This window comes from Ammospiza caudacuta, chromosome 8 (genome assembly GCF_027887145.1).
Source record: "Ammospiza caudacuta isolate bAmmCau1 chromosome 8, bAmmCau1.pri, whole genome shotgun sequence".
NCBI classification, from domain to species: domain Eukaryota; kingdom Metazoa; phylum Chordata; class Aves; order Passeriformes; family Passerellidae; genus Ammospiza; species Ammospiza caudacuta.
In genome coordinates, this window is record NC_080600.1 from 44,257,268 (window position 1) to 44,327,283 (window position 70,016).

Consider the following 70,016-nt stretch of genomic DNA (forward strand, 5'->3'; position numbering starts at 1 on the left):
CGCACGCGCAGGGAGTTACTGCGCATGCGCGGAGGAGCTGCGTCTGGTGCAGCTCGCTGTCTCCACCTGCTGGCTGACAGGAGGTGATGCTGACTCGGGAGAGCCGCGGCGTGCAGGGAGCGGCCGCAGCTGCGCACGCGCAGTGCCCCGGGACCGCCGCGCGCACGCGCACGGCGCACGGCGCGGCTTCTTCCGCACGGTGCCGCCGCCTCACGCTGTAACAAACGTGCCGTACCGCAGCCGGGACCTCGCGCCTTCCCTGGGTGCCGCCGCCTCACGCTGTAACAAACGTGCCGTACCGCAGCCGGGACCTCACACTTTCCCTAGGTGCCGCCGCCTCACGCTGTAACAAACGTGCCGTACCGCAGCCGGGACCTCGCGCCTTCCCTGGGTGCCGCCGCCTCACGCTGTAACAAACGTGCCGTACCGCAGCCGGGACCTCACACTTTCCCTAGGTGCCGCCGCCTCACGCTGTAACAAACGTGCCGTACCGCAGCCGGGACCTCACGCCTTCCCTGGGTGCCGCCGCCTCACGCTGTAACAAACGTGCCGTGGCTTTATTGCCACTGAGGGTGGTTGCTTTCAAGTTGATGAACACTGGTTGACTGTCTTACTTTGTTTGAACAGCCATGTTTATTTCATCCACCTCCAAAGCTTGCGAAGAAACTAAAACAGTGTTTGGAAATTGTTTAGAATAAAGCTGGTGTTCCAAGAGTGGAGGAGTAAGCACTCAGGAGTCATTTAAGGAATCAGCTTTCCTCAGCATGAGAGGAACCAGCCATGGGCACTGCTGTGTAATATGGAGCACATGCAACCACTGCATCTCTCTGAACACACCCTCCAGTGTTTTGCAAGCCAGTGAGCTGTTTTACTTTTGTGTGTAAATATTTTGCAACAGGGACTCTCATATCTATGTGTGTGGCTGGGTGCTTCCCTGTGCATATTTAGGTATATCAAAGAAAACTGCCTGTACTTGTGACTGGGACCATTCTGAGAAGTTCTTTCCTTGCTGTCCTTCACAGGAGGCTATTACTTGAGAAGCACTTATGGAGCACTTTCGCTGCTCAAGAAATCCCAGGAAGAACAAGCTGCCCAGCTGTCAGTGCCCCAGAAACGCTGAGACCCTTGTGCCTGACCAGTCTGTCGGCATCCTGGTACGGGGACCCTTCGTTAAGCAGTCCTGCTGGATTGGGGGGAAGTCTGACTGACATTGACGGAAATAGGCCAAGAACGTAATGGAGACTCCTCAGTAGGTCTTCCCACTTTATTACCCCTCAGTAGGACTTCTTATTTGAATATGTTACCTGCTGCTGGCAATTGCTAGCATCCATGGAGTCCCACTTTGGAATTTTATGGAACAGTTTATGGAACTATACTCTTTATAAATATAAAATGGTGACAGGTTAAGGTTCAGGGATTCTTGGTGATGGTATCTGTCAGTGATAGTATTTGACTGCAAAAGCTTATTCAAAGCACTATCCAGACAAGCTGTAGTTCCCAATAAAAATATTCAGCAGGCAGAGAGTGCATTTCTAACCCAACAGGCATTCCTATAGGGGAGAAGACAGCCCATTGACTGGTCCCAGCAGTTATGATGGAGCCTTCACTAACTTTTTCTCCATTCTTGGCTTACTTTTATAGTATTTCTTTATATTTAGGTGAAGCTTGAGTGACTCTGCTCATGCATATATTTGCTACTGATTGGTGTAGAATCCTCTCACTTCACTTTCAATGATACAGCCAAAAATGTATAGAGCTCATGTCCAACGAGAGGTTGTTGTAATTTGGAGGCAGTTAACTTTGGGATGGAGGTGTGCATTAATATTATAATTAGGCTATAATGAACCACGTTCATCTGAGGAAAGCAATTTTGCCATGTTGCTGGCTTAGCAGCAAGACGCCTCTCTCACAGCTGCTATGCAGTTAATCAGCTTCAAAGTACCATCAAGTTGCTGCCAGGGATTTTGGCAGAGTCTGGTCGAGGTATCTCCATTCCACTGCACCCCTCCTTAGCAGGTGCTTATGGTTGTATGGGGAATCATCGTGGAGCATGCCAACCCAGTTCCATCGTGGGAACAGCACCTGTATTTTACCGTAAAATTTCTGTCCCATTATAACTCCTGTTAGGATACAAATGTAACTTAGTTTCCTCTGATTTTACCCCCAGTAATCTTTCCATACAAACACTACTCCACTCTTCAGAGGATTATTGTAAGCAGAGGTAAGCTCTGCTGTCCCTTTGGACTGACAGAGGTTTTGTCCCAAGTTCCTTTTGAACCTGTCCTGCACCTGTTACGAGTCCTCTGTCTCCTGCAATTTTGTGGGTCAGTCACATGTAAAACAGCACAGCTGGCTGGCATGCTTTGCTCATGAGGGGAGACAAGAGAAGAATCCCTCTGCTCACACCAGACCTGCAGCTGCCAAACCTCACCAAAGCACCTGAGGAGCCCCCGGGGACTGATGGTACAGAAGGGAGGTGATGGAGGACAGCACAGCAGGCAGCCTGCCCTCCATCTGGGTGTGAAGAAGGCAGGGCTGGGAAGTGTAAGCAACATCCCAGCAGGTCTGGCTGATGGTGCCACCCTGAGGGCTTCCCCTGCCTTTGGGTAGTCCCAGCTGCTGCAGCTCACTTGACAGAGACTCATTGTCTATACTGTGCTTGGCTGCACTGGAGAGGATGAAGCCGAGGACAGCAATGGTTGCCTTCACATCCCCTGACTGCAGATGGAAAGGAGGGCGAGCTCTGTCACCTTGGGAAGGCACCTGCAGATTCATTGCTGCCCGTCTCTGGAGCATGGCTCCATTGGGGGATCGTGGTAAGGACAGCAGTGCTCACCTAACTGTGCACCTGAGGACAGCTTCAGGACCTTGTCATACTGTGGGAGAGCAGAGCTTCACAGTAAATACCAGCTAACATACTTAGTACCAGTGTTAACACTAACAATTCTTACCCAAATATTAATACTAGTAACACTTACTATGCGTATTATTAATCCTATTAGAGGCTGGTAGAGTTCTTAAGGCTGAGGCTTGCATGAGGAACACAAAATTAATTAACGTTGCTGATTATGCTATTGTGTTGAAATACTTGGCCTCCACTGCAGTAGCCCCACACTTACCTCGATGGCCTGCCCCAGCAGGTCCCAAAACACCTGGATGCAGATCAGCTTAAGCTTCACTGATGTGATAAACAGAGTTCATTCTTTAAAATTTTTAAAAGTTTATAAAGGATAAAAGGACAAAATAATCCAGCACTGGGATGCTTTTAGCACACAGCCAAAGAGCACAGAGGTAGCTTAAAAACATGTTCACTATATACTGTTACATTGCTGAGGTTACATGCATATTCATTAACTTACACATTATTCAAACATTCCTTTGACTTTTTGATGTTCCAGGAAATCTCTTGTTTGGTTTTAACCTCTGACTTGTCTGCAGAACGTTCTGTAAATGAGGTCTACACATTTTATTTCTTCCTGTAGTTTTATCCTGTTGCTTCACACTCCCTGATAATACCGATAAGAGTCGATAAATGCTTCCTGGATGCTTAAGCTCTTTTTGTCACTATTATCACTTGGTAGGGGCAGTCTGCAGTTATAAGAAACAGAATAATTGCTTTACACCATTTTCTGAGTTAGTTACATAGAAGTACTTTAGTTTCTATTTCAACATTTTGCTAAAGCCTACGATATATTTATCAGGCTACTATTCATATGAAATATAGTGCATACATAAACTGGCATATTACACTATACAAAGCAGTTAAAAGTAAGTATAAGTTTTACCATATCAAAATACTTGTAATGCAAAAAGCTAATCTATGAATGTGAAAGCCAATATTGTTTTATCATCTATAACATCCGACGACGAGGGTGAGCAGCGGGCCCGCAGCAGGCGGAGGGCGGGCAGGGGGACGCGGGCACTTAACTTTGGCCAGGGTGCTGATCTCGGCCAGTCGGGGCAGGCCAAGTCCCCGCAGAAGCGGAAGCACTGCGGTAGAAGAGGCACCCAGAGCCCGCAGCGGGCGCTGCACGCCCTCCCCGCTCCCGAGCCCTCTTCTCACCAAATCGCCGCCGCTCCCTAGTCCGCCCTGCTGCCGCAAAGACGACCCGGAACCCCTCCCGGGCTACACTCCTCTCCGCCTCCTGCCCCGAGTGCCGATGGGGCGCTCCGGTAGGGGCTCTGCGGGGGTCTTTTCGCCGGGACCTGGGCACGAGAGAAGGCCGGAGAAGGGGACGGGGGTTTGGCGAGCGCCGCCGCCGCCGCCGCCGCCGCGGCCGCCGCCGCCGCCTGCGAGCCCTTCGGGCAGCCCGAGCTCCGCCCCACGCTCCCACGGGCCTCAGCCTGACGGCTCCTAAGCCTGCCAATCACGGCCCGCCTTTCTGCGTCCGCCCTGTCCAATCACAGCAGCCCTTTCAAACCGGAAGCGGTCTCGCCGATCTCAGCCCGCTCAGTCGCGGCTCGCCGCCTCAGACTGGCCCCGCTCGCCCGTACGTCTGAGGCGCCGCTCCCGCCACCGCCGCTTTGGGAGCCGGCGGAGCAGCGTCCCCGCTGCCGCTGCCTCGGCAGGCGCTGTTGCGGACGGGAAGGGCAGCCGGGAGCTTCCAGTTCAGGTCCTGGTCGGGATCAGGTTCTGGTCCAGGGAAGCGGGCAGGCGGCGGGCAGCGGGCGGACGCGGCCACAGCAATGGCGGCGGCGGGAGCAGCGCTTGAGGGGACCGCGGGGAGTCGCGGAGCGGAGCGCGGCGGGAATGGGCGGGCTGGGATTGGTGGAGCCGGCAGGCGCTGCCTCGGGTTGTGATTGGCTGGCTGTCCGCCCGTGGGGCATAAATAGCGGGCGTTGGGGCGCGATGGCGTCAGTTCGGCGGTGAAGCTGGGAGCGATGGGAGCTGCGGATGCGCGGTCCGAGGAGCGGCGCTGCGCCAGGACGGGACCCCCGCGGCAGCTGATCCGGGGAGCGCTGGTGAGCACGGACGCGACGCCTGCGGCCGTATCTGGGGCCGGCCGTGTCCAGTTCTTTCTGCCGCGCCCTGCGTGGCTCGGGTAGCCGGCGGCTGGTGTGGGGCCTGGAGTGGCGCGGTGCGGGGGGGGGGGGCACTGCCTGCTGTCTCTGGGGGCTGAAAGTAGCCGTTTTGCGTTTTCTGGATTTAAAGAAATGTTCAGAATACGAGGAATAAAGCTTGCTTTTTGTATTTTTATTACTTTATTTTGTTTTTACTTGTAGTGTTTTTTTTCTTAATTGTGTTGTTTTATTATTGCCTGTTTTAATACATCTTTTTTGTTTGATTTGTTTTCTTTACTAGATATCTCATGTTAATTCGGTAAGGGTTGTGGGACTGGGGCTGAAGCACCAGTTGTGAGAGCAGTGGGGACATAAAACCCCAGGGTGTGGAATAATGATTTTGGCATGAGCCAGGCCCAAAACAATGTGGAGTGGTGGAAATGCTGAGGCTAGATAAATGCCATGGGAGGAAGGCATGGAGCTGCAGCACAGGGCCTGCAGGTTATGCCTGGGGGATCCCAGCCCCTGCCCTGTGGTACCAACAAGGGGCTGAGGGTGTGAGGGCTCAGAGGGTTCTAGGGCCCAAGAACCAGCCCAAGAGTGCCTTTTGGGATGGGGGGGGCAGGAGTCCAGTGGCTATTGCCAGCCCCTGGAGCTGCCTGAGGGGAGGTGAGGGGGCCTTTGTGCAGGTGCTGGGCTGAGAGCCAGGGTGATGGGGAGGGTGGATGTTGAGCTTCAGGCCTCCAGTGTCCCCAGAGTTGGGATGCCACTTAGGGTTGCCACTTAGGGCTGGGTGGGTGGATGGGACAGCTTCTAGAGATACTGAAATTGTAATGATGGCAGTAACTGATTTGTGGCCTTATCAACAGCCCCAAGGTGCAGTGAGAAGCATGAGCAGCTTTTAGCTGCAGCCAGTAGGAAGCTGAGGAGCTGGAGCTGAGGCAGCAGACCTGGAGGAGACAGAAATATGGTAGGGTTTGGTGTAAAACCCCCGTGGGGCTGGGATAGGGATTGTGGAGCGGGAAGGTGAACTGCATGGTTGGAATTGAAATTGCTGTAAGAACTGTGATCAGAGCTCAAGAATGAGAGCTAAAAGAAAGATCCTGTCCTGAGAAGCACAAGTAGTATTGTGTGGCACTACTGTGAAGATTTAGAGCAGAAAGTGTAAAAGAAGAGCTGGCAGTTAAATAAAGCTTGTGGGACTGGAGCTGAAATCACTGGGGCCGGGGTGGGGACTGCAGTGCTGCAGAAAGAGTCACTGCTACAAGGGATACTCACTGTGGATCTGAGGACTAATCGCAGAATGGGACACAGCTGGAAGAAGAGAGCTGGCAGTAAAATAAAGCTTGTGGGGAAAGAGCTAAAAGGGCTGAGATCACTGGGCCTGGTCTTGTCATTGTGCGACTGGAATTGCGGCAAAACACATCGCAGCAACCTTAGGGCTGGTACCTGAGACTGTAGCATTCTTGCGCCGAGATCACTGTAGGCCCGTGACATGGGTGCAGGGGCTGGGTATTGCCGCTAATAGTAGATCCGGATGTGTGGGGTGGCGAAAGGGAGGCTGGAAGCTTGCGCCTGTAAACCCCGTCGATGGCAGAATATTGCCTGCGCCTGTGATGGCACCTCTTGGGGCGCACTGTGGGGCTGGGAAGTGGACTGCGGGGCTGGCAACGTGAATGAAAATGGCAAAGGCACTAGACCTGTGAACGGGGCTGTGGGCATCCAGGAGAACTTACGCAGGGGGTGGCAAAGTGACTGGGGACTGCTCGGTGGGGGCTAAAATCACTGCAGGGCTAGCATATGGGTGGTGGGGTGGGCTTTCGGAGGCTGGTGCGGGAGCTGAATTGTTTCCAAGCTGGAGCCAAGAGCCAGATGCTGGCATTTGAAGCTGGAAAAACACAGAGCTGGAGCTGGAAGAAGAGAGCTGGCAGTAAAATAAAGCTTGTGGGACTGGAGCTGAAATCACTGGGGCCGGGGTGGGGGCTGCAGTGCTGCAGAAAGAGTCACTCCTACAAGGGATACTCACTGTGGATCTGAGGACTAATCGCAGAATGGGACACCCAAAATCCACCCTGCCCTAGACACCCAAAATCCACCCTGCACCCCCCAAATCAACCCTGGGATCCTCACAAACAACCCCTGGGACACTCCAAATCCACTCAAGAACATCCTGATCCCTCAAATTCACCACGAGACACCCCCTCCCCCCCCCCCCCCCCCAGACACTCTCTACTCCCTGGGACCCTCTGGCAGCCCCCAAATGTAACCTGAAAACCTCTCCCTCCCTCCCAGGAATCCCCCAAACACCAACTGGGACCCTCCAGACTGCCCTTCCACCAGTCTACCCTGGAACACCAAATTCCACCTTCAGAATCCCCACAAACACTCTCTGGAACCCTCAAACCCCCTCCAGACCCCCTAAACCCACCCTCATACACCCCAGAGTGCCTGGGAACCTCACCCCCTCCCAGGACCCTCCAACCCCCATTAGATGCCCCCAAATCCACCCCAGGATCTCCCCTGGGGTCCCTCACCACCTTCTGGATCCCCCAAATCCACCCTGCGATGTGCAAACATCTGCTGAGAAGCCCCTGGGACCACCCAAATCCACCCTGGGCCCCCCTAAAGACTCCCTGGAGGCCCCTGGGACCACCCCTACACAAAGCCCCCCCCCTCCACACTGTTCCAGCCCCACCACGTCCTTGCCTTCCCCCCAGCACATGGCCTTGTCCTCCTGCAGTGTCCTTGTGTGCCTCCTGATGTCCTTGCGTCCACCCATCCCCCAGGGGATGCATGTCCCCTGTGCCCCTTCCCCTGTGGTGGCACTGGCGCCCTGTCCCATTTGGGGGTCCCTAGAGCACTGTCTCCATGCCCCTAGGCTTTGTGTCCCCTTTCCCCACAGTGGATGTCGCCAGGGGGGTGCCCTCCAAGTCCCCACGCTCAGGATCTCCCCAGGATGTCACCCCCTTGTCCCCCTTCCTGGGGTGTCCCCAAGGTCTCCCCAGGGTGATATGGCCCCAGATCAGGATGTCCCCATCCTGTCTTCCCATGTCCTGATGTCTCCCACAGCCCCCCTCCATGTCCCCTACGCCCACCCACATCATTCCGACTCCTGTGCCTTCCATGACCCCGATGTCCCCATGTCCCCCATATCCCCCTCGTGTCACCACGTCCCCCATGTCCTCCTATGTCCCCCAACATTCCCCGTGTCCCCCTGTGTCAGCTGGTGCTGCAGGGGGACCAAAGATGGTCCAAGGGGAACCCTCCTGTGGGGGTTTGGGGTGGGGGGGGGGCTGGGAGGGTTCTGTGGGCAGTTGGAAGGGAGCTATGGGTACTCAGGGGGTGGGGGTGTCCAGAGGGGCTGTGGCAGATCCTGGGGGTGGCTCTGGGGGCTTAGGGAGGTCTAGGAGGATATCTGTGGGTGCTAAGGGGACATTGTTGGGGCTCAGGGAGAGCCCATGGGGCTGACAGGTTTGTAGTGGCGGGGGGTCTGTGGCCTCCATGGATGGAGGGCTGTGGGAAGTGCTATGTGGGGGCCCCTTCCCCCAGGGGGAGGTCTGTCAGGGTATGGGGAGAGGGTCACTTGATACTGGGGCCCACTACCCACTTTGAGGGGTACAGGGTGTTTGAGCTGCCAGTGGCTGGATTTGAAAGGACCCTGTGCCCTGAGAGTGTGTTTAGGGGGTTTCTGCCCCTGGGAGATGCTGCCAAGGGGTCAGGGGATGCTGAGGGGCTTCAGTGCAGGTGATGGAGGATTCATAACTGTTCTCACTGCCCACTGCATCCTCTTGCTCCCCAAGGACCTGCAGCTGGCCCAACACCTGCAAGGGCCCCAGAGGGGGAGCGTCTGATGGGGGGCACCCCCGGGATCCCCACATCATGGCCCAATCCCTGGCACCCACCCACAGGAGCCCCCCTCCTGACACTTTCACATCCCTAATCCTATTGGGGGTCCCTGAGAGATCCCCACATTGAGACATCCCCCACCTGGAACTCCCTTCTCAATACCCCTCCTGAGGGCCCCCACCATAGCACCCCACAAACTCCCCGGGCAACACATCCCCGGGTGGGGGTCCCCTTCCTGACTTCAGCACTTCTCAGATTATTGTGAGTCCCCACCTGTAATCATTCCAGGACCCGGGAACTGGAGGGACATCATCCCCCAAGGGGACATCCCTAGGACTCACACTCTATTGGAGACCTCCCTCACTTCTGCTGGACCCCAATAAATGTCTCTGATCCTCAAATGCTGCTGCTAGAGTGAGGGAAATTGGGGGCAGGCACCTGTGAAGGAGGCTCTGGGTGCAGGGACTTAAGGGGGGGGGGGGTGGGAGCACCTCCACGAGGGCTGTGGGAATTGGGATAGGGGATATTTGGGGAGGTGAGGAGGAGGGTGAAGTTTAAAATGTCCCCTTAATAAGGTGGTGTTTGGAGGGGCAGGGCTTGAGGGGGCACTTTTATAGTGGTGGGGTCATTTTGGGGGGTTAGGGATTAGAGGTTTGCTTTATGGAGGAATCAATGCATCAGGAGTCAGGGATCCCGGGGCAGGGACTTCGGGTCTGTTTTATAGAGGATGGGGGGCTGCCTCCAGGGCAGGGGCGTAGGGCTCCCCTTTACAAAGGCAGAGCGGCCGGTGCGGGGCAGGGCTTGACGTGAGACGGGGCTTTAAGCCTCCCGTGTGAGGCCCGAGCCTCGAGGGGTGGGGTTTTAAGGGGCGCTCTTTATGGGGCTGGGCCCAGGGTCCACTTTTATGCTGGCGGTGGCAGGTTGTCGTAGTAGGGTGCGTGTGCGCCACCTGAGAGGGGCAGGACTTAGGGGGTGGGGCTGCATGGGGCGTGGTTGTGGGGTTCCCCAATATAAGGGCTCTCCGGTCCGCCCCCCCACCCCGCGGGCCATGGCGGCTGCGGCGCTGCTGCTGGGCCTGCTGTCGCTGCTGCTGTCGCTGTCGCTGCTGTCGCGACTGTCGCGGCGTGGCGATGGGCGTGGCCCGCGCTGGGGCGTGCTGCACCTGCTGCACCCACAGGGGGCGCTGCACCTGAGCCGCCTGACGCGGCGGCACGGGCCCGTGCTGCGCCTGCGCGCGGCGGGCCGCGGTGAGTGCGGGATCCCCGACCCCAGCCGAACTTGCCCGGAACCCCCGAACCCGACCCTGACCGAGCTGCCCGGGACCCCCGAACCCGACCCCACCCCAGCCGCCTGGGACCCCCGAACCCGACACCAACCCAACCGCCCGGGACCCCACAGCCCCCCAAACTCTCCTCCCTGCTCCCCAGGGACTCTCCGAGCCCCCAACTCTGCCCTTTCCCCCTGCGGTGGGGACCTCTCCTCAACCCCCCCCAAACCTTTCTTGGGGCCCTAATCCCCCGATGCTCTCCCCAAAATCCCACGCCAGGACTCCCCACTTGGTTTGGGATCTCCCCCAGTTTTGGAGTACCCCCAGCCCCTCCTCTTCCCTGCAGAGGTGCTGGTGCCGAGCTCGGTGGCGACCATCCGCGAGGCGCTGGTCCGGCACTGGGGGGACTGGCTGGGGCGCCCCCACAGCTATCTGGGTATGGCGGCGGGGGGGGGGCGGTTGGAGGGGTTCCTGTGGGGTTTGGGGAGTATCCTGTGTGTAGTGAAGCCCTTCGGGGGATTTGAAGGGAGTCACTGTGTGGTTTCTGGGGTTCTCTGTGGGGCTCGGGGAGGGTCTCTAAGGGTTTGGGGGGGCCGTGTGGGATGGCAAGTCCTTATGGGTTTTGAGGGCGTCCCTATGAGATTGAAGGGGTTGTTACGGGATTGGGAGGGGGTCCCAATGGAGTTGGGGACATGGGTACTGGGGGGGGGGGCAGTTCTGGAGGGGTGGGTTGTCTGTAGGGGCTAGGGCAGTTTCTAGAGGTCTCTGCCCCACCAGACACACCCTTCAGCCTCCAGGGTGGCATTAGGAGGGTCCCATGGAGGAAGCGGCTATGGGGTTGAAGGAGGCTTTATGAGGTAGTGGGGCCCTGTAGCACACCCCTGGTGTATTGGAGGTGGGTCCCTATAGGGGCTGGGGGCTTTCGGGGGGTCCCTTACTGCTCCTGCCCAACCCCAGGGTTGCTGGTGTCACGGGGGGGCCGGGACCCGGCACTGGGAGACCCCTGCCCTGGCTGGCGGCGGCAGCGGGGAGCAGTTCGGGGGGCACTGGCACGGGCTGGGGGGCGTCTCGGGCCCCTCCTTTGGCTGCAGGGCCGGGAGTTGTGTGAGGTGAGACCCTGAAACCGACTCCTGCCCAAAATGATCCTTCTGCAACCCCAACACCCCCAAAACTGATCCTCCCAGCATTGCAAAACAGATCCCCACACAATATTGACCAGCAAAACCCTGGCCAATGCACCCCAAAACTGATACCTTGAGCCTCACTCCCTTCACCCAAACCCCACCCATGCACCTTAACCATGTCCCCTGCATCTGGAAACTGCCCCCCAAACCCTACCCCCTGCACTCATCCCCCAATCTCTGCATCCCAAACCTGATCCCCAAACCCTGCACCCGCATCACTGTCCCCCAAAACTTACCCACCCAAACCTCACCCTCTGCACCCCAAAAGGGCATTATCCCTGTGAGTCCCCATAACTCCCTCAGAGCTCTGCACTTCTCTTGTGCGACCCCCTAAACCAGCCTTGGAGTCCCCCTTTATTTGCTCTGGGGCTCTCTCTAACCTTCTCTTTCCCCCAGGAGCTGCGTTCGTATGGGGAGGCCCCCCTGGACCCCTTTGAGGTGTTCACCTTCCACACCTGCAGCACCATCGCACGCCTCCTCTTTGGGGAGCTGGTGAGGATCTGGCAGGGGGCCCAGGATGGAGACAGGGGTTTGGAGGAGGACCCCAGTTTTTATGGGGGCCCAGGGTTTGGGGGGGATCCAGGAGTCTGTGGAGGGAACATCCAGCTGTTTGGGGGGACTGACCAATTTGTGTGTGGGTGGCAGGGGTTTGGGGGCACATAGGAATTTGAGGGGACCCGAATGTCTGAAATGATGTTCGGGGTGTTCTGGGGGATCCAGAGACAATTGAGTACTGGGCAGTACACAGGTGTGTTCTCCTCCAGGTGCCCCCTCCAGGGGAGCTCCGGGCCTTCTCACGCTGCCTGGGGGAGCTGCTGCAGGTCTGGGGGCACAGCAGTGTTCGGGTGCTGGACCTGCTGCCCCTGCTGCGGGTGAGCCTGGCAGCTCCTGGGGGTGGCTGTGGGGCTGTGGCCTTTTTGCTGCATGAGGGTCTATGGAGCCCAGAGCTATAGAGCCCTATGGGGGCAATAAGGGAATTGTGGAGATCTACAGGGGGACTATGGGCCCTTGGGGGCCTGGGAAGGGCTGTGAGTCTCAGGGGGATTATATGGCCCATGGGAGAGATATGGGGCTGGTGGGATTATATGGGGTTGGGAGTGAGGTTATAGCATCTGTGTGGGACTGGAGAAGGGTATGGAGGGCTGACAGAGAGCTTATAGGGTCCATAGAGAGCTTGGGTGGTGTCTGTGGTACTGGGAAGGGACCCTATAACTCTAATGGGGCTGGACAGGGGTTATAGTGTTTGTGTGGGGCTAGGGTGAGTGTTACAGGGTCTATATGGTGTTGGGGATCTCTGGGCCTGGGAGGGGCAGTTGTGGGGGCTGTATAGGGCTGAGGTGGGGTAAAGTGTCTCTGTGGTGCTGAGGATGCCTGTAGGACATTGGAGGGGTCTGTATGGCCCAGGGGAGCGGCCATAGGGTATCTCTGGGGCTCAGGAGACTCAGGCAGCATCTCTGGGGGAGCGGGTGTCTCTCTGAGGTCAAAGGTTTCTTGGCGGTGGGGGTCCCCATGGAGTCCCTGTGCGCAGGCCCTGCCCAACCCGGGACTGCGGAAGCTGCTGCAGCTTGTCCAGCACCGTGACATGTTTGTGGAGACCCAGATCCAGTGGCATCAGGTGGGGAGGCCCGGGGAGCTGGGAGGCAGCCCGAGGTCAGGAGCGGTGCAGTTGGAACAGAGCCTCAGGGGAAACCCAGGGCTTTGGAAACTACATGGGGGTCTGGAAGGACTCAGGTTCTGGGTGGAAACCAGGAGTTTGGGGGCTACCCAGGGGCTTGGGGGCACCCACATATTTTTGGGGAAACAGAGGTTTGGGGGGACCCAAGGGGATGGGAGGAGCCGGGGGTCTGGGAGGCTTGTAAGGCCTTGGGGAGGGCCAGGGGTTTAGGTGGACTTGGGGATTTGGAAGAGACTCCCGTGTTTGGGGGCAGCTGGGGATCAGGAGAAACCCCCAACACGTGTCACCCCTTTGCCAGGCGTGCCCCTCCCCTTCCCCGGACTCAGTTCTGGGGGCACTGCTGGGGCGTAATCCTGGGGCACGGGAGGGCCCCCTGAGCCCCCCCCGGCTGCACATGGCGCTGGTGGACCTGTTCATTGGGGGAACCGAGACCACTGCGGCGGCGCTGGGCTGGGCTGTGGCCTTCCTGCTGCACCGCCCCGAGGTGAAACACATGTCCCTCCATGTCTTCCATGCAGCCCTGGGGGGGTCCTCTGTGTCCCCAGGGGTCCTGTGTCCCCCCCTACATCCTGTGTTCCATATGTCCCTCATGTTCCCTTCTCCGTGGGTTTCCTGCTGCTCTGCCCCCAGATGATGTGGAGCACCCTCTGTCCCCTGTACAGTGCCAGGGCTCCATGTGTGTACTTGGGGGTCCCATATCCCCACCTGTGTCCTACATGTCCCCCACGTCCTCCTCCCCATGGCTGACACTGTGCCCTTGCACCACCCTGAGGTGCCCCATGGATCTCTCAGACATTTCAGAGCTGTGTCTGTGTCTCTATGTGGCTCCTTGGTTTGGGGTTTCCATGGAGAGGTGGCTCAGGGTCCAGGGATAGAGGGTCCTAAGAGAGAGATCTGGGGGCTCAGGGGTGTCCCCAAGGAGGAGGGAGGAGCAAGTCTGGGGTGGGGGTTGGGTCTCAGGACAGGTCTGGGGAGGATCTGGGAGTTCAAGGGGGTTGCCAAGGGAGAGGGCCAGGCTTGAGGATGGTTTGGGGTCCCAGGGGCAGGTTGGTGAGTTTGGGGGGGTCTGGGGTTCTGGGGAGTCGCCCTGTCATCCCATTGCCACTGTGTGCCCCCTGGGATGCACCCCCTCCCCTGGTGCCCCATGGCAGACATGGCACACCTGTGCAGCTGCAGGTGCGGCTGCGGGCGGAGCTGCAGGGGGCACAGGGACCACCCGGGCCAGGGGACATGGGGCGCCTGCCCCTTCTTCAGGCCACCGTCAGCGAGACCCTGCGGCTGCGACCCCCTGCGCCCCTGGCGCTGCCCCACTGCACCCTGCGCCACACCAGGTACCAGGGCAGGGAGGAGCCGCCACCGGCCAGCCTGGGTGAGGGGCAACCACCACAGAACAGGAAGGGTCCGCCTGGTATCATCAGTAGGGTCCGGGAGAACCCAGCAGAGCCCATTAGACCCCAGCAAGTCCCGCTAAGACCCATCAGGTCCCAGCATGGCCCGGGTAAGACCCGAATATGCAGAATATTTACCAGTAGGGCCCAGTAGAAGTAGGCCCACAGTAGACTCCAATAGACCAGTACAGTCTGGTAAGTCCTTGTAGGACCCAGTAGGCTTCAACAGGGCCCAATAAATCCCAGTAAGACTCATTAGGTCCCAGTAGGCCCCAGTATAACCCCAGTACATTCCACTTGCCCCAGCAGGTTCTGGTATGACCCCAGTAGACCCTAACAGACACTCAGTAGATCCTAGAAGATTCCAGAATAGCCTCAGTAGGCCCCAGCAGAGCCCAGAAGATCCCAGCAGGAGTTCCCAATATATCCCAGTAAGTCCAAGGTAGCCCCACGAAACCCCAGTAGACATCCAGTAGCCCCCAGAAAAGCTCACGATGGGTCCAGCAGTTCCCAGTGAGCCCAGTAGACCCCAGTATGGCCCCAGTAGACCTCGACAGATAGCCAGTAGATACCAGAGAGCTCCAGTAGGACTCCACCAGATCCCAGTATGGCGCTAGCAGATCCCACCCAGTGTGCCAGTAGACCCCAAATAAATTCTAGTAGGTGTCAGTATGGCTCCAGTAGATTCCAGTATAGCATCAGCAAATTCCAGTAGGCACCTAATAGATCCCAGGAGACCCCAGAGAGCCCCAGTAGACTCCAACAGACACCCAGTAACTCCCAGCAGCACCTACCAGATCTCAGTATAGACCCTGTAGACCCAAACAGACATCCAGTCATACCTAGTGAGCCCCCAGAGAGCCTCAGTAGGTCTCAGTATGGCCCATGTAACTTTCAGTAGCCCCCAGCAGACCGCAGTCTATCTCCATGCACCTTGTCCCCTTCCAGTCTTGGGGGGCTCCCCGTGGCAGCCGGCACTGTCCTGATCCCCAACCTGCTGGCAGCCCAACAGGACCCTGACATCTGGCAGCACCCTGAGGTCTTCCTGCCCGGTATGTGGGTATGCCTGCACTCTGAGTGCCCCCCTGAACTCCTGGGTTTCCTCAAACATCAAACTGGGTTCCCCCAGCCATGGTGTTTTCCCTGATTCCTGGGTATCCTGGGAACACCTTTGTGTCATGAGTGTCCCCCCCCCCGATGCCTGAACCACCCCAACCCCACACCCCCTCCCCCAAACCTGTGGTTACCCCCCACCATCCCCATTAGTTCTCCCATATATCTGTGTACCCCCCTCAAAACCTGTTCCTCCCCTCTACCCCCCTGCCGAAACCCCTGAGACCCCCCTCAGGTGTCTGAACCCTCCCCAAACATGTGAATCCCCTCTGTCATCCTGGGGTCTCCCCCGAATCTTAGGCTCCCTCTGAGCCCCTGGGTCACCCCAAACCCCCATGTTTCCCTTCTGAACCCCGAAGTCCAACCTGGGGAACCCCCAGGCACCCTCCAAACTTGTGGAGGTCCGCCCCTAAGTCCTGGGTCCCCCCATGGCGCCCGCTCCCCCCAAGCCTGTGGGTCCCCCCCCGGAACCCCCCGATCCTGCGGGTCCCCCCGCACCTCTCGGAGCTGACCCACCGCCCCCCAGAGCGGTTCCTGGCGCCGGGCGCCCCCTCGCGGTCGCTGCTGCCGTTCGGCTGCGGGGCGCGATCGTGCCCGGGGGAGGGGCTGGCGCGGGCCGAGCTCTTCGTGTTCCTGGGGCTGATCCTGCGGGAATTCCGTCTGGAGCCGGGCCCGGAGGGACTGCCGGGGCTGAGGGGCTCACCGGGCACGGTGCTGCGCTGCCCCTCCTTTCGCCTGCGTATGGTGCCCTGCCAGCCCCCGGGCTTACCCTGACCCTGGCCTGACTCCACTTGACCACTTTATTACTTTTCTGAACACACTGTGACTCACCTGAGGTTTTTTTGACCCTTCTTGAATACACCTGACTTCACCTGAGCCTGTGTGACACTGCCTGAACCTGGCTGACCGTGACCCCCTGACTGACCCCACCTGACATCGGCCTCACCCCTGCCAACCCTATGCCTCACCTTGACACCGGCTATGACCCCAGCTGTGACCCTACCTAACCCCATCTGACTCTGCTTGAACCCTGCGTGACTCCATCCCAACTCACCTGACACCTGACCCCTGCGTGCCCCCATTCAAAACCAGATAGCTGGGTCTCTCCCGGATGCCTGAGTCAATGCAGTGTGGGAGGGCCCCATTTATCTCCTCCTAATAAAATTTGTGCTTTTGAACCCACAAGTCCCGGCTCTTCCTGGGACCCCCTAAACGTCCGGAACGCCCGAAGCCCAGCCTTGCGCCCACCCTGACCGGCCACTCTCGGCACCCGCCACAGCCCTCGGACAGCATCAGAAGATAGCGGTCTGGCTGATTTGCACTTCCCCGCTCCGCAAAGCCCTCCCCGGAGAGGCTGCGGTCCGGGTTGGGCTCGCAGCCCTGCGAGATACGGCGGGTTTGTGCGGGGCGCTGCGTTCTGCTGATCTGACTGGCAACAGGCGACTCAAAGCATGAAGCGCTCTGATTGGCCGAGGCCTGGTGTGCCTGGCAACCGATTGGCTTAGAGCTGTTGGGGGCGGGAGGGGAGTAGAGCGCCGTCCCCAGAGCGAGGGCCTGGAGGAGCGGGCGCTGCAGGGTGGAGTGCCCGCTCCGAACATAGCGGGGGCACTCAGGAGCACTCCCCCGACGCAAAAACCCGAGGGAGAGAACAGCGAGGAGGGGCAGGGAGGGAACGAGACCGTCCGCGCCCCTCGAGTCATGTGTCGAAATGGGGGCAACGGCAAAGGAGGGGTAGGCAAGGCAAGGGAATGGAAAGGTTGGTCGGTGAGGAAAGGCAAAGGAGGAAGAGGCAATTCAAGAGGGCACCAATACAAGGCAAGGCAAGCGTGGGTTAGGTAAGGCAAAAAAAGGAAGGGTACGAAACGCTATGCAAGGGAGGGTTAAACAAGGCAAAACAACAGAGGAGAAGGCAAGACGACAGAAGGGAGGGTTGGTAAAGGCAACACGAGGAAAGGGAGGGGCAGACAAGGGGTCCAGGCAAGGCAAGGGGAGGCAGTGGAAGCCAAGATAATGGAAGGAAATGGAGAGGTAGGCCAGATAAGGCAGTACAAGGCAACGGAGGGGTTGTTACCTGAGCTATCCAGCTGCAGGGTAAATGTTCAAAATAAACATTGGACCCTCAAGGGAAGAGTCTGCAGGGTGCCGCACCGGTCCCGGGGCCCCCCGCCCCGCGGGTGCCGCCCGCAGCTCCCGCTCCATCATCCCCACAGCCCCTGCGCTCCCCCCGCCCCGGTGACATAACTCAGGTTTCCCACAGGGTCCGCATGATTTGCGGAAAAAACTCCACAACTAGTAAAAGTCGTGAAGTGGGTATGTATCTTTATTCAGCGTTGGACGCATGCAGGATAACTCCTTAAAGAACATGCGCGCAATCAGAGAGTCCAAACTCCCCTTTTTCCCCCAGCCTATTGCATATGCATTAAGTTTTGCAATAGGTTCATGCATATTCATCGCATTACAATTAGTTAATGTCAGTCCTTGAGCAGAGAGCTCGCTGTTTGTCAGTTGTGGCCTGCAGCCTCAGTTTTGGCTTGCTTCTTATTTCAAGGTCCAAGGGGCCCCTCTTACCTTCCTCTAGCTTGGAAGCTCACATTCCTTTCACCTTGTTTGAGACAATTTTGAGAGCTACAGGCTTTTTTGAACACAGCAAATTTAACAGACTAAACAATTTAAACAATTCAAAACAGCATATTCCACTTAAATCTGAAGTTGATTTCTAACCCAAGTTAATTCCTAACCTCATGTCTCATTTGACAGGAGATGAAGGATTTTTAGGGATTTTTTTTTAGGACTATTGAGGGTAATTTTAGGACTTTTTATGAGTTAGGGTATCTTTAGGGCTTTTGAGGGAATTTTAAGGTATTTTTTGGGGTAGATTTTTTAGAATTTTAATGAGTTTTGTCCAGAGTGAGTCCCTGTGTGTTCCTTGCCAAATTCGATGACTCTAACGACTTTTGTGTCCAAGTTCTGATTGTTCCTAGGGTCCTGTACCACGCAGATGAAGAAGTGTATCACCTTTTTGAAGAACCCAACCAGCTCCACAAAAGAGAAATAGTAACAGTTATAACTATCGCAATGCTGCTGGGCCTAGGAACAGCAGGAACGGCCACGGGAGTCTCAGCCTTGGTGACCCAGCACCAAGGACTGTCCCAGCTGCAGGCAACGATTGACGAGGACCTGCAGAGGATCGAGAAATCCATCTCCTATCTAGAGAAGTCGGTCTCCTCACTCTCAGAAGTGGTCCTACAAAACAGGCGAGGTCTGGACCTCCTGTTCATGCAGCAAGGGGGCCTGTGTGCCGCCTTGAAAGAGGAGTGTTGTTTCTATGCAGACCACATGGGAGTCGTGAGAGACTCCATGGCAGAGCTCCGAAACAGACTGGCTCAGAGACAGAGATACAGGGAAGCCCAACAGGGTTGGTTCGAGTCCTGGTTCAATCGATCGCCATGGCTGACCACCCTAATTTCTACCCTAATTGGTCCATTGGCAATGCTACTTTTAGCTATCACCTTCGGACCATGCCTGCTGAACAAACTAGTCTCATTCGTTCAGACCCGCCTAGAACGGGCCAACATCCTGTTCATAGGCCGACAGCAAATGCTGTGACCAGAGACAACCTCATGCCTCATCTCAGTACCTATGAGTATGACTACTTCGTTCATTTGTAAAAAAGGGGGGGGAGATGTAGTGGATAGGGTCGGGCGGTCGGAAAATCTCGCGATGTTACGGAAAGCAGCAGAGCTCCTCTCCCCCTAACTCCTAGTGATAAAGGATCACCCAAGAATGTTGTCCCCCCTAACATTAGTAACTTTCTGCTCCTTACTAACCAATTACAGTAAAGTAAGACCCCCTGACGTAGGGAAAAAACTTTCCCAGTATAAAACCCGATGAGGCGGGACAATAAAGGTCTTGAACCGTCCACCACACTGGTGTCTGCGTGTGTTCTTGGCCCGAGTGACCCTGGGCAGTGGGTCGCCGTGCCGTTTCCTCAGAACCAGGTCACCTCGCCTTGCATCTGAAGGCGACAGTTTTGGGGTAGAAGGAAAGGCAAGTCTGGCACCCCATAGTTTAAGGGGCAGACGAAGAGCTGTGTAGGGAAGGGAACACCCCACATGACCTTTTTTCACCTCCTCCCCCGCTCCAAGGTCTAGCAGCCCCCCACGCGACCAGCTGCTTTCAGAGGGTTACCCAGGCACACCTGCACAGGGAGCTGCTAGTCCACAGGGGCTAACGGGGGTATCCCAAGCATCCCTCTGGGAGCTATGGTTGAAGCATCCAGCAGGGACTAGGGAGCTGCTAGGCCAACCTGGGCGTAGAGCATCACTTTGAGAAAATGCCAAGGGAAGAACCCTCTTGCCAAGGGGCAGCACCCGAGCAGGCTAGGCAGCATGTACTACTGATGTACTACTTAGTAATCACCAAGGAATAATTACATAAGTTAACAGCAAATTACCCAATTTAGCTAGATGTGTAACCTTAACACAAAGTTTTATGTTTTACCAGTTTTCTGTTCTTCTGCTCCAAGTAGTTGTTGCAAAAAAGAAAGCGCTGTTATTTTTCTGTAGAGTTTTCTTCTATAACAAGCCCTTTACTGCCCTTGAATCTGAGCCAGAGAAGCCAAACAGCTGCAGCTGCTCTGAGGGCTTGGTGGGATTCGCCCCCTCCCTTTTCCTGGGTGCCATGGGAACGAGAGGCGAGCACAATCAGGGGTATATTAACCCCAGCCTTGGCTGAGGAGCTTCATTCCCTCTCTGGGATGTGCTGGGGTAAGAACTCTCCTCTCATTTCATTGAGGAGGCTCTTTCAGCTTATCTCAGCTTGTTTTCAGCAGGTGTTTCTGGGCATCTAAAGCAATAGAGGCTTGGAAGAGACTGAAGAAAACAGCATGGAATACAGGGAGTATTTAAGTTAACAATTTCGGGTTTTGTGTTTAGGGGTGGTAAAATGCATTTGCAAGTTCTGGTGTTGTTCTTGTTTTGTTTTTTATTATTTTTTAGGAGGAGTAGATCTTCCAGAGGCTCCCAGTTCTGTCAAGTATAACACTTTGTTCAGCAGATTCATCATGTTGTCACAAGAGGGATCTGCCTAGTGTCAAAGATGATGTTTGAGATTGAGGCTTCAGGCGAGTTAAGGGTTGTGACTAGGAGAGGGAGGGTGAGCAGGTATCCAGGTAGGAGTTATTGTGGGTGGGGGGAGATTTGAAGGCAGCAGGGTGAGAAAGGCTGTTGATTTGAGGACACATTCCCCCCCCCCCTCCCTCCCCCGCCAAGAGACTTCTCAGAAGCCTAGCAGAGGTTTTCACATGTCTTAAAGCACACAAGGTGATCCACTGCACTCACAGGAATGCCATTTAACTTTGCCTTTCTCTAACCCAGGTGCCACCCCTAATGAAGGCCACAGCCTTGGAATCAGGATGAAGCTGGAGCCTGAAGGAGCCAGGCACACTCAGGAGAGGGCAAGTAGCTGCCTTGCTGGGATTAGGCCCACATAACTCTGAACTCACACTTTGGTTTTGGTTTTCTTTATTGTAGCTGACCAGAGGCTAACAGGTGATCATGGGGCCCTCCGAGGCAGACTCATTGCAGGTGCAACATGGATTCCCATCACCTATCATCCAAAAGATAAGTCAGGGGCCACAGCCTAGAGATGGGAGAGTAGCAGGTTGGGAATCCCTGGGACAGATTTAAAAATTGGCATGTATGTAAGCATGTCGCCTTATATTGTGTGTACTTACACTCTATGTGGACTTGCACTGTATGCATCAGCTTATATTGTGTGTACTTACACTGTACCACTTATGATCGCAGCTGCCCTGCCCTGGCACGTAGTCACAGTTAGGTAGAACAGTTATAACAACTTTACTGTTCATCTGTCTTTCGTGGGATTTTGGGTAGAAAATTTATCAGTCCAGAGTGGGGACAAGTCCTAGCTGTCAGCCACCTGTTGACCCTTCCTGTTGACTCACAGGTCCTCGTGGCTGCTGTTTTCCCCAGGATCTGCCATTTACCTCAAGGAGCGGCAGCCAGAAGATGTGTCAAAGCACCTTCTTCAGCATCTCAGGTAAGGGCCACAGTGAGCATGTAAGTGGAAGGAGTATGTGTGAGAGCACATGGCTGTGTCTGTCTGCTCGTCTCTGTGTGTGTGAGCGCATGCTGACTGGATTTAACCTTGTGTGTGTGACTTTTGCTTTCCAGGTTTTGCAACTCCTTGTTAAATTTAGAATAAAAAATCCCCAGCTGCCTTCCACCCTGGCTGATTTTTTTTTTTGGTCCCGGCCAAGTAAAAACCCAGAAAAATACCACAAGATAGGCTAGAAAAGAACCAAAAAACCAAGAAAAAAAACCCAATATGGGTGAGAATACCGAGAAAAAAACCCCCAAGATGGGCAAGAAAAAAATGCAGAAAACACCCACAGAAAACCAAGAAAAAAACCCCAGGATGGGCAAGAAGAATCCCAGAAAAACAAAGCTACATGGACCAGAAAAAACCCAGGAAAAACCAGAAAAAAAAACGGAAAAAAAAGGGAAAAAAATCCCAAGATGGGCAAGGAAAAAAACCCCCCCCAAAAAAACCACAAGATGGGCAAGGAGAAGATCCACAAAAAACCCAGAAAAATCACAGAAAAACCCCCAAGAAGGGCAAGAAAAAACCCAGAAAACACCCACAGAAAACCAAGGAAAAAACCCCAAGATGGGTGAGAAAACTCCCAGGAAAAAAAACCAAGATGGACCAGAAAAAACCCTTAAAAAACCAAGGAAAAAAAAAAAAAAACCGGAAAAAAACCCAAGGATAGGCAAGAATACTCCAGAAAAAACCTCAGAAAAAATCCGCAAGATGGGCAAGAAAAAACCCAGAAAAAAACACAAAAAAAACCCCCAAGATGGGCAAGAAGAAATCTGGAACAAACACCCCAAGACTGGCAAGAAAAAACGCCAAGATGGGCAAGAAAAAACTGACGTAAAACCGGCCGCAAAGCGCGACTGTCGTAAAAGGTGCCGTAAAGCGCGACTGTCGTAAAAGGTGCCGTAAAGCGCGACTGTCGTAAAACCGGCCGTAAAGCGCGACTGTCGTAAAGACGGCTGTAAAGCACGACTGTCGTAAAAGGTGCCGTAAAGCGCGACTGTCGTAAAAGGTGCCGTAAAGCGCGACTGTCGTAAAGACAGCCGTAAAGCGCGACTGTCGTAAAATCGGCCATAAAGCGCGACTGTCGTAAAAGGTGCCGTAAAGCGCGACTGTCGTAAAAGGTGCCGTAAAGCGCGACTGTCGTAAAATCGGCCGTAAAGCGCGACTGTCGTAAAAGGTGCCGTAAAGCGCGACTGTCGTAGAACCGGCCGTAAAGCGCGACTGTCGTAAAAGGTGCCGTAAAGCGCGACTGTCGAAAAAGGTGCCGTAAAGCGCGACTGTCGTAAAACCGGCCGTAAAGCGCGACTGTCGTAAAAGGTGCCGTAAAGCGCGACTGTCGTAAAAGGTGCCGTAAAGCGCGACTGTCGTAAAATCGGCCGTAAAGCGCGACTGTCGTAAAAGGTGCCGTAAAGCGCGACTGTCGTAAAAGGTGCCGGAAAGCGCGACTGTCGTAAAAGGTGCCGTAAAGCGCGACTGTCGTAAAAGGTGCCGTAAAGCGCGACTGTCGTAAAATCGGCCGTAAAGCGCGACTGTCGTAAGAGGTGCCGTAAAGCGCGACTGTCGTAAAAGGTGCCGTAAAGCGCGACTGTCGTAAAAGGTGCCGTAAAGCGCGACTGTCGTAAAACCGGCCGTAAAGCGCGACTGTCGTAAAAGGTGCCGTAAAGCGCGACTGTCGTAAAAGGTGCCGTAAAGCGCGACTGTCGTAAAACCGGCCGTAAAGCGCGACTGTCGTAAAAGGTGCCGTAAAGCGCGACTGTCGTAAAACCGGCCGTAAAGCGCGACTGTCGTAAAAGGTGCCGTAAAGCGCGACTGTCGTAAAAGGTGCCGTAAAGCGCGACTGTCGTAAAACCGGCCGTAAAGCGCGACTGTCGTAAAATCGGCCGTAAAGCGCGACTGTCGTAAAATAGGCCGTAAAGCGCGACTGTCGTAAAATCGGCCGTAAAGCGCGACTGTCGTAAAATCGGCCGTAAAGCGCGACTGTCGTAAAACCGGCCGTAAAGCGCGACTGTCGTAAAAGGTGCCGTAAAACGCGACTGTCGTAAAATCGGCCGTAAAGCGCGACTGTCGTAAGAGGTGCCGTAAAGCGCGACTGTCGTAAAACCGGCCGTAAAGCGCGACTGTCGTAAAACCGGCCGTAAAGCGCGACTGTCGTAAGAGGTGCCGTAAAGCGCGACTGTCGTAAAAGGTGCCGTAAAGCGCGACTGTCGTAAAACCGGCCGTAAAGCGCGACTGTCGTAAAGACGGCTGTAAAGCACGACTGTCGTAAAAGGTGCCGTAAAGCGCGACTGTCGTAAAAGGTGCCGTAAAGCGCGACTGTCGTAAAGACAGCCGTAAAGCGCGACTGTCGTAAAATCGGCCATAAAGCGCGACTGTCGTAAAAGGTGCCGTAAAGCGCGACTGTCGTAAAAGGTGCCGTAAAGCGCGACTGTCGTAAAACCGGCCGTAAAGCGCGACTGTCGTAAAAGGTGCCGTAAAGCGCGACTGTCGTAAAAGGTGCCGTAAAGCGCGACTGTCGTAAAACCGGCCGTAAAGCGCGACTGTCGTAAAAGGTGCCGTAAAGCGCGACTGTCGTAAAACCGGCCGTAAAGCGCGACTGTCGTAAAGACGGCCGTAAAGCGCGACTGTCGTAAAACCGGCCGTAAAGCGCGACTGTCGTAAAAGGTGCCGTAAAGCGCGACTGTCGTAAAAGGTGCCGTAAAGCGCGACTGTCGTAAAACCGGCCGTAAAGCGCGACTGTCGTAAAAGGTGCCGTAAAGCGCGACTGTCGTAAAATCGGCCGTAAAGCGCGACTGTCGTAAAATCGGCCGTAAAGCGCGACTGTCGTAAAACCGGCCGTAAAGCGCGACTGTCGTAAAAGGTGCCGTAAAACGCGACTGTCGTAAAATCGGCCGTAAAGCGCGACTGTCGTAAGAGGTGCCGTAAAGCGCGACTGTCGTAAAAGGTGCCGTAAAGCGCGACTGTCGTAAAAGGTGCCGTAAAGCGCGACTGTCGTAAAAGGTGCCGTAAAGCGCGACTGTCGTAGAACCGGCCGTAAAGCGCGACTGTCGTAAAAGGTGCCGTAAAGCGCGACTGTCGAAAAAGGTGCCGTAAAGCGCGACTGTCGTAAAACCGGCCGTAAAGCGCGACTGTCGTAAAAGGTGCCGTAAAGCGCGACTGTCGTAAAAGGTGCCGTAAAGCGCGACTGTCGTAAAATCGGCCGTAAAGCGCGACTGTCGTAAAAGGTGCCGTAAAGCGCGACTGTCGTAAAAGGTGCCGGAAAGCGCGACTGTCGTAAAAGGTGCCGTAAAGCGCGACTGTCGTAAAAGGTGCCGTAAAGCGCGACTGTCGTAAAATCGGCCGTAAAGCGCGACTGTCGTAAAAGGTGCCGTAAAGCGCGACTGTCGTAAAACCGGCCGTAAAGCGCGACTGTCGTAAAAGGTGCCGTAAAGCGCGACTGTCGTAAAACCGGCCGTAAAGCGCGACTGTCGTAAAAGGTGCCGTAAAGCGCGACTGTCGTAAAAGGTGCCGTAAAGCGCGACTGTCGTAAAACCGGCCGTAAAGCGCGACTGTCGTAAAAGGTGCCGTAAAGCGCGACTGTCGTAAAATCGGCCGTAAAGCGCGACTGTCGTAAAATCGGCCGTAAAGCGCGACTGTCGTAAAACCGGCCGTAAAGCGCGACTGTCGTAAAAGGTGCCGTAAAACGCGACTGTCGTAAAATCGGCCGTAAAGCGCGACTGTCGTAAGAGGTGCCGTAAAGCGCGACTGTCGTAAAAGGTGCCGTAAAGCGCGACTGTCGTAAAAGGTGCCGTAAAGCGCGACTGTCGTAAAACCGGCCGTAAAGCGCGACTGTCGTAAAACCGGCCGTAAAGCGCGACTGTCGTAAAATCGGCCGTAAAGCGCGACTGTCGTAAAAGGTGCCGTAAAGCGCGACTGTCGTAAAACCGGCCGTAAAGCGCGACTGTCGTAAAAGGTGCCGTAAAGCGCGACTGTCGTAAAATCGGCCGTAAAGCGCGACTGTCGTAAAAGGTGCCGTAAAGCGCGACTGTCGTAAAAGGTGCCGTAAAGCGCGACTGTCGTAAAAGGTGCCGTAAAGCGCGACTGTCGTAAAAGGTGCCGTAAAGCGCGACTGTCGTAAAACCGGCCGTAAAGCGCGACTGTCGTAAAAGGTGCCGTAAAGCGCGACTGTCGTAAAACCGGCCGTAAAGCGCGACTGTCGTAAAAGGTGCCGTAAAGCGCGACTGTCGTAAAACCGGCCGTAAAGCGCGACTGTCGTAAAAGGTGCCGTAAAGCGCGACTGTCGTAAAATCGGCCGTAAAGCGCGACTGTCGTAAAATCGGCCGTAAAGCGCGACTGTCGTAAAATCGGCCGTAAAGCGCGACTGTCGTAAAATCGGCCGTAAAGCGCGACTGTCGTAAAGACGGCCGTAAAGCGCGACTGTCGTAAAAGGTGCCGTAAAGCGCGACTGTCGTAAAAGGTGCCGTAAAGCGCGACTGTCGTAAAACCGGCCGTAAAGCGCGACTGTCGTAAAAGGTGCCGTAAAGCGCGACTGTCGTAAAAGGTGCCGTAAAGCGCGACTGTCGTAAAACCGGCCGTAAAACGCGACTGTCGTAAAATCGGCCGTAAAGCGCGACTGTCGTAAAATCAGCCGTAAATCGCGACTGTCGTAAAACCGGCCGTAAAGCGCGACTGTCGTAAAATCGGCCGTAAAGCGCGACTGTCGTAAAAGGTGCCGTAAAGCGCGACTGTCGTAAAAGGTGCCGTAAAGCGCGACTGTCGTAAAACCGGCCGTAAAGCGCGACTGTCGTAAAAGGTGCCGTAAAGCGCGACTGTCGTAAAACCGGCCGTAAAACGCGACTGTCGTAAAATCGGCCGTAAAGCGCGACTGTCGTAAGAGGTGCCGTAAAGCGCGACTGTCGTAAAACCGGCCGTAAAGCGCGACTGTCGTAAAACCGGCCGTAAAGCGCGACTGTCGTAAAAGGTGCCGGAAAGCGCGACTGTCGTAAAACCGGCCGTAAAGCGCGACTGTCGTAAAAGGTGCCGTAAAGTGCGACTGTCGTAAAAGGTGCCGTAAAGCGCGACTGTCGTAAAACCGGCCGTAAAGCGCGACTGTCGTAAAAGGTGCCGTAAAGCGCGACTGTCGTAAAATGTGCCGTAAAGCGCGACTGTCGTAAAATCGGCCGTAAAGCGCGACTGTCGTAAAATCGGCCGTAAAGCGCGACTGTCGTAAAAGGTGCCGTAAAGCGCGACTGTCGTAAAGACGGCCGTAAAGCGCGACTGTCTTAAAAGGTGCCGTAAAGCGCGACTGTCGTAAAAGGTGCCGTAAAGCGCGACTGTCGTAAAAGGTGCCGGAAAGCGCGACTGTCGTAAAACCTGCCGTAAAGCGCGACTGTCGTAAAGACGGCCGTAAAGCGCGACTGTCGTAAAACCGGCCGTAAAGTGCGACTGTCGTAAAAGGCCCTAGGTAGGTTCTAGATACAGCTCTAGGTCTAGTTCTAGGTGCGTTCTAGGTATGTTCTAGATGTAGTTCCGTACACTGAATATGGTCTGGGTGTGGTCTAGATTACGTTATAGGTGCGTTCTAGACTGCGTTCTAGACTGCGTTCTAGACTGCGTTCTAGGCATGTTCTGGGTTACGCTCTAAGTTTGTCCTAGATTGCGTTCTAAGTTTGTCCTAGATTGCGTTCTAGGTGTGTTCTAGATTGCGTTCTAGGTGTGTTCTAGATTGCGTTCTAGGCACGTTCTAGATTGTGTTCTAGGTGTGTTCTAGATTGCGTTCTAGGTGAGCGCTAGATTGCGTTCTAGGCACGTTCTAGACTCTAAATTGCGTTCTAGATTGCTTTGTATTGGCCTCTAGATTTGCGTTCTAGGTGCATTCTAGACATGTTCTAGACTCTACGAATCGTTGTAGATTGTGTTCTAGGTATGTTCTGGGTTCCGTTCTAGATACAGTTCTAGGTACGTTCCAGAATGTTATGTTCTGTATATCTACTAGATATGTATTAAGTATGCTTCCGGATATGGTTCTAGGTATGGCTCTATGTTATATAGAATTATGTATAATATATATTAATAATATATAATACATACAATATATAATTCTATATAATCTATATAATAAAATATATAAAGTATATATTCTATTTACAAATATTAATTGGTTTCACTCCAAGTATGAATTGAATTTGGCTGCTCAGTCATGCAACAAGCTGGTCCTTCATCTGAATGGATGTGCTTGCTTGAATGCTGGCCAGTGCCTGATGGCTGGAAGGCAAATGAAACTTTCCCTCACAAAATTGTGCAGTGGTATCATGGGTTGACTGGGAAAAAATAATGTATTTTCCTATGCCCGTTTCAGTTACTGTTGATTATTTTCAGATTCAGAATAGAAGCATAAATTGTCAAAGCAAAATACCAGGTGAGAATTCTCTGAGGAAGAAGGAAAAGCCAGGCGTTTTTATAATCCCTAAAAGTTTGTTCTTTAGAAGAATCCAAACATAAACTTAACTCTTGAGCATTTATGTTTATACAATTCATTGTACTCACAGGAAATAACATTAGGAATTGATTACTGCTGGTATCACCCCCTTCATAGCTGTGTGGACTAAGTTGATTCCAGTCATGTACAGAACTTGTGGGATTTTACTTCTTCAATTGTAATTGTTGTCCCAACCTCAATTTGAACCTGAAATGTCACCAGACTATCCTTTTTAGGTTAAAATAGAAAATAAAATATTGGAGCCTTTTGACTTCAGTAGTCTAACTCTGCTGAGTTTCCAGGATACATCTGTAAATTAGTTTGGCTTTCAGCTTCCACTGTCCATAACATGTTCACTGTTCATGATTTTAACTTCAGACAGGGAACTGATGTTCAGGCAAAAATGGATGGTTTAACACATAGCTCTAGATATAGCTCTAGATATAGCTCTAGATATATAGAATTAGATATAATATATATTAATAATATATAATATATAAAATATATAATTATATATAACAATAGATATAATATTATCTATAAAGTATATATTCTATATAAGATATATTTCTATGAATACTATATATTTATATACATATTTTCAACTGCTTCTCAGATGAAAATGATTCAAGAACACTCCTCTTTCCAGACCAGTGACAAAATTGGATTTTCAGCAGAACAAAACACGTGTGAGCTCTCAGGTGGGGAGCTCCAGAGTCCTGAGCCCCCAGCTGATTCCAGTGCTGCCTTCTGTCTAATCCCAGCCTGTGTTGGCAACCTGCCCTCCCATTTCAGCAGAAATTCAGAGAGGTGAGCTGGAGTCACTGGGCACAGCACAGTGGCTGGAGCTTATCAGCCTGTTCCATACAGAAACCAGCTCTAGCAGAGTTATTCTGCTCCTGTGGTGTGCTCAGCTGGGCTGAGGTGAATCAGTCTGTTTGAATGGATTGCCTGGGAGCATCATGCAGTAATAGTCTCAAAGTGCATTGTCACCATATCCTTACCTGCTCAAGGAAAATTCCCTGGAGCTTTGAGTGCTAAGAACATGGAGTGCATGGAGGAATGGTTTCCTTCAGGCTCTCTGGTTTCCCAATATGTTTTTGGTGGCGACTGGTTCATGGAGAGGATGAGAAACAAGTATGATGTTCTGTAGAAGAAGGTTTATTAGTTCTGTTGGTCTCTGACTATATTTCTGTTATTAATCTGTTTTAGTTAGTAATTGGACAGGTCACCTGTGCATAGGACTGGGAGTTGTTATAACTCCTCTAGGTGAGGCTGTAGCATGTTTCTTCAATCCTTGGCATAGAGAGGAGTCAATACCATGTTATTTAATGGAGGCTGAAGAGTGTTTGTGCTCCTAAAATATTTGAGACAAGGAAGATCCTGTCCATAGTGATTTGATAAAGGACAGGGATCCTACCCTTTCTGTCTGTCAGTGCTGACTCACACATGTTTGTTATTTGCACCATACCACTGCCTGTGTAGCTCTTAAGACCCCCTTAGGCATCCAGACACAGTCTGTATCTCAAACAGCCTAAAAATTCAATGATGGGATGAATTCTTTTGGAGACTATTTTTCTCTTATTAGGTTCCTATCTCAAGTGAACAAACTGCTTGATTTACAGCACTGTTGTTTGAGAGGTTCCCTTGTGTAGCTGAAGATTCGTGTAATTGCTACTTTGCAGCAAATAAAAAAAATTTCTCTGGTTCAAACTGCAATTTGACTATTTCTGATGTGTAGAGCCCATTATCAGAGCCTTGATGAGGCGCAGAACAGATTTGGATGAAAATGATGAGATTTGGATGAAATGGCCCTCCATCAGGGCAGGCTACAAAGATCCTCCTCTTTGAGGTATTGGCCCTTTTGATGCATAAAATGCATGAAAATTTGCTTGAAAAGTGCAAGTTGATGAGTAAAAGAGAATTCACAGTAATTGTAGTGAAATGAAAAAAGAAAACAGGCAAAAGCATTGGAAAGAATATGTTTAATTGCATGTAATTACTTGATGTGGGTTTCAGTCAGGGAAAAAAGGAGAAAGGAACATGCTAAATAGCGCTGGTGTGGCAATTACTCTTTGATGATTTTCTCAAATGACTGAACTTTGTGTATTATTAAAAAAAATAAAGATACAGCAACAACAAAAACAAAAAAAAAAAAAACCCAACCAGGAAAACCACACACACTACTTTATGTTGTAAGAACTTTGCTGTATCAGTCAAAATGCTCTGCCACGTCTTTCACCTCATGATTTTTGCATGTGTAGACAAAATGAACTTTGTTTCCTGGTAATGCTGTGTCAACATGCTAGGTGGGATGCAAGTTTAATAGTTTTAACTATCAGGGTGTGAGTAAAACATTGCCTGGGTTATCTGATAGCCTAAGCACTTTGAGATGGAGCTTCTCAGTTGAACAATTTTTTGACATGCCAGGTTTGCTGACAAACAAATCTGAACAAGTTGCAGTCTGGTGAAATAAAAATACAAGAGAAGCAGAAATAGAGGTCCAATAGAGGTGGGACAAGGTTCCTAGCACTAATTCAAATGGTTTTGTCTCTAAACAAGTAATCAGACTGTGGTGGTGTTTGAGGGTCCCCAGGACAAGGGAAGAAATGACATCTGATAATGCCTCATCTTCCCTGAGGAGGCTTCCAGTAAGGAAAGGACAAATGCGGGAGTCTGGGGCTTCCCTTCTGGGAAATTGAAAATCGAGGAAGAAAACTAGATAGGGACAAAGAAAACTGATGCTATCCTTCTGATAACAGAACTGAACTCATAAATGAATTTAGGACTGGTCCTCAGCATCTTTTAGGATTCTGTCAATGCACCTGTGACTGAGACTGGCAGTGATTTTCCCAGGTACAAAAATACAACTTCATTTCAATGTGAAGGATTAGTCAAGGTCCAGCTGTATTTTGCTTGGAAAAAAATTCTGCCTGCTATATCTGCACCAGAACAGGCTTATTGGTGGAATTCTTTTCTGCAGATGTGGCAATTTTTGGGGGGGCTGTTTTTGGTCCTAATCTGGATTATTTCTTCTGGTTTTTGTGATAACTTTCACAGATAGGCAGGTAACTGGTAGTATTCTCCCAGTCTAAGTAGGTTTCTAGGAAAATGGAGTAGTAATAAAAAAGTAGGCATAGCAAGCTAAAGAAAGAAAAGACCTGTGCTGCATCTTTGTAGCCTTTTTTTTATTTCACTGTGATGGAACACCACTCAGCTGAGTAGGGAAATATTGTCCAGTTCAGACTGTAATTGAGTAGAATCTGACTTATTTGGGGCTGAACACAAAAGTGAGGATAAATCAAGGAATTAACAAGACCAAGAGAACAGACTCTACTTTCCAAATCCCAGAGTGCCAGTGCTGGAAAGTTTATTGTAATGGAATTTCAAGCCAGGATTTCCAGGCTCAGGAGGTTTAGTTATTTTGGATGCATTTCAGATCAGCAGTGCCTGCTTGGCATGCTGTCTGCTCCTGTTGCAGCATTTAGTTTTGTGACAGGTTCTGTGTGAGAAACAAGAATGGCCCATATCAGCACACCTTGGCAGCTTTATTTCAGCTGTAGCATTTTCAAGGAGAAGTTCCACAGCTGTTGTTCCTTGTAACCCTGGGCCGGTGTCTTTGCTTGAAATGGTTGAAAAGGACGTGCAAACTGAAGGCTCTTCCCCATAGAAAGGTGTCAGCTCAGCTGCTCTCGCTCCCAACGTGTGCAGAGTTACAAACACAGAGCCCTGGGGCAGCAATGCCATCAGCTGGCAGTTCAGCAGTTATAATTTACCACAGGGGATGGAATGGTTTTTTTGTGAGGGTTATCTTAGCAAGGCGCTCACTGGGGGACCCATCTGTTTCTGCTCATGTGCTTCCAAGGGTGACGTTTGCTAGCAGGGCCAAAAACCCCCCGGGAAACTGCATGTGAGCACAGTTCTCATGCGTAACCCATTGTAACTACATTTCCTCCTGTCTGTGATCTGCAGAACTCATCTGATAGGGAGTTTCTTTCCCAGTACTTTGGGTGAGTAGACTCACTAAATCCTGCTTCCTCTGTTTCTGCACTAGGGTTCATCCAGCACTGAGTACTGTGGGAATGTGTAAAATCAGAGGGGTTTGGGAAAGCTGCAAAAGGCAGGCCTCAGAGACAGCAGAACTGTGATCAGAGCTGAGCAGCAGCCATGAGATTGGTCAGCAGAAAAACTATTTAAACTGTGGAAAAGCAAGGACAAATAGAACAATGGTCTGTGTATTAACACTTGTCTAGAATGACTCCCTAAGCTACAGAAAGTTTATCTAGCAAGATATTAGGAAGTTCTAGGCTTAATACTGGAGCTCTGTGCATTGTGTTTAAGGCTCACAAGCAGGTATTGTATTTGAAATAAGCAAGCATTGTTTAACCAAAGGTACCTGTGCTTACAGTGGTTGGATAGAGCTACTGTCAATGTGCTTTTGCTTTGTGTGATTGGGCAAAAAACTGATAAAGTGAGTTGTGACATTGAGTTCTTGGTCTGCTGCCTGGGATGTGAGCTGGTGGCATCTTCCCATTGCCGTAACCATGGAATGAGGCTGATGCTGGAAAATCAAACGGCTCAAGGCAGTTCCCAGCAGCCCTGCCCTGTTTGTGATTTGTGCACAGACCCCTGCCAGTGTCAAGTACTTGGCACAGAGCTATGGTGAGAGGCACTGTGAAACTCCTGATCTCCTGCCTTCCTGCTTCCTCCCCATTTCCCTGATCCCTGAAAGCGTTTAGCCATGACAGCACTTCTCTTCACTTTAGCCATGACAGCACTGCACTTCATGTCCTAACAAGTGTTGGTTGCACAGAGGTAGTGCTGAAACTGTTGATGGTGCTGTTATTAGATGACCCCTGACACTCACCAACTAACTGAGAAACTGGAGACCATGAATTTCCCATTTCTCCTGAAATCACTTTCTTTCAGAAACTGCTGCACAGTCTTCCACACAACGCATTACTTAAAGGCAGAGATGAGAATTCAGGGAGTGGGGTCTGACTTCCAGCTGAGGTAATTGTGCAAGGCTACTGCCAGGGAAGAAGCGAGGCAATCCTGACTGGATTGAAAGCTGCCTCACAGTGAGCAACCCCTAAACCTGGAGAGAACATCTGAGTGCTTGTTAGGCTGCTGAGAGGTGGGTCTGACAGCTGCTCCTTGTGTGCATAAAGACACAGAAAGCACACAGTCCTGAGGAAGGGAAAGTTGGATGTTAATTGGCTCCGAGTGACTTCTGGTGCCAGGAATGCTCAGTATGGGATGATGCTGGGGATGTAAATGGCAGGAGAGAATTAATTGCATATTGTGAGTGAGGAAGGACTATGGTGCTCAGAAATGAGTTTAGCTTGTTTTGTTGGTTTTCTGGTAATTTTTCTAATTTGGGTTAATTTTGTGGTAGTGATTATGCCTAAATATTGTTCTAAGTCTGAAATTAGTACTGTGGTTATCTGTTGAAAAAGTTCTTAGTCTCTTATCAGTTTTTTTTTGTATATATATATTTGTATATATTTATTTAATTTAAATAAATATAAGTAAAAAATATGATACAGAAAATATATATCTATTATTATATTAGAAGGTATTCTCTCTAATATATATAATATCTATGAATAAAATAAATAAAAATATCCATATAAATATCATTAAATTTTGAAAAATAAATTTACTTTCTAAATTTTAAATCTGGTTCAAATAAAGGGGTGTCCTTGGTTTTTATTTGGTTAGAGGCAGGAGTTTTATTTTAAATAATATAAGTTATATAGAAATGTGGATCTTAAGATAGAAATATATAATAAATATATAAAGAGAAATTGCTAAAGTATGAATATAAATTTATATATAAATATATGTAAGTAATAGGAAGAGTTGTAGTATAGAATATAAATAACATTATATGGGAATATAAATATAAAAATATGTAAATATAGTTTAAAAGAAAGGGAATGTTTTGGCTTTTATTTAAGTAGAGGCAGGGGTTTTATTTTGAATATTATAAGTGTTAGAGAAGTAAAAATCTTGACGCAGAAATATTTAATCAATGCATAAAAATATGTATAAAAATATATAAATATCTACTCGCATCAGATGTAATATAGAATATAAATTTATTTATAACTTGACATTGGTAAAGATAAATGTATAAGTAAGCAATAGACATTAATATACATTATAAATACAAATATGAATATAAAAATCAGACATAAGGATAAAACCTATTTAAATATTTTTTAAAAGAAAGGGTTGGGGTCTTTTTTATTATTGGGTTAGAGGCAGGGTTTTTATTTTAAATAATATTAATGTAGATATTATTGTTATATATTTCTAAATATTGAGATATAAAATCAAGATATAAATATATATATATAAACACAAAATGTAAGTAAATATAAATAATAGGAAGAGATGTAATGGAGAATACAAATAAGAGTATACATTAGTATACATTTTAAATGTAAAAGTGAATATGAACCTGAAAAACAGAATTTTAAAAAATATTTAAATACAGTTGAGAAGACTGAGGTTCTTTTTGGCTTTAATGTGGGTAGAGGCAGGGGTTTTATTTTAAATAATGTAAGTGTTACAGATGTAAAAATCCTAACACAGAAAGATATAATAAATATATAAAGATATGAATAAAAGTATATAAAAATATAAGTAATAGGAACACATGTAACATAGAATATAAATTTATAAATAAATCGCTAAATATAAACGCAAAATCGATCATACATCAGTAAACATTTTAAATATAAATTTGAAAAATGTTTTTTTAAAAAATTTAAATACAGTTGAGATGAAAGGGGGTTTTATTTGCCATGTATGGGGTAGAGGCAGGGGTTTTATTTTGAGTACTGTGAGTGTTACAGAAGTAAAAATCCTAACAGAAATATATACTTACTATGTAAAAATATGTATAAACATATAAAAATAAATTGAAGTTTTAGGGATATATGCAATATGGAATAGAAATGTATTCATAAAAACAAATGTATAAATGGACAGTGTACATCAATATACATTGTAAATAGAAATGTGAATATTAATATGAAAAAAAAAATTTTTTAAATATTTAATTTTTTTTTTAAAGAAATTGTTGAGGTTTTGTTTTGTTTTGTTCTATTAGATTAGAGGCAGAAGTTTTTTTTTTCCTCTTCCCGGTTGTTTTGGGGCATTTATTTCAGAGCAGTTTTCGGCGGGGATCGCCCCTGTTCTTTTTTGCCGTCTTCGCTGCCCGCAGCCCCGAGGCGCGCTGCGCCCCCGGCTGGGGCGGGCGGCAGTGCTGCCGCCTTGTGGGCAGAGCGCGGTACTGCAGCCCTGCACCGAGAGGCCGCCACCTTGGGAGTGGCGCGTCGCGGATGTCGCGGACTTCTGGTTGACCTTCTCAACAGGGCGGCGAAAAGGGCGGGGAAGTGGAGGACCGGGGTGGGTGTCACTGGACTGCCTGCATGGAATACCGACCCCGGCGCGGCCCCGGTGGTATTTTCTGTGACGTTTCAAGTGTACCCGACACATGCTGTGGTCTCAGCGGCGCCGCGGGCGGGCGTATTTCGGCGGGTTTGTGACAGGCATGTGGGTTAAACGCCTCGCTGTGCCGGGGTCCTCTGACAGCCGCTTTCCCGCCCTGAGGGAGCCGAGCCGGGCCGAATTGTTCCGAAGAGCCGAAGAGCCGAGTGTGGGCGAAAACAGCCGAGTTTCCCCGAAGAGCCGAGTGTGGCCGAAAACAGCCGAGTTGAGCCGAAGAGCCGAGTGTGGCCGAAAATAGCCGAGTTTCACCGAAGAGCCGAGTGTGGCCGAACACAGCCGACTTGAGACGAAGAGCCGAGTGTAGCCGAACACAGCCGACTTGAGACGAAGAGCCGATGATAGCCGAGTGTAACCGATAGCCGACTGTAGCCGACATTGGCCGCATTTAGACAAAGAGCCGAATATGACCGACTTTAGCCCAACCGGGCCGAGTTCAGCCGAAGAGCCGGAAAAGCCGAATTTAGACGAAAAGCCGAACCGAAACGATTTTAGACCTAAGCCGAACCAAGCCTAATTTAGCCGAGTTTATTTAAACAGAACCGAACGACGCCGCAGCACTCTGCCTGCAGAGCGCCGGTGCAGACGGCAGGGGGCGGTGTATAAAGCGAGTATAAAATATCAACTGTATATAAGAAGGAATAAAAAGCTCTGTGTCATGTGCAGCAGTGGAAAATTTCAGGCTCCCAGGGAATAAATAGTTTTCTTTCAATCATTATAGTTTTGGGTTTTTTTTTACTCCCAGGTAGCCTGAAAGTTACTACTGCTGCTTTTTGATTCTAAAGCTAGGAAGGAAAACCAAGATTACAAATACAAGAAAAAGAAAGGGAAAGGGAAGGGGAAAAAAAGGAAAGGAAAGGAAAGGAAAGGGAAGGGGAAAAAAAGGAAAGGAAAGGAAAGGAAAGGAAAGGAAAGGAAAGGAAAGGAAAGGAAAGGAAAGGAAAGGAAGGAAAGGAAAGGAAAGGAAAGGAAAGGAAAGGAAAAAGGAAAGGAAAGGAAAGGAAAGGAAAGGAAAGGAAAGGAAAGGAAAGGAAAGGAAAGGAAAGGAAAGGAAAGGAAAGGAAAGGAAAGGAAAGGAAGGAAAGGAAAGGAAAAGGAAAGGAAAGGAAAGGAAAAGGAAAGGAAAGGAAAGGAAAGGAAGAAAGGAAAGGAAAGGAAAGGAAAGGAAAGGATGAAAGGAAAGGAAAGGAAAGGAAAGGAAAGGAAGCAGGAGAGCAGAAGGGAAGGGAAGGGAAAGGGGGTGAAAAACAGCGTTAAAAAAAGAAAAAGAGTTGGAGGGGAAAAGAGAGGGCATTCGGGAGGAGCGGTCCTGCCTCAGGTCCTTCCCCGCCCTGGGGCGAAGGACCCGTTTGATGCCCGGGAGGGACTGCAGCTCCCGGTGGCGGGGGACGGAGCCGTGGCTGTCAGCCCGAGACTCCAACTCCCGGCAGGCCCTGCTGCCGGCGCGGCGTGTGACGCAACGGCTATCGCGGCACATGAGTGGCTACCAGCCCGAGACTCCAACTCCCGGCAGGCCCTGCAGCCAGCGCGACGTGTGACGCAACGGCCCGACGCGGCCCGGCATTTTTCTCTAAATCGGCAGTAAATACAGCTGAGTAAAATTAGCTTGGTTTTCTTCCTTCTTTTTTTAACTGAATTGTTTTTATTAAAAATACTATTTGAATATGTAGAAAAAGTGGGGATGTCCTGTACTATATCCTAGCTTTTCTTGTTTATAGGGTGCTCAGAAAACATGCGTCCCTTAGAGTCTCTCAGAAAGGTTCTCAGTGCGATCTCTACCAAGGTATGTATTTACTAATAAGTGATCCCTTTAGATATTTGCCTGTGTACCTTTTCCTGTAATTCAGAGCTTGCGTTCTGTGGGTTGTATGATAAACCTGTAAAATATGTAAGAATGCTTTTGCAAGTCTGAATCGTTGAAGGCAGCAGTAAGTGGATTTAGAGCCTGTTCTTGACCAGACAACGGGAAAAAGTGTGACTTTGATGCTGAACTTGTTTTTTTCATTTTTCATTTGACTTGTCTGGAATGATTTAGGAATAGAGAGAGCTAGAAAAAGAGAGAAGTAGAATTGATTATTGAGCACTCCTCAAATGCTCACCACGATTCAGTGTAGAGCCGAAGTGAAGGGTGATGGAACAGAGTTCTGTGCTTTAGAAGGAAATAAATTTAAACCTGACCTCCGCACAGAGTCTCACTAACTTCTTTTGTTTTAAAATACAAAATATTATTAGGAAGTGTTGGAAGTTAGTGTTTTGGGAAAGAAACGGCAGTTCCACAGAACATTCCATTTAACAGAGGCTCTGGGAACGATTCATGTTGTAACTGCTGTCACTGCAATCAGTTGGTGGTTCAGCCTTGAAATGTGCACTTGCCCTTCTATAAAGCACTGTTTTGTTTGCCTTTCAGTGCTATGAGTCTTGATAAATTGGAGAAGAGCCCAAGAGAAATTTTTCATCCCTTGATATAAAAGGTAGGAAGTGACTTTTTTTGGTTTGGTTCTTTTTCTTTATTATTTCCTGGAAATAAAAGTAATTAAGTATAGGTACTACTGGTTTGTTTCTTCCAGTAGCAGATGATAACAATAGCAGTAGTAATAGTAAAAATAATAATAGAAATAATAATAATAGCAATGTAATACTACCTAAACTGTCTTTATCCATTGAACTGGCCATTTCAAATCAAAACTTCTAAACACAAATCAAACCATCATCCTCGTAGAATCTTTCACAGCAGTGGGCTATAGATCCTGGTTTTGTTGACAGGATTTATTGGTTCTGGAAGAGCAAGAGGGAAGTACAAGCCTAACTACTTCTAGCTCACAGACCCATCCAGTGAATACTGCTTTGTGTTTTGGTGGGCTTGTGATGACTTTGAAATCAATTGCTCATTCCAGTAAAAAAAATTAATGTTTTTTTGAACCTGACAGCAGAAATAACTTTAGGCACCAACTTAATAATAACAGATCACCAATTTAAGTTCATAATTTTATGCTGTACTATCAAAGTTTAAAGGTAAATTTTTACTTATTAGGAGATGGTATAAAGTGTATGTTCCAATGTGTTGGATGTATGCAAAGGTACATACGTACCCGAAAGTCCTTAGAGGAAACAAATTTTTACGTCTGCTGTTTGATTGTTTATCATACAATATTTGGTTTTATTTCCAAATAAAATGGTGAATTTTAACTTTGGAGTCCTCTGTGCTAAGGATGCTCAGCCTACAGATGATGAAATGTTCAGTAATGGTGAGTTTTTCACCTTCTCTTTAATTGCTATGCTGATCTGAATAAGAAAAAAACAAAAGCAAGAGAAAAAAAAAGGATGGTTTATTATTTTTTACGCTGTTATGTTTTTTTCCTCAGTATTTGCTGCAGCTCTGCGAACCCAAGCTTTGGGTTCCTTCTGTCCCACTGGGAGTTGCCCAGTTTGGTTGCATCTGGTGAAATTCACCCTGAGACCTTACAGAGCTAGCTCAAACTACGTGAGAGCCATTTGCAGTTCTCTCCAGACACCTGGAGAATGGGTGATGTTTCTGAGGGTCTGGCAAGTATACTTCTATCAAAACTCAGTCTGTGAAATTTCTGGGGAAAACCCTTCTGTGTCCTGAAGGGTTCAAACTCTGGTGAGGATCCAGTTATCAGGTGCTCACCTGGATGGTTCCAGCTCTTAAAGTGAACACTTGTACTCTTACCCTGTAGTTTACATCTATTGTATTTTTGTTATTTTGCAAGATTTTACGGCTTTGCAAAATATTGTGCATTTCACTCTTTGGAACCTCTCAGATCGTTCTTTGGTGCAGCACCACCTCATGGGACACTTGGCTGCCGTCCTGAAGGGGTTGGTCGCTAGAATTGTAAATCCTGGAGAGTTTGTAAGTCTTCTGTCCCCAGGGAGGTACCATGCTTTGTTTACTTTTGTTCTGTTTGTTAGGTGCTGCTTCTCATTGGAAGTATGAATTTCAAACTACCCTGTTCTTATTTTAACTGTTTTCCTGGTTCTCTCCCTACGGCAGGGAAAGACTCTCGTATCCTTGTCGTCGGGCTCGGTGCTGTCCAAGAAGATGCAGAGACTAAAAAAATCATAAGAAGCAAAATATGACTGCAGGGAAAACAAGCTGGAGAGAACAAAAGGTGATATTGTTATCCTTACCCTGTATTAGAAACATCCGCTGTGCTTTGATGCTGGCAGCTGCCAGGGGCTTGTTAGCTCTTTGTAGGCAGGTGTAGGTGTTCACTTGTAGGTTTTTTCTCTGGACAAGTCAATTCAAACTTTGCTAAGCTTATATTTGCAAATTACTCTCTAGCACAGTCCAGCATGACATTTTTGAATGTTGTAAAAATACCATGTTACTTGGAAATTGCTAATGATGAGAAGCTTTAGGGAAAAATAAGATGTCAGGGTTGGGAGATGTGAGAAGAATTTTGAGGGGATGTTAGACTGAAATAAAGCACACTTGAAGCTGGACTGGCACGCTGGCAGATCCCCTATTAAACAGTAGTGCTGAGATTAGCCTGGGGGTTGCCCATTGTTTCTGTAGAAATAAATGTTTTCTGGTCTTCAGAGGTAAGCTGCTTTGAAAAGCTGGAAGGCACAGCATAGTGACAATCCGTGTGCTTCGCATTAAAAATAGATTTCAGAAGGGTCCTAGGCTTTTGTCTTTTCCTAGAAGTCGATGTAATCCTATTGAGGAGTTTTTAATTCTGTGCTGCCATGTCATCGATCAGGGCCCTGTCGTACTAATCATCATACAGATGCAAAACAAAAAATCAGACCCTGTCCCGACCACTTAGAGCCCAGAACACGATTTCCTCAGGCTGCCATTTGTGTGCCATCGGTACTCACCATGGAAGCGAGCTGGGGATTGTTGCACCCGTTGGGAACAAACTGCTTCTCGTCACACAGAAATGGAATTGGGACGACGCCTCAGCCAGCCTCTCTCTCCTGAATCTGCAGCAGAGCAGTTCCAGTCCATGCGGGCAATCCAGTTCCTGACGATCTGAGCGCACGGAGCAGCGCTCAGCTGCTGTGGGGGGCTCAGGGAGGGCAGAGTGTGCATTGTCATCTTCCTGAACCTACAGACGCGAATCAAAGTGAGAAGCCACAGGGTGGAAATCAGTCGCATATATGCTAAATAAAACTTGCAGTTTTTTTTTAAGAATTGTTTTTGCTTGTTCTTTGTTGTGCTTCTGTGCTTAGAAAACCTCCCTTTACAATCAGTTCAATTCATCAATTGAACCTTTGTTTGCAGACTCTCACTGAGCAGAATTTGTTGCAGACTCAGTGCACGCTGTGCAGGCCTCCCGGGAGTGTGAGGAGCTCATGTGTGCTACTTTTTGCTTTAGGACGCTCTGAGGTATTTATTCCTTTTGGGATACATGATGAGAATTCCCAAGAGAGGTAGTTATAAGGTATGACATCGGGAAAAAGCCTGTGTGGTTGGAATGTTGTTGCTGTCAAAAGTTAATTTTTTCTTAGCCAGTAGTTAGCTTTTTGCTTTATTTTTGTGGTATCAATATTTTATTGTTTAAAAAATTCCTTCAAAATAACTTCAGTGGTCGCCCACCAGTACCTTGTTCAGATTTGCCTATTTGCTTGTAGCTGAAATGTTCACATCTTGTTTATCATTCTATTTAAGAAACTGCTGCCCAGCCAACTAATAACTGAATATCCATCTGTCTAGGACACGGGGAGAGGATTTAGGTAATGTCTTTATTTCCAGAAAAAAGTTCCAGTGTAGTTTCTAAATAGAGGAGAAGGGGGTGAAGACTCGGGGCTCTGATGCCGTTGGGGCACCCCAAGGTCCCCAGGAGAGGGGGCCCCACTGCGGTGCAGGAGCAGGTGTGTTCTCATGTAATATTGAACAAATTATAAATATAAATATGAAAATTATAAACATGAAAATATTTTTAAAATACTTAAATAAAGCGGGTTTTCTTTATTGGTCAATAGGCAGTGTTTTGATTGTAAAAATTATAAATGCAAATAATATAAAGGTAGAAATCTAAGTTTAGAAATATATAATAAATACATACAGATAAATATAAAAATTTAAAATATCAGAAAAAATTAGTTGTAGCAGTAGATATTATACATAATTTAAATAATAATTTAAATCTATTTTAAAATTTTATATATATATCATTATTAATGTAATACATCCAAAGAAACGATAAATTAAAATATGAATGTATAATTATACAAAGTATAAATAAAAAATATTTCAGTATCCTTTAAAAGAAGGGTTTTTTTATTTATTTGGTTAGAGACAGGGTTTTTATTTGGAATAATGGAAGTATTATAGAAGTATAAAATTAAATATAGAAATATACAGTCAATATAGAAAGATATTTGTAAAGACACGAACGAACGACGCCTCCTTCGGCCGAACCAAGGCGAGACCGGCGGAACCTGACGGCCTCGAGCGAACCGAGGCCAGGCTTGCGAGGCTGCCTGAACGGAGCCGAGCTCAGCCGAACCGAGCCCGCTGCTCTCGTGCGCGCTAATTAGCGCGAGTGCGGTCACAGCCCAATGAGCTCCTGTGCCACCCCGCGCTCCCGGTCGTGTCCGTGCGATGGCCGGGCCGCCCGCGGGACGCGGCAGCAGGAGAGCCCCGAGCCGGGCGAGTTTAACGTGAGGCGGCGCCGCTTGCCCGCCGTCAGGGAGCCGAGCCGAGGCGAGCTCAGCCGAACGCGGAGAGAGCGGCTCCGAGTTGGGCCGAAGCGAGCCGAGCCGCGCCGAGCGCAGAGAGCGGCTCCGAGTTCGGCCGAAGAGAGCCGAGGCGCGCCGAGCGCACTGATCGGCTCCGAGTTCGGCCGAAGCGAGCCGAGCCGCGCAGAGAGTGGCTCCGAGTTCGGCCGAAGCGAGCCGAGCCGCGCCGAGCGCAGAGAGCGGCTCCGAGTTGGGCCGAAGCGAGCCGAGCCGCGCCGAGCGCAGAGAGCGGCTCCGAGTTGGGCCGAAGCGAGCCGAGCCGCGCCGAGCGCAGAGAGCGGCTCCGAGTTCGGCCGAAGCGAGCCGAGCCGCGCCGAGCGCAGAGAGCGGCTCCGAGTTCGGCCGAAGCGCGCCGAGCCGCGCCGGGCGCACTGATCGGCTCCGAGTTCGGCCGAAGCGAGCCGAGCCGCGCCGGGCGCAGAGAGCGGCTCCGAGTTGGGCCGAAGCGCGCCGAGCCGCGCCGGGCGCACTGATCGGCTCCGAGTTCGGCCGAAGCGAGCCGAGCCGCGCCGAGCGCAGAGAGCGGCTCCGAGTTCGGCCGAAGCGCGCCGAGGCGCGCCGAGCGCAGAGAGCGGCTCCGAGTTCGGCCGAAGCGAGCCGAGGCGCGGCGGGCGCACTGATCGGCTCCGAGTTCGGCCGAAGCGAGCCGAGCCGCGCCGAGCGCAGAGAGCGGCTCCGAGTTGGGCCGAAGCGAGCCGAGGCGCGGCGGGCGCACAGAGATGCTCCGAGTTCGGCCGAAGCGAGCCGAGGCGCGCCGAGCGCAGAGAGCGGCTCCGAGTTCGGCCGAAGCGAGCCGAGCCGCGCCGAGCGCAGAGAGCGGCTCCGAGTTCGACCGAAGCGAGCCGAGCCGCGCCGGGCGCACTGATCGGCTCCGAGTTCGGCCGAAGCGAGCCGAGCCGCGCCGGGCGCAGAGAGCGGCTCCGAGTTCGGCCGAAGCGCGCCGAGCCGCGCCGGGCGCACTGATCGGCTCCGAGTTCGGCCGAAGCGAGCCGAGCCGCGCCGGGCGCAGAGAGCGGCTCCGAGTTCGGCCGAAGCGCGCCGAGCCGCGCCGGGCGCACTGATCGGCTCCGAGTTCGGCCGAAGCGAGCCGAGCCGCGCCGAGCGCAGAGAGCGGCTCCGAGTTGGGCCGAAGCGAGCCGAGCCGCGCCGAGCGCAGAGAGCGGCTCCGAGTTGGGCCGAAGCGAGCCGAGCCGCGCCGAGCGCAGAGAGCGGCTCCGAGTTGGGCCGAAGCGAGCCGAGCCGCGCCGAGCGCAGAGAGCGGCTCCGAGTTCGGCCGAAGCGCGCCGAGCCGCGCCGGGCGCACTGATCGGCTCCGAGTTCGGCCGAAGCGAGCCGAGCCGCGCCGGGCGCAGAGAGCGGCTCCGAGTTGGGCCGAAGCGCGCCGAGCCGCGCCGGGCGCACTGATCGGCTCCGAGTTCGGCCGAAGCGAGCCGAGCCGCGCCGAGCGCAGAGAGCGGCTCCGAGTTCGGCCGAAGCGCGCCGAGGCGCGCCGAGCGCAGAGAGCGGCTCCGAGTTCGGCCGAAGCGAGCCGAGGCGCGGCGGGCGCACTGATCGGCTCCGAGTTCGGCCGAAGCGAGCCGAGCCGCGCCGAGCGCAGAGAGCGGCTCCGAGTTGGGCCGAAGCGAGCCGAGGCGCGGCGGGCGCACAGAGATGCTCCGAGTTCGGCCGAAGCGAGCCGAGGCGCGCCGAGCGCAGAGAGCGGCTCCGAGTTCGGCCGAAGCGAGCCGAGCCGCGCCGAGCGCAGAGAGCGGCTCCGAGTTCGACCGAAGCGAGCCGAGCCGCGCCGGGCGCACTGATCGGCTCCGAGTTCGGCCGAAGCGAGCCGAGCCGCGCCGGGCGCAGAGAGCGGCTCCGAGTTCGGCCGAAGCGCGCCGAGCCGCGCCGGGCGCACTGATCGGCTCCGAGTTCGGCCGAAGCGAGCCGAGCCGCGCCGAGCGCAGAGAGCGGCTCCGAGTTCGGCCGAAGCGAGCCGAGGCGCGCCGAGCGCAGAGAGCGGCTCCGAGTTCGGCCGAAGCGAGCCGAGGCGCGGCGGGCGCACTGATCGGCTCCGAGTTCGGCCGAAGCGAGCCGAGCCGCGCCGAGCGCAGAGAGCGGCTCCGAGTTGGGCCGAAGCGAGCCGAGGCGCGCCGAGCGCACTGATCGGCTCCGAGTTCGGCCGAAGCGAGCCGAGGCGCGGCGGGCGCAGAGAGCGGCTCCGAGTTCGGCCGAAGCGAGCCGAGCCGCGCCGAGCGCAGAGAGCGGCTCCGAGTTGGGCCGAAGCGAGCCGAGGCGCGCCGGGCGCACTGCTCGGCTCCGAGTTCGGCCGAAGCGAGCCGAGCCGCGCCGGGCGCACAGAGAGGCTTCGAGTTCCGCCGAAGCGAGCCGAGGCGCGCCGGGCGCACTGATCGGCTCCGAGTTGGGCCGAAGCGAGCCGAGGCGCGCCGAGCGCACTGATCGGCTCCGATTCGGCCGAAGCGAGCCGAGGCGCGGCGGGCGCACTGATCGGCTCCGAGTTCGGCCGAAGCGAGCCGAGCCGCGCCGAGCGCACAGAGATGCTCCGAGTTCGGCCGAAGCGAGCCGAGGCGCGCCGAGCGCACTGATCGGCTCCGAGTTGGGCCGAAGCGAGCCGAGGCGCGGCGGGCGCACTGATCGGCTCCGAGTTCGGCCGAAGCGAGCCGAGCCGCGCCGAGCGCAGAGAGCGGCTCCGAGTTGGGCCGAAGCGAGCCGAGCCGCGCCGGGCGCAGAGAGCGGCTCCGAGTTGGGCCGAAGCGCGCCGAGCCGCGCCGGGCGCACTGATCGGCTCCGAGTTCGGCCGAAGCGAGCCGAGCCGCGCCGAGCGCAGAGAGCGGCTCCGAGTTCGGCCGAAGCGCGCCGAGGCGCGCCGAGCGCAGAGAGCGGCTCCGAGTTCGGCCGAAGCGAGCCGAGGCGCGGCGGGCGCACTGATCGGCTCCGAGTTCGGCCGAAGCGAGCCGAGCCGCGCCGAGCGCAGAGAGCGGCTCCGAGTTGGGCCGAAGCGAGCCGAGGCGCGGCGGGCGCACAGAGATGCTCCGAGTTCGGCCGAAGCGAGCCGAGGCGCGCCGAGCGCAGAGAGCGGCTCCGAGTTCGGCCGAAGCGAGCCGAGCCGCGCCGAGCGCAGAGAGCGGCTCCGAGTTCGACCGAAGCGAGCCGAGCCGCGCCGGGCGCACTGATCGGCTCCGAGTTCGGCCGAAGCGAGCCGAGCCGCGCCGGGCGCAGAGAGCGGCTCCGAGTTCGGCCGAAGCGCGCCGAGCCGCGCCGGGCGCACTGATCGGCTCCGAGTTCGGCCGAAGCGAGCCGAGCCGCGCCGAGCGCAGAGAGCGGCTCCGAGTTCGGCCGAAGCGAGCCGAGGCGCGCCGAGCGCAGAGAGCGGCTCCGAGTTCGGCCGAAGCGAGCCGAGGCGCGGCGGGCGCACTGATCGGCTCCGAGTTCGGCCGAAGCGAGCCGAGCCGCGCCGAGCGCAGAGAGCGGCTCCGAGTTGGGCCGAAGCGAGCCGAGGCGCGCCGAGCGCACTGATCGGCTCCGAGTTCGGCCGAAGCGAGCCGAGGCGCGGCGGGCGCAGAGAGCGGCTCCGAGTTCGGCCGAAGCGAGCCGAGCCGCGCCGAGCGCAGAGAGCGGCTCCGAGTTGGGCCGAAGCGAGCCGAGGCGCGCCGGGCGCACTGCTCGGCTCCGAGTTCGGCCGAAGCGAGCCGAGCCGCGCCGGGCGCACAGAGAGGCTTCGAGTTCCGCCGAAGCGAGCCGAGGCGCGCCGGGCGCACTGATCGGCTCCGAGTTGGGCCGAAGCGAGCCGAGGCGCGCCGAGCGCAGAGAGCGGCTCCGAGTTCGGCCGAAGCGAGCCGAGGCGCGCCGAGCGCAGAGAGCGGCTCCGAGTTCGGCCGAAGCGAGCCGAGCCGCGCCGAGCGCAGAGAGCGGCTCCGAGTTCGACCGAAGCGAGCCGAGGCGCGGCGGGCGCACTGATCGGCTCCGAGTTCGGCCGAAGCGAGCCGAGCCGCGCCGGGCGCAGAGAGCGGCTCCGAGTTCGGCCGAAGCGCGCCGAGCCGCGCCGGGCGCACTGATCGGCTCCGAGTTCGGCCGAAGCGAGCCGAGCCGCGCCGAGCGCAGAGAGCGGCTCCGAGTTCGGCCGAAGCGAGCCGAGCCGCGCCGAGCGCAGAGAGCGGCTCCGAGTTCGGCCGAAGCGAGCCGAGGCGCGGCGGGCGCACTGATCGGCTCCGAGTTCGGCCGAAGCGAGCCGAGCCGCGCCGAGCGCAGAGAGCGGCTCCGAGTTGGGCCGAAGCGAGCCGAGCCGCGCCGAGCGCACTGATCGGCTCCGAGTTCGGCCGAAGCGAGCCGAGTCGCGGCGGGCGCAGAGAGCGGCTCCGAGTTCGGCCGAAGCGAGCCGAGCCGCGCCGAGCGCAGAGAGCGGCTCCGAGTTGGGCCGAAGCGAGCCGAGACGCGCCGGGCGCACTGCTCGGCTCCGAGTTCGGCCGAAGCGAGCCGAGCCGCGCCGGGCGCACAGAGAGGCTTCGAGTTCCGCCGAAGCGAGCCGAGGCGCGCCGGGCGCACTGATCGGCTCCGAGTTGGGCCGAAGCGAGCCGAGGCGCGCCGAGCGCACTGATCGGCTCCGAGTTCGGCCGAAGCGAGCCGAGGCGCGGCGGGCGCACTGATCGGCTCCGAGTTCGGCCGAAGCGAGCCGAGCCGCGCCGAGCGCACAGAGATGCTCCGAGTTCGGCCGAAGCGAGCCGAGGCGCGCCGAGCGCACTGATCGGCTCCGAGTTCGGCCGAAGCGAGCCGAGGCGCGGCGGGCGCACTGATCGGCTCCGAGTTCGGCCGAAGCGAGCCGAGCCGCGCCGAGCGCAGAGAGCGGCTCCGAGTTGGGCCGAAGCGAGCCGAGCCGCGCCGGGCGCAGAGAGCGGCTCCGAGTTGGGCCGAAGCGCGCCGAGCCGCGCCGGGCGCACTGATCGGCTCCGAGTTCGGCCGAAGCGAGCCGAGCCGCGCCGAGCGCAGAGAGCGGCTCCGAGTTCGGCCGAAGCGCGCCGAGGCGCGCCGAGCGCAGAGAGCGGCTCCGAGTTCGGCCGAAGCGAGCCGAGGCGCGGCGGGCGCACTGATCGGCTCCGAGTTCGGCCGAAGCGAGCCGAGCCGCGCCGAGCGCAGAGAGCGGCTCCGAGTTGGGCCGAAGCGAGCCGAGGCGCGGCGGGCGCACAGAGATGCTCCGAGTTCGGCCGAAGCGAGCCGAGGCGCGCCGAGCGCAGAGAGCGGCTCCGAGTTCGGCCGAAGCGAGCCGAGCCGCGCCGAGCGCAGAGAGCGGCTCCGAGTTCGACCGAAGCGAGCCGAGCCGCGCCGGGCGCACTGATCGGCTCCGAGTTCGGCCGAAGCGAGCCGAGCCGCGCCGGGCGCAGAGAGCGGCTCCGAGTTCGGCCGAAGCGCGCCGAGCCGCGCCGGGCGCACTGATCGGCTCCGAGTTCGGCCGAAGCGAGCCGAGCCGCGCCGAGCGCAGAGAGCGGCTCCGAGTTCGGCCGAAGCGAGCCGAGGCGCGCCGAGCGCAGAGAGCGGCTCCGAGTTCGGCCGAAGCGAGCCGAGGCGCGGCGGGCGCACTGATCGGCTCCGAGTTCGGCCGAAGCGAGCCGAGCCGCGCCGAGCGCAGAGAGCGGCTCCGAGTTGGGCCGAAGCGAGCCGAGGCGCGCCGAGCGCACTGATCGGCTCCGAGTTCGGCCGAAGCGAGCCGAGGCGCGGCGGGCGCAGAGAGCGGCTCCGAGTTCGGCCGAAGCGAGCCGAGCCGCGCCGAGCGCAGAGAGCGGCTCCGAGTTGGGCCGAAGCGAGCCGAGGCGCGCCGGGCGCACTGCTCGGCTCCGAGTTCGGCCGAAGCGAGCCGAGCCGCGCCGGGCGCACAGAGAGGCTTCGAGTTCCGCCGAAGCGAGCCGAGGCGCGCCGGGCGCACTGATCGGCTCCGAGTTGGGCCGAAGCGAGCCGAGGCGCGCCGAGCGCACTGATCGGCTCCGAGTTCGGCCGAAGCGAGCCGAGGCGCGGCGGGCGCACTGATCGGCTCCGAGTTCGGCCGAAGCGAGCCGAGCCGCGCCGAGCGCACTGATCGGCTCCGAGTTCGGCCGAAGCGAGCCGAGGCGCGCCGAGCGCACTGATCGGCTCCGAGTTCGGCCGAAGCGAGCCGAGGCGCGGCGGGCGCACTGATCGGCTCCGAGTTCGGCCGAAGCGAGCCGAGCCGCGCCGAGCGCAGAGAGCGGCTCCGAGTTGGGCCGAAGCGAGCCGAGGCGCGCCGGGCGCACTGATCGGCTCCGAGTTCGGCCGAAGCGAGCCGAGCCGCGCCGGGCGCACAGAGAGGCTTCGAGTTCGGCCGAAGCGAGCCGAGGCGCGCCGGGCGCACTGATCGGCTCCGAGTTCGGCCGAAGCGAGCCGAGCCGCGCCGAGCGCAGAGAGCGGCTCCGAGTTCGGCCGAAGCGAGGCGATCCGTGCCGAAGGGTCGAGTCCAGCCGAATGCAGATGACAATGGCCGAGTTTAGCCGATTAGAGCCGAGTTTAGCCGAGCAGCTGTGAGCCTTGCACGCTTGAGGTGAGCGTGCATCGTTGCCGGCCTGGGATTGAGTGAAATGCACTAAGGAAACCAGCTCTGGGGAGGGAGGCAGGGAAATCCTCTCTTAACGTTTACCAATTCGTCCGTCAAACTCATCACGGCAGGACAGAGTGAAGACTGAAAGTGTAAGAAGATGTGGAGGGAAACAGAGAATCTGGCAGGAGCATCGAACGCACAAGTGCACGAATTTTGCTTTTTGCTTGGATGTAAACTCAGAAGTTGTAAGGAATTTGGGAAGGAGAAGGGACATTTCAGAAGGAGAAGAAGTTGTTGTTGGAGTCCTGGCAAAAGCTTTAAAAAAAAAAAAAAAAAAGTGGTTTCTTTTTTCTTCACTATTATATTCTTTGGTGGTATATGGTGTGCTGTTTTATTTCTTGGTGTTATTAGCTCTGTGTAAATTGTTTATTGAGTCAAGCTAACTTTGCATGGGTTGTTTTGTATTTGAGGTAGGATCAATTTCAAGAGGTTTCTTTCACAGACTTCTGATAGGTATTACTGGGATTTTGGTTTTGTTTACTGTATGCATAAACATAGAGATTTGGTAGGGCCAGCTGGGCTGCTGGAGTTTTGGGTGTGAATTTATTAGATGGCTTTTGTTAAACACAGAATAATTATGTAAGGTAACAGCAAATTACCCAATTACCCAATTGATCTAGCTATGTAACCTTACCACAAAGTTTTATATCTTGCCAGTTTTCTGTTCTTCTGCTCCAAGTAGTTGTTGCAAAAAAAGAAAGCACTGTTACTTTTCTGAAAAGTTTTCTTCTATAACAAGCCCTTTACTGCCCTTGAATGAGTCAGAGGAGCCAAACAGCTGCAGCTGCTCTGAGGGCTTGGTGGGATTCGCCCCCTCCCTTTTCCTGGGTGGCATGGGAACGAGAGGCGGGCACAATCAGGGGTATATTAACCCCAGCCGTGGCTGAGGGGCTTCATTCCCTCTCTGGGATGTGCTGGGTTAAGAGCTCTCCTCATTTCAGTGAAGAGGCTTTTTCAGCCCGTCTCAGCATCTTTTCAGCAGGTGTTTCTGGGCATCTAAAGCACAGAGGCTTGGAAGATTCTGTGAAGAAAACAGCATGGAATACAGGGAGTATTTAGGTTTGTGATTTTGGGTTTTGTGTTTAGGAGTGGTAAGGTGCTTTTGTAATTTTTAGTTTTGCTCTGGTTGTTTTTTTGGTTGGATTTCTTTTGGTGGAATTTTTGGTTTTTTTTGGTTTTCATTTTGGGGTTTTTAGTTGGTTTTTGTGGGGGTTTTGGATTTTTTGATGTTTTCTGTGGTTTTTTTGTTTCTGTGGGGAGTTAGGTGTTTTGGGATTTATTGTTTGTGTGGGTTTTGTTTGTTTGGTTTTTTTCTTTGTTTGTTTTTGGGATTGGTTTTGTTGGGTTTTTTTTGTTTTGTTTTGTTTTTTTTTAATTGAGGAGTGCAACTCCCTGAAATTCCAAGCTGTGTCAAGCACAACATTTTATTCAGCAGATTGATCATGTCACAAGAGGGATCCGCCCAAGGTCCAAGATGATGTTTGAGATTGAGGCTTCAGGTGAGTTGAGGATTGTGATTGGGAGAGGGAGGGTGAGCAGTTAGGAGTTCTTGGGAGGGAGTTTGCAGGCAGCAGGGTGAGAAAGGGTCTTTATTTGTTTATTTGAGGCCTCCCCCACACAAGGCTTCTCAGAAGCCTAGCAGAGGCATTCCCATGTCTTACAGCACACAAGGTCATCCACTGCACTCAGGGGAATGCCATTTAACTTTGCCTTTCTCTAACCCAGGTGCCACTCCTAATGAAGGCCTTGGAATCATGATGAAGCTGGAGCCTGAAGGAGCCAGGCACACTCAGGAGAGGGCAAGTAGCTGCCTTGGTGGGATTGGCCCACATAACTCTGGACTCATACTTTGGTTTTGGTTTTCTTTATTGCAGCTCACCGAGAGGCTCACAGGCCATCACGAGGCCCTCCAAGGCAGACTCATTTCAGGTGCAACGTGGATTCCCATCACCGATCATCCAAAAGATAAGTCGAGGGCCTTGGCTTGGAGATGAGAGAATAGTGGGTTGGGAGTTCTTGGGGCAGATTTGAAAATTGGCAGCCGGAAAAGCAATCTTCTCCAAGGGCCTCTTAGGACAGCTAAAGGGAGAGGCTCTCCTTTTGATGGCAGCTTTCAGGCGGGCAGTGCAGAACAGCTCCAGTCTGTGTTGTGTTGTCCAGTGTTCTGTGTTCCCTAGTGTGTCTTTGGGGTCCCTTTTGCCTTCTCCCCTCGAGACCCTCACCACAAGCATGATGTGTCGTGTTTCATGTCCCCCCTGTTTGTCACTTTCTGTGTCACGGGTGTGTGCACACATTTTTTGCCGGAGCTGTTCTGCCCTGCCGCATGGCCTGCTGCAGTAGGAGAAACCGTGGGGCGTTGGAATTTGTAATGCTGGCTGTACTTGGGCTCTAGATGCTATTCCTAGATTGACATAAGGTGTTTGCACCTTTTGAGTTATCCTGGTGGTGTTTGGCATATGTTGTAACTTTCTTTCAGGTGCAGACGCATTCCATGTGTGGCAGGGGGTCAGAGTTAGGAGGTGTCGGGCCTTCTTAGGAGCGCGGTGAGTAGCTGAGTGGTGGGGTTTTGGCCGATGCGGTGCCAAGATCAGGGACTGATGTTTGGTTCTCTTTACTCTAGCTGTCTCAGAGACACCAGCCCGGTGCCAGCAGAACCTTCCCAGCTGACGAGGTGGCCTTTGTTTGCACCTGACAGGGACCAGCATCCCCAGATGTCTGAGAGATAAGTAGAGGGCTGTGACCCACAGTGGGGATGAAAGCAGGGTGCTGGTTTGGGAATTCCTGGGAGGGGGTTTTGAGTCCAATTTTGGGGGGGGGGTGTGGTGTGTTCATGAAGTGGCCCCTTAGGCCCCATAAAAGCCAAGTCTCACTTTTGATTGCAGTGCTGAGGTGTGCAGCAGGGCAGAGCAGTCCCGGTGTGTCTCGTGTCACTTCTCTATTGTGCATTATGTGTTGTTTGTGTATGCCATATCTTTCACTTAGGGGGGCCTGTGAGAAACCCTGGCATCATTGTTAGCCTCTGTGATCTCTGCACTCCTTGGCCTGGCGCCCAGGCCACAGAACTTTTGACGAGGGAGCTCAGACAAGCATCAGACTCTCTTCTCTCTTTGGAAGCATCCAGTCAGACGTCTTTTCAGGTCTTGTTCTGAGCTGTATGGACAGCTGTGCCCCACCTGGATCCATTATGGTGGTTTAGGACTTGTAATATTACGAGGTTAGGTAGAGGATTTTGACTGTAGGATTCCTAGGCATCAGTCTTTGCTGTTCTTGGAATAAATCATTCAGTAATCATCTTCTTCCTCCAGGGTTCTCTGAGCCTCATCAGCTCACCATCGGTCTCAGCTCGGTCATCTCCTTTTGCATTCTCTCAGTCCTTGCAGCCGTTTTCCTTGCCAAGAGATTTCTGTTCCTGTTGTGTCCCCGTTGTCTGTCCTATCCTGTGTCATGGCTCTCAGCACACATTTGTGCCGGAGCTGCTCTGCCCTGCTGCAGAGCCTGGTGCGATAGGAGAAGTCCCAGGGACTTGGAGTTTGTAATGTGGGGTGTAGTTGGACTCTAGATGGGATTTGTAGATGGGCACATCATATCTGGAGCTCATCAGTTATCCTGCCACAGTGTGACTCTTGTCCTAACTTTTTTTTCAGGTTCAGATGGATTAAATGTGTGCCAGAGGGCCCCATGCCAGGTGAGGGGATTGCCCCGAGCAGGTGAGGCCCCATTTGCCACTGCAGCAGACTCTGTTACACCTCTCAACTGACTCTGTTACACTGCTGTTCTTTGTCTTTCTTTTCAGGAAGTAAATCTGGATGCCAGCAGTCAACGTGAGCAGTGGAGAGAATTGGTTGTTATTGCTCAGCTCTCAAGCACAACAATTTCGCAGCAGATTCATCGTGTCACAAGAGGGATCTGCCCAGTGTCAAGGATGATGTTTGAGATTGAGGCTTCAGGTGAGTTGAGGATGGTTACTGGGAGAGGGAGGGTGAGCAGGCATCCAGTTAGGAGTTCTTGAGAGGGGGTTTGCAGGCAGCAGGGTGAGAAAGGGTCTTTATTTGTTTATTTGAGAGCCCCTCCCAAGGTGTCTCAGAAGCCTAGCAGAGGCATTCCCATGGCTTACAGCATACAAGGTGATCCACTGCACTCAGAGCCATTTAACTTTGTCTTTCTGTAACCCAGGTGCCACTGCTAATAAAGGCCACAGCCTTGGAATCAGGATGAAGCTGGAGCCTGAAGGAGCCAGGCACACTCAGGAGAGGGCAAGTAGCTGACTTGCAGGGATTTGGCCCACATAACTCTGGACTCATACTTTGGTTTTGGTTTTCTTTATTGCAGCTGACCGAGAGGCTCACAGGCCGTCACAGAGCCCTCCAAGGCAGACTCATTTCAGGTGCAGCGTGGATTCCATTCACCGATCATCCAAAAGATAAGTCGGGGGCCACAGCCTGGAGATGGTGGAGTAGCAGGTTGGGAGTTTTTGGGACAGATTCAAAAATGAGCAGAGAGGAAAGCAATCTTCTCCAAGGGCCTTTTAGGACAGCTAAAGGGAGAGGCTCTACTTTTGATGGCAGCTTTCAGGCGGGCAGTGCAGAACAGCTCCGGTCTGTCGTGTTTTCCGGTGTGCTGTGTTCCCTAGTGTGTCTTTGGGGTCCCTTTTGCCTTTTCCCCTCGAGGCCCTCACCACAAGCATGATGTGTCATGTTTCATGTCCCCCCTGTTTGTCACGTTCTGTGTCACGGGTGTGTGCACACATTTTTTGCCGGAGCTGTTCTGCCCTGCCGCATGGCCTCCTGCAGTAGGACGAACCATAGGGAGGGGGAATTTGTAATGTGGGCTGTACTTGGGCTCTAGATGTTGTTCCTAGATTGACATAAGATGTTTGCAGCTTGTGAGTTACCCTGGTGGTGTTTGACATATGTTCTAACTTTCTTTCAGGTGCAGATGCATTCCACGTGTGGCAGAGGGTCAGGGTTAGGAGGTGCCGGGCCTTCTTAGGAGCGCGGTGAGTAGCAGAGTGGTGGGGTTTTGGCCGATGCGGTGCCAAGATCCGGCCCTGATGTTTGGTTCTCTTTAATCTAGCTGTCTGAGAGACACCAGCCCGGTGCCAGCAGGACCTTCCCAGCTGACGAGGTGGCCTTTCTTTGCACCTGACACAGACTGGCATCCCCAGATGTCTGAGAGATAAGTAGAGGGCTGTGACCCACAGTGGGGATGAAGGCATGGTGCTTGTTTGGGAATTCCTGGGAGGGGTTTTTGAGTCCAGTTTGGAGCGGGGGGTGTTCATTAAACGGCTCGTTAGGCCCCATGAAAGCCAAGTCTCACTTTTGATCACAGTGCTGAGGTGTGCAGGGCAGAGCAGTCCCCGTGTGCATCGTGTCACTTGTGTGTTGTTTTGTGTATCTCCTGTCTTCTACCTTAGGCCTTTGAGGGCCCTGTCAGTACCCCTGGCATCATTGTTAGCATCTGTAATCTCTGCATTCCCTCGTCTGGCACCCGGGCCACAGAGCTTTTGACTCGCGAGCTCAGACAGGCATCAGACTCTCTTCTCTCTTTGGAAGCATCCAGTCAGACGTCTTTTCAGGTCTTGTTCTGAGCTGTATGGACAGCTGTGCCCCACCTGGATCCATTATGGTGGATTAGGACTTGTAATATTACGAGGTTAGGTAGAGGATTTTGACTGTAGGATTCCTAGGCATCCGTCTTTGCTGTTCTTGGAATTAATCATTCAGTTATCATCATCTTTCTTCAGAGTTCTCTGAGCCTCATCAGCTCACCATCGGTCTCAGCTCGGTCATCTCCTTTTGCATTCTCTCAGTCCTTGCAGCCATTTTCCTTGCCAAGAGATTTCTGTCTGTGTCTTGTGCCTATTGTTTGTCACGTCCTGTCCTGTGTCACGGGTGTCTGCACACTTTTGGGATGGGGCTGCTCTGCCGTGCTGCACAGCCTGGTGCGATAGGAGAAGGCTTGGAGACTTGGAGTTTGTAATGTGGGGTGTAGTTGGACTCTAGATGGGATTTGTAGATGGACACAGGGCATCTGGAGCTCATCAGTTATCCTGCCACAGTGTGACTCTTGTCCTAACTTTTTTTTCAGATTCAGATGGATTAAATGTGTGCCAGAGGGCCCCATCCCGGGTGAGGGGATTGCCCCGAGCCGGTGAGGCCCCATTTGTCTCTGCAGCAGAAGTGTGTATGGTGAGTGTGTTACAGCTCTGTTCTTTGTCTTTCTTTTCAGGAAGTCAATCTGGATGCCAGCAGTCAAGGTGAGCAGTGGACAGAATTGGCTGTTATTGCTCAGCTCTCAAGCACAACAATTTTTCAGCAGATTCATCGTGTCACAAGAGGGATCTGCCCAGTGTCAAGGATGATGTTTGAGATTGAGGTTTCAGGTGAGTTGAGGATGGTGCCTGGGAGAGGGAGGGTGATCAGGTATCCAGTTTAGGAGTTCTTGGGAGGGGGTTTGCAGGCAGCAGGGTGAGAAAGGGTGTTTATTTGAGGGCACCCCACACAAGGCTGAGAAGCCTAGCAGAGGCATTCCCATGTCTTAGAGCACACAAGGTGATCCACTGCACTCAGAGGAATGCCATTTAACTTTGCCTTTCTCTAACCCAGGTGCCACTCCTAATGAAGTCCACAGCCTTGGAATCAGGATGAAGCTGGAGCCTGAAGGAGCCAGGCACACTCAGGAGAGGGCAAGTAGCTGACTTGCAGGGATTTGGCCCACATAACTCTGGACTCATACTTTGGTTTTGGTTTTCTTTATTGCAGCTGACTGAGAGGCTCACAGGCCATCACAGAGCCCTCCGAGGCAGACTCATTTCAGGTGCAGCGTGGATTCCCCTCACCGATCATCTAAAAGATAAGTCGGGGGCCGCGGTCTGGAGATGAGACGATGGGAGAGTATCAGGTTGGCAGTTCTTTGGCCAGATTTAAAAATTGGCAGTGGGGAAAGCAATCTTCTCCAAAGGCCTCTTAGGACAGCTAAAGGGAGAGGCTCTACTTTTGATGGCAGCTTTCAGGCGGGCAGTGCAGAACAGCTCCGGTCTGTATCCTGTTGTCCGGTGTGCTGTGTTCCCTAGTGTGTCTTTGGGGTCCCTTTTGCCTTCTCCCCTCGAGACCCTCACCACAAGCATGATGTGTCGTGTTTCATGTCCCCCTGTTTGTCACTTTCTGTGTCACGGGTGTGTGCACAGATTTGTGCCAGAGCTGTTCTTCCCTGCCGCATGGCCTGCTGCAATAAGACGAACCATAGGGAGGGGGAATTTGTAATGTTGGCTGTACTTGGGCTCTAGATGTTGTTCCTAGATTGACATAAGGTGTTTGCAGCTTGTGAGTAACCCTGGTGGTGTTTGACATATGTTCTAACTTTCTTTCAGGTGCAGATGCATTCCACGTGTGGCAGAGGGTCAGGGTTAGGAGGTGCCGGGCCTTCTTAGGAGCGGGGTGAGTAGCAGAGCGGTGGGGTTTTGGCCGATGCGGTGCCAAGATCAGGTACTGATGTTTGGTTCTCTTTACTCTAGCTGTCTCAGAGACACCAGCCCGGTGCCAGCAGGACCTTCCCGTTTGACAAGGTGGCCTTTCTTTGCACCCGAGACCCGCATCCCCAGCTGTATGAGAGATAAGTAGAGGGCTACGACCCACAGTGGGGATGAAGTCATGGTGCTGTTTCGAGAAATACTGGGTGGAGTTTTTGATTCAGCTTTGGAGGTGGGGGATGTTCATGAGGTGGCCCCTTAGGCCTCATAAAAGCAAAGTCTCACTTTTGATCACAGTGTTGAGGTGTGCAGGGCAGAGCAGTCCCGGTGTGTCTCGTGTCACTTGTCTGTTGTGCATTATGTGTTGTTTGTGTATCCAATGTCTTTTACCTTTGGAGGGCCCTGTCAGTACCCCTGGCATCATTGTTAGCATCTCTGATCTCTGCATTCCCTGGCCTGGCACCCAGGCCATATATGAGTTTCTGATACCTGTCTGAGCTCCCCAGTCAAAAGTTACCTCTTTGGAAGCATCCAGTCAGATTTCTTGTCAGGTCTAGTTCTGAGCTGTATGGACAGCTATGCCCCACCTGGATCCATTGTGGTGGATTAGGACTTGTAATAATATGAGGTTAGGTACAGCATTCTGACCGTAGGATTCCTAGGCATCCATCTTTGCTGTTCTTGGAATTAATCATTCAGTTATCATCTTCGTCCCCCAGGGTTTTCTGAGCCTCATCAGCTCACCATCGGTCTCAGCTCACTCATCTCCTTTTGCATTCTCTCAGTCCTTGCAGCCATTTTCCTTGCCAAGAGATTTCTTTTCCTGTTGTGTCCCCTGTTGTTGTCTGTCCTGTGTCACGGGTGTCTGCACACATTTGGGATGGGGCTGCTCTGCCGTGCTGCACAGCCTGGTGCGATAGGAGAAGTCTTGGAGACTTGGAATGTGTAATGTGGGGTGTAGTTGGACACTAGATGGGATCTGTGGATGGGCACAGGGCATCTGGAGCTCATCAGTTATCCTACAAGAGTGTGACTCTTGTCCTAACTTTTTTTTCAGATTCAGATGGATTAAATGTGTGCCAGAGGGCCCCATCCCGGGCGAGGGGATTGCCCCGAGCAGGTGAGGCCCCATTTGTCTCTGCAGCAGAAGTGTGTATGGTGAGTGTGTTACAGCTCTGTTCTTTGTCTTTCTTTTCAGGAAGTCAATCTGGATGCCAGCAGTCAAGGTGAGCAGTGGAGAGAATTGGCTGTTATTGCTCAGCTCTCAAGCACAACAATTTTTCAGCAGATTCGTCGTGTCACAAGAGGGATCTGCCCAGTGTCAAGGATGATGTTTGAGATTGAGGCTTCAGGTGAGTTGAGGATGGTGCCTGGGAGAGGGAGGGTGATCAGGTATCCAGTTTAGGATTTCTTGGGAGCGGGTTTGCAAGCAGCAGGGTGAGAAAGGGTGTTTATTTGAGGGCCCCCCCCCCCCACAAGGCTGTTCAGAAGCCTAGCAGAGGCATTCCCATGGCTTACAGCATACAAGGTGATCCACTGCACTCAGAGGAATGCCATTTAACTTTGTGTTTCTGTAACCCAGGTGCCACTCCTAATAAAGGCCACAGCCTTGGAATCAGGATGAAGCTGGAGCCTGAAGGAGCCAGGCACACTCAGGAGAGGGCAAGTAGCTGACTTGCAGGGATTTGGCCCACATAACTCTGGACTCACTCTTTGATTTTGGTTTTCTTTATTGCAGCTGACCGAGAGGCTCACAGGCCGTCACAGAGCCCTCCAAGGCAGACTCATTTCAGGTGCAGCGTGGATTCCCCTCACCGATCATCCAAAAGATAAGTCGGGGGCCACGGTCTGGAGATGGCGGAGTAGCAGATTGGGAGTTCTTGGGACAGATTCAAAAATGAGCAGAGGGGAAAGCAATCTTCTCCAAGGGCCTCTTAGGACAGCTAAAGGGAGAGGCTCTACTTTTGATGGCAGCTTTCAGGCGGGCAGTGCAGAACAGCTCCGATCTGTGTCCTGTTGTCCGGTGTGCTGTGTTCCCTAGTGTGTCTTTGGGGTCCCTTTTGCCTTTTCCCCTCGAGGCCCTCACCACAAGCATGATGTGTCATGTTTCATGTCCCCCCTGTTTGTCACTTTCTGTGTCACGGGTGTGTGCACACATTTTTTGCCGGAGCTGTTCTGCCCTGCCGCATGGCCTGCTGCAATAGGACAAGCCTTGGGGAGTTGAAATTTGTAATGTGGGCTGTACTTGGGCACTAGATGTTGTTCCTAGATTGACATATGGTGTTTGCAGCTTGTGAGTTATCCTGGTGATGTTTGACATGTGTTCTAACTTTCTTTCAGGTGCAGACGCATTCCACGTGTGGCAGAGGGTCAGGGTCAGGAGGTGCCGGGCCTTCTTAGGAGCGCGGTGAGTAGCAGAGTGGTGGGGTTTTGGCCGATGCGGTGCCAAGATCAGGCACTGATGTTTGGTTCTCTTTAATCTAGCTGTCTGAGAGACACCAGCCCGGTGCCAGCAGGACCTTCCCATCTGATGAGGTGGCCTTTCTTTGCACCTGACAGGGACCAGCATCCCCAGCTGTATGAGAGATAAGTAGAGGGCCGTGACCCACAGAGGGGCTGAAAGCACGGTGCTGGTTTGGGGATTACAGGGAGGGGGTTTTGAGTCCAGTTTGGAGGTGGGGGGGTGTTAATGAAGTGGCCCCTTAGGCCCCATAGAAGCCAAGTCTCACTTTTGATCACAGTGCTGAGGTGTGCAGCAGGGCAGAGCAGTCCCGGTGTGTCTCGTGTCACTTGTCTGTTGTGAATTGTGTGTTGTTTGTGTATCCCATGTCTTTTACCTTAGGGGTGCCTGTCATTAATCTTGGCATCATTGTTAGCATCTGTGATCTCTGCATTCCCTGGCCTGGCACCCAGGCCACAGAACTTTTGACTAGGGAGCTCAGACAGGCGTCAGACTCTCTTCTGTCTTTGGAAGCATCGTATCTGATGTCTTGTCAGGTCTTGGTCTGGGCTGTATGGACAGCTATGCCCCCACCTGGATCCATTTTGGTGGATTAGGATTTGGCGTAATATGAGGTTAGGTAGAGGATTCTGACCGTAGGATTCCTAGGCATCCATCTTTGCAGTTTGTGGAGAGATTTATTAATAATTGGTTAGCTGAGAAAGGCCACGCTGAAATAATGCCGCTGGTTAAGCTGAAAGAGAAAAGCCAGCAGTCAGCAAGCTAAAAGGAAAGGTCAGCAGTGACCTTGCTGCAACATGAGGAAAGGGAGTAGAGATATTCCTGAATATATCCTGAGAATATGTAGAAAGTATCAAAAGTAGAACCATAGGAATGTAGAAGTAGGCGTAGATGCTGATATGTAAGCTGACCAATCCTGAGCTCAACTTTTGCAATATGTATGAAGCTTATTATTAACTGTATTTAACCCGCCGTACTGATCAATAAAATTGGGCCTATGATGATCAACGGATGTCTGGGTCTCCTTCCTTCGACAAATGGTGGAGAATGCGGGCATAACCGAATCTCTACCCTTTTTCTCGGATTAAAAGAAAAAGGGATTACGCCACGGTCGGGAAGTTGGGTTTGGGTCCCCCTGCAGCAGGGACGGTGCCGGAATTTGAAGCACCCTTAAGGTTCACAACGGTGGACTTAAGCCAATACGTGCCGCGGGAGCCTGGAGAGCTGCAACAGCGCGCGCTGATTAATAGGTATGGATAGGCAAGCGGCATATGATTTATTTACCGCCTATTTAGAGCGGCGTGGGATAAAGGGGATAGATTTAAAAAAGGAGTTACCAGGGTTATTAGCCTATGGCCATGCTAAGGGTATTTTTTCTAACCCTCATACAGTTCATGAGCTAGCAGAGTGGAAGAAGTTTGGGGAAATATTGTGGGATACAGTGTTGGACGATGATAAGTCAGCAAAGAAATTCGGGAAGTTATGGCGGGTGGTGTATAACACGTTACTGCAGCAGGTCTCTGAGAGAAAGGCAGCAGAAAGGGCAACAGAAGCTCATAGGAGGAATATAGGGTATGGTCGTGAGGATGATCCCCTGGCACCTTCTGTAACTAAGATACTTATGCCTAAGGGTCCCCAGGAAAGTAGTGTGGAAGATTTTCCTATAGGCGCAGTGGAACCGTCTGCACCTTTCCTGTCTGAGGGGGAGGGCGAGTCGGATGGTGGGGGTAATAGCAAACCAGCTTTGCCTCCGCTACCGGCTTCGGGCGGGTCGGATGGTGGGGGTGTGAGCAAGCCAGCTTTGCCTCCGCTACCGGCTTCGGGCGGGTCGGACGGTGGGAGTGGGAGCAAGCCAGCTTCGCCTCCGCCGTCAGCCTTGCCTCCGCCGCTTCCCCTCAATGAGCCGGCTCTGGTTACAGCTCCAGCGGGGGGGCTGATTGCCCCCCGCGGGCCGTCTCAGCTTGAGCCGGCTCCGGTTTCACTGTCAGCTCCAGCGGGGGGGCTGCTTCCCCTGCTTCCCCCGCGCGAGCCAGCCTCTGCTTCACTGCCTTCCCCGTGCAAAAACTCGGTGCCTGCACCGAAGCGCCAGCAGCATAGCACCCTTAAAGAGCCAGATCCCATCCCAGGGGCACACCGTGATCCATGGGGGGAGATGGCTAAACAGAGGAGGGAAGCTTGGGCTGCTTTGGCGAGAGAAGTAATGCAAATGGGGGATGGTGAGGCGGTGGAAATAGCTTCTAGTCTTGCATGCCCAGTTACATACACACCACACTATGATGCACAGGGGAACCTTACGCATAATATAGCAGAATATACTCCCTTAGATTGGAAGCTGTTAACTCAGCTACGTTCTACGGTTAGTCAGTTTGGAGTAAAAAGTGAACCTGTTAAGCAAATGCTAGATTATCTTTTTAATACTCAGGTTTTATGTCCTAATGATTTAAGAGGAATAGTTCGGTTGATATTTACTCAGCATCAGCAGTTATTGTTTAATGCACATGACCCATTACATGGAGTAACAGTAAAGGAGCTGATGGGCTTAGAGGCATTTTTACGTACAGAGGCACAGATGATATCGGGAGAAGATAAACTTAGGGAGTCTATGTGGTTAGTGAGTGCTGCAATTGACATGGTTAAAGAGCCAGGAGGGTTACCGGTTTATATGGGCATTAAACAAGGTAGAGAAGAATCATTTGGAAATTTTATCGATAGAGCAGCTACTGCTATAGATCGGGCTGGTGTTGCAGGGCCCTATTGAAGTAGTGTGCCTTGCAAAATAGCAATCCAGCAACCCAAAGAGTGCTAGCTACTTTAGGGGCAAATTGGGCTATTGAGGAAGCATTAGAGTGAATGGCATTAATGCCAACAGCTTCACAGGCATTTATAGTAGAAGCCTTAAAGGAATTAGGATTTGGGTTGCAAAAGCATAGTCTACTCAAAATCAGGTGTTAGCTGCTCTTGCTCCTCTCCGAAGCGGCTCACTGGTGGTCACGTAAGGAGGCTCGAGACCATTCATCAAGTGTTACCAATGCGGCAATGAGGGACAGACACAAGTTGCCACCGTGTCATCGGAGACACCAGCTGCTGCCGTAACATCGCTGCTACCTCCTGCCTGCAACCCGCAACAACAGGGAGCCTCGGCTTGGACTTATCAGCAGCAGTAGACGTCACACTAATGACGAATCGGCCTGAGAGGATACCCACTGGAGTAAAGGGCCCTCTTATATTAAATGGACAAACATGTGGAGCATTATTGCTGGGACGTTCTTCTATAACTATGTTGGGATTATTTGTTTTGCCTGGTGTTATCGATGCAGACTTTACTGGGGAAATACAAATCATGGCTTACACCCTTTATCCTCCGATTAAAATTACAAAAGGACAACGCATTGCACAATTGGTACCACTGTCACAAATGACATCAGGAATACAATCATTTACGGAACAAACACGGGATGAAAAAGGTTTTGGCTCTACTGGTGTTACACTTTTAACTGTGGATTTACAAAATAGACCAAAGCAAAAGGTTGGAATTACTTATGGGCATCAAAGCATAACCCTTTATGGATTATTGGATACAGGAGCAGATACCAGCATCATTTCTCCAGAAGCATGGCCACAACACTGGCCTCTATTTCCCTCATCAAACATGCTCACAGGAGTGGGAGGATTTACACTGGCAAGCAGGTCGCCGCCTTTGTCTGTGTGTATTGAGAATCAACAAATATCTGCTGTGTTTTCAATTGTTCAATTGCCTCCTACAGTTTCTTGTTTAATTGGAAGGGACATTTTAACACAATTGGGAGTGGTGTTAACTAATCAACACCCTTTGGGGTAATTGCCATTGCTTGGACGTTCCCCATTCCACTCACCTGGAAAACAGATACACCGGTGGTGGTTAAGCAATGGCCATTAAAAGGGGAGAGTCTTATGCATGCCCATGAATTGGTACAGGAACAATATACAAAAGGGCACCTACGACTATCTACAAGCCCTTGGAATACACCTATTTTTGTAATCAAAAAGAAATCAGGGAAATATCGTTTGATACACGATTTGAGGGCTGTGAATGACCAAATGGAACCAATGGGAGCTTTACAGCCTGGTCTTCCAAATCCAGCTATGATTCCAGAACACTGGCCACTTTTAATTATTGACCTAAAGGATTGTTTTTTCACTATTGGCCTACATCCTGATGACATGAAGAGATTTGCTTTCACTTTACCAGCAATAAATCGTGGAGAACCGGATAAAAGATTTGAATGGACATCTCTTCCGCAGGGCATGCGCAACTCTCCCACTTTATGTCAGCTTTATGTTGATGCTGCTTTACAGCCACTACGTCGCAAATGGCCAGCAACTATAATATATCATTACATGGACGATATTTTGTTTGCACAGCAACAGCCATTCTCCTCTTTACAGATTGAAACCATTAAAAATACTCTTGCTGCATATTCACTTGTTATTGCTGCAGAGAAAATTCAGACTACAAAGCCCTGGAAATATTTGGGATGGACTCTGATGGATCAAATAGTAATACCACAAAAATTGGAATTACAATTGGACATTAAAACTTTACATGATGCACAGAAGTTGCTGGGAGACTTACAGTGGCTGAAGCCTATTGTGGGAATACCAAATCATTTATTAGAAACCCTACGGCCTTTGTTGAGAGGCGTGGACCCTACTACTCCTGTACACCTGACAAAGGAGCATCATCTTGCCTTGCAGCAAATTGGTAACTGTGTACAGCAAGGGTATGTGTCTCGTCGACAACTCGACCACCCCATCGATCTTACTATCTGGAATAGCCCTTGCCACTTGCTTGGTGCTCTCTCTCAGTTGCAAAAGAAAACGGGGGAGATACGGGTGTTGGAATGGTTATCACCACCACTACAGCATAAGAAAACAATATCTTCAAAAATTGAACAATTGGCTGCATTAATCAAAAAGGGGCGTCTCAGAATTCTTGAAGTGGATGGTAGAGAACCTGCTACTATTAGATTGCCTATGGAAAAAGAAACCTTGGACTGGTACTTGATTAATTCAAAGAATTTACAAGAAGCATTATTAATGTCACCTGCTAAAGTAGAGACTAGTAAATTAGTGCCTAGAGTTTTGCAATGGATGACAGAATGGAACTGGATTACTCGACCCTTGAGAGAAGAACGCCCCATAGAAGGAGCTATTACAGCCTTTACAGATGCAGGAAAGAAATCAAGGCGTGCTGCTGTTACCTGGCAAGAAAAGGGACAATGGAAGCATCAACTCCTCACAGCAGACCCTGCAGATAGCTTACAAACTCTGGAATTGTTAGCAGTAGTATGGGCGGTATCCAACTTACAGGAGCCTTTAAATGTGGTCACAGACTCTATGTATGTTGCAGGAGTAGCCAAACGAATAGAGGAAGCAGCAATTAAGGAAGTGAATAATAAACGATTGTATGAGTTACTGATACAGTTAAGGAAGGCTTTACGAGAAAGAAATGCAGCATATTCTGTGATTCATATTAGGAGTCATAAGTGGTCTGAAGGTTTAGGAGAAGGGAATGAACGTGCAGATAAATTGGTTACCCTACCCATTGATAATTCTTGTCCTATTGACAAGCACACGTTGGCCAGAGAAGCACATAGTAGATATCATCAAAATGCAAGAGGTTTAGCAAAACACTTTGAGCTGAGTTTGTCAGAAGCCAAGGCCATTGTCAGAGCATGTCCAACATGTAGTTATCATAATGGTGGGATAGGTCTAGGCATCGGGGTAAATCCTCGAGGTTTAGAAATAAATGAGAAATGACAAATGGATGTTACACACATAGCTAGATTTGGTAAAGTCAAGCATGTGCACGTCACCATAGATACATACAGTCATTACATATGGGCTACGGCTCAGGCAGGGGAGAAAGCTACACATGTTATCAGACACCTGTTAAGTTGTTTTGCTGTTATGGGAGTTCCAAAGAGTATTAAAACCGATAATGGTCCAGCTTATGTAAGTGCTAGGGTTCGGAAATTTTTGAATCAGTGGTCTGTTAAGCATGTGACAGGTATTCCACACTCTCCTACTGGACAGGCAATAGTGGAAAGAGCAAACAGTACCCTTAAGCAGTATATTGAAAAACATCAAGATTTGGCAGATCCACAGGCATGTTTGTCTAAGGTTTTGTATGTGATTAACCATTTACGCATTTTTGGGGAAGATGATACCCCCCCTGCAATGAAACATCATCCGAGGTCAGGTCAGGAAAATACTAAGGAAACAGAGGTCTGGGTTAAGTATAAGAACCCGAGTACAGGATTATGGGAAAAATCTGCAAAAGTATTATATTGGGGTCGGGGGTATCTTTGTGTTTCCTCACCTACAGGGCCTTTGTGGGTGCCTGCTAAGTGGACTAAACCTGTCTTTGATGCAGCCTCTGGTGGATCGCCTTACGGAGGAGGACAGGGAGCGACTGGGGAAGAAACTGCTTCTAGTCCTACAGCCACTACTGTTACAATTGAAGGGGTACTCGGAAGCGTTGGACAGAACACTGACACGTCACTATCGGACAGCCCAGGAGCTGATTGGTTTTATTGACTCATTATCAACTTTTCATTTAACGAATCCAGCGAAACTGCATTGCCTTGACTGTTACAATCCACATTGTGCTGCCTGGATAGCTCTACGTTGTGGGGGTTGTGAAAGAACTTTTTGGATAGAACAATCACTATTGTGGGATTTGTGGTGTCATACTTGTAAACAAGAACACACGTGGGGTAAAAGTTGGCAAGATGAATTAAGGAGACAAACAGGGCAAAATGCATATATAGCTTTAAATCTTTATGAGTCTCCTGAACAGAAAATTCTTGCTTATTATCGATGGGAACTACAATGTATTGTGAATAGAATTAAGGTTCAAAGTAAATCACGTATAGTTTCTATAAGGTGTAGGAAATTAGTGCCTTTAACACAGCATTCAGTTGTAGGACCCTTCAAAGGGGATCCTGATAGAGCATTAGATTGCTGCATTGACAAGTTGCAAAAATTGAGTTTGCAAGTGGCAGGACCAGTGAGATCAGGAGCAGCAAGATTAAAGACAGATAAGAAAAAGAAGGCAAAAGGGGAAGGGTCTCATTTGAATAAGGGTATCAGTGATTGCTAATTAATTTTCTATGATTAGAACACTCCTACAGTTGTGGGACCCTCGGGAAGATATAGTTGTTGAGGAGGATAACGAACAAGAACTACGATTACGAAATAAGATACACCTTGTGTTAAAGAGAGATCTTGAGCTGTTAGCCTCATACAGTAAAAAGGCAGAAGAGGCTTTGCGATCACCACCATTGAATTGGTTGCTTTGGATTGAAGAACCACAATTTCATACTGGTCCTTACTTATATTCACTTCCTTGTTACGTTTGCAAAAGGGATAATGATAAATGCTATGCATGGGTAGCTTTGCATTGTGCAGATTGTAATCAGGTTTATTGGTATTCACAGAGGTCAGTAGATTATTTATGGTGTAAACCTTGTTCTGGAAAGTGGATTCGAAATTATTTCTGGGTTAGAGCTCTTGAACAAAGTACTGGCCTGCCAGGACGGACAGGATTACAGCTTTTTGAGAGTGCAGAACAAGTGATTATAGCATATCTTAGGTGGAAGTTGCAGGAAAACCTTAGAGTATTTGAAATTACTAAAGCCTCACGCATCATAGCAGCTCGCTGTAAAGCTGATTTGCCTTCAAACTTATCTCATGCTATACCTGTGAGCAAGGATGCTGATTTAGAATTAGATCAGTATATTCAAAAATTAACTCAGCCTTACAATAGACAATCTAACAAACCAGGGAAAAGACAGCGAAGAAAGGAAAAACAACGCAAGCAGAAGGAAGAAAGGGAGAAGCAAAGCAAGCAGAAAGAAAAATGAGGTTTGTTCTTGTTATACTGCTCAATGCTGTAGCAAGTGAAGCAGTAGGAATAACACACTTTAGTCAACCAAGGGAAAATTTATGGGTGACACTTGCTAATCAAACTAACCAATCATCACTTTGTCTTAGTCTTGGAGGAGTCACTAACCCATTTCGAACATGCCTGGTGGGACTTCCGGTGTGGTCTCCTGGAGAATTTTGCAGTTTGATAAACAACCAAACCTTATGTATGTCTAACATGTCAAACATCACATTGCCGGTGCAACAAGGGTATACTGCAGGTCAGAGTGATGGCTATCGTCAATGCTTACTAATCCAATAACTTAACACCTCTTTGCATTCTCCTCCTGAGGAACTGGATCTTTTTGGAAGTACAAATGCCAGCGTATCTAACACTACAGCTGGTGGATGGTTTAGCTTCAGACTTTTGGGTGCTCAGAATTTAAACCAACCTAAAGAAACATGGGCCACCCTAGATTCACCCCTGAATGTGAGTGAATTCTCTCCACAGCATTACAATCAATGTAACGGCACAAATATCACAGCACCAATGAAATTACCCACAGGAATATTTTTGATTTGTGGAGACAGGGCATGGAATGGCATACCAGCTAAACCACAGGGTGGACCCTGTTATTTGGGAAAATTGTCACTGTTTCACCCTAATGTGTCCTTGCTAATGCAGCTGAGTCAAAATTCAAACAGGAAAAAACGTAGCATACATGACTTAGACTGCAGCAAGATAGGAGATCCACGGTTTTGGGGCACATTCAAACAGGTGGTGGTTTCAACTATCTTGCCAGGAGGATCTGCCAATAAAGCTATGAATTTAGCAAAACAATTAGGATGCTGGGCAAGGGATGAGTTGAACAAGACATCACAAATTCTAGACATGTTAACTGCAGATGTGCAAAGTGTTAACCATGCTGTTTTGCAGAATAGAGCTGCTGTAGATTTTTTGCTCTTAGCACAAGGGCATGGATGTGAAGAGTTTGAGGGAATGTGTTGCATGAATCTGTCTGATCATTCGGTGTCCATTCACTCTAAGATAAAAGAATTGCAACAGGGACTTCACAAACTTAAGGAAGAAGACGGTTTAGGAATTGACGAATGGCTTAAAGGCTTAGGACTTGGACCGTGGCTGAGGAACCTTGTGATCTATGCTATAGGCCTGCTGGGTGTAATCTTACTGTTTTTGCTTATTTTGCCTTGTATCTTTAACTGTATTCAAAACATGGTTAGCCGTACAATAGCAAAAACATGGCAAACTAATCTCCTTGCGCAAGAAGAAAACGGGGGAAATGTGGAGAGATTTATTAATAATTGGTTAGCTGAGAAAGGCCACGCTGAAATAATGCCGCTGGTTAAGCTGAAAGAGAAAAGCCAGCAGTCAGCAAGCTAAAAGGAAAGGTCAGCAGTGACCTTGCTGCAACATGAGGAAAGGGAGTAGAGATATTCCTGAATATATCCTGAGAATATGTAGAAAGTATCAAAAGTAGAACCATAGGAATGTAGAAGTAGGCGTAGATGCTGATATGTAAGCTGACCAATCCTGAGCTCAACTTTTGCAATATGTATGAAGCTTATTATTAACTGTATTTAACCCGCCGTACTGATCAATAAAATTGGGCCTATGATGATCAACGGATGTCTGGGTCTCCTTCCTTCGACAGCAGTTCTTAGAAGAAATCATTCAGTTATCATCTTCTTCCTTCGGGGTTCTCTGAGCCTCATCAGCTCACCATCAGTTTGAACTCGGTCATCTCCTTTTGCATTCTCTCAGTCCTTGCAGCCATTTTCCTTGCCTAGAATTTTCTGTCTGTGTTGTGTCCCCGTTGTCTGTCCTGTCCTGTCCATCCTGTGTCACGGCTGTCAGCACACATTTGTGCCCGAGCTGCTCTGCCCTGCCGCATAGCCTGGTGCAATAGGAGAGGGCCCGGGGATTTGTAATGTGCAGTGTGGGGTGTAGTTGGACTCTAGATGGGATTTGTAGATGGACACAGGATATCTGGAGCTCTTCAGTTATCATTGAACCGTCTGACTGTTGTCCTAACTTTTTTTTCAGATGCACCTCCTCAGATGACTGCAGTAGTTGTGTAGGTTCCTTCTTCTGAAAGGGAATAGGGCGCAAGAATTCATCTTCCAGAGAATTTTTGCAAGTCCTGGCTTGTATTGTATCTGCCTATGGTGGCTTATGTTCTATGTACCTATACATCTGTCTTTTATTGGATTTTGGGTAGAAAATTTATCAGTCCAGAGAGGAGACAAGTCCTAGCTGTCAGATAGCCACTCGTTGACCCTTCCTGTCGTCTCACAGGTCCCCGAGGCTGCTGATTTCCCCAGGATCTGCCATTTTACCTCAAGGAGCGGCAGCCAGAAGATGTGTCACAGCACGTTCTTCAGCATCTCGAGTAAGGGCCGCAGTGAGCATTTAAGTGGAAAGATTGTGTGAGCGTGTGTGAGAGCACGTGGCTGTGTCTGTCTGTGTCTGCTCGTCTCTGCGTGTGTGAGTGCATGCTGACTGGATTTAACCTTGTGTGTGTGACTTTTGCTTTCCAGGTTTTGCGACTCCTTGTTAAATTTAGAATAAAAAATCCCCAGCCGGGTTGTATTGCATGAACTGACATGATATGTACCGATTTTGGCTTAAAACCCAGAAAACCAGACGAAGATGAGCAGGAAAAAACCAGAAAAAAACCACATGATGGAAAAGAAAAAAACCCAGAAAAAGCCCAGGATGGGCAAGAAAGCAACGAGAAAAAAACCCCAGAAAATAATCCCAGATGGGCAAGAAAAAAACGTAGAAAAACCCCAGAAAATCACCCAAGATGGGCAAGAAAAAAACCCAGAAAAAACCCCCAAAAAAACCCTCTGAGATGGGCAAGAAAAAAAACAGAAAAAAGTCTGAAGATGGGCAAGAAAAAACCCCCCAAGATGGACAAGAAATAACCCAGAAAAAAATTCGAAGAAGGGCAAGAAAAGACCCAGAAAACACCCAGAAAAAAATCGCAACCCAAGTATAAATATAGAAATGTTTGTCAAGTATATGCAAATATATAAAGAAATGTTAAATTATTTGAAATATAAAATAACATAAATATAACATTTATACAGTATTACTTGTGTTATGGATTGTATTGATTTTTATTTATTTCCTATAATACACTACAATATTTATATCAATTTTACATCTATCATATCTATCATTTGTTATATGTTATACCAGATTGATATACTCTAGGTTTTTTTAAGTAGTTTAAAATAAAGGGGATTTTTTTTTTTTTATTTGGCAAAAGCAGGTGTTTTA

The 70,016-nt window shown here is 51.3% G+C and overlaps 2 protein-coding genes across 2 annotated transcripts; one reads left to right on the forward strand and one right to left on the reverse strand.

Moving 5' to 3' along the window:
- Nucleotides 1-2,607: 2,607 nt before the first annotated feature.
- LOC131560793 (COMM domain-containing protein 4-like) lies at nucleotides 2,608-3,363 on the reverse strand (the record flags this gene model as incomplete). The annotated part of the gene is made up of 4 exons (XM_058809744.1): nucleotides 3,360-3,363; nucleotides 3,120-3,178; nucleotides 2,842-2,876; nucleotides 2,608-2,743 (listed from the first exon to the last, which is right to left on the reverse strand). Coding segments are annotated over exons 1-4 (234 nt in total), but the record flags the coding sequence as incomplete, so codon positions are not given.
- A 6,532-nt stretch (nucleotides 3,364-9,895) lies between these two features.
- Nucleotides 9,896-17,020, forward strand: LOC131560794 (steroid 21-hydroxylase-like). The gene is made up of 10 exons (XM_058809746.1): nucleotides 9,896-10,313; nucleotides 10,425-10,550; nucleotides 11,072-11,223; nucleotides 11,695-11,790; nucleotides 12,063-12,170; nucleotides 12,827-12,913; nucleotides 13,272-13,457; nucleotides 14,144-14,304; nucleotides 15,310-15,413; nucleotides 16,001-17,020. The coding sequence occupies exons 1-10, from the start codon at nucleotides 9,896-9,898 to the stop codon at nucleotides 16,246-16,248; spliced, it is 1,686 nt and encodes a 561-aa protein (XP_058665729.1). The 3' UTR covers nucleotides 16,249-17,020.
- Nucleotides 17,021-70,016: the final 52,996 nt, after the last annotated feature.

Excerpts from the sequence above, each read along its gene's own strand:
- LOC131560794 (XM_058809746.1), top strand. The coding sequence starts at position 9,896 with ATGGCGGCTGCGGCGCTGCTGCTGGGCCTGCTGTCGCTGCTGCTGTCG. Across the intron at positions 10,314-10,424 it reads CTCTGCCCTTTCCCCCTGCG|TTTTGGAGTACCCCCAGCCC; the intron begins GTGGGGACCTCT and ends GATCTCCCCCAG. Across the intron at positions 14,305-15,309 it reads TGCACCCTGCGCCACACCAG|TCTTGGGGGGCTCCCCGTGG; the intron begins GTACCAGGGCAG and ends GTCCCCTTCCAG.